The 72,089-nt window shown below is 33.1% G+C and overlaps 1 protein-coding gene and 1 non-coding gene across 3 annotated transcripts; both read right to left on the bottom strand.

Annotated features, from left to right (window-relative positions):
• Positions 1-33,675: 33,675 nt before the first annotated feature.
• On the bottom strand, positions 33,676-33,747 carry TRNAH-GUG (transfer RNA histidin (anticodon GUG)). The gene has a single exon. It is a non-coding gene; the product is annotated as a tRNA-His (tRNA).
• Positions 33,748-56,219: 22,472 nt separating this feature from the next.
• Positions 56,220-58,533, bottom strand: LOC137837441 (uncharacterized). Of its 2 annotated transcripts, XM_068646426.1 has the most exons (5): positions 58,201-58,436; positions 57,989-58,104; positions 57,189-57,539; positions 56,587-56,633; positions 56,220-56,451 (listed from the first exon to the last, which is right to left on the bottom strand). In XM_068646426.1, the coding sequence occupies exons 1-5, from the start codon at positions 58,331-58,333 to the stop codon at positions 56,448-56,450; spliced, it is 651 nt and encodes a 216-aa protein (XP_068502527.1). In that variant the 5' UTR covers positions 58,334-58,436; the 3' UTR covers positions 56,220-56,447. The 2 variants fall into 2 exon arrangements, with proteins under 2 accessions (XP_068502527.1, XP_068502526.1); XM_068646425.1 differs by lacking the exon at positions 56,587-56,633 and having other exon boundaries at positions 58,201-58,533.
• Positions 58,534-72,089: the final 13,556 nt, after the last annotated feature.

The raw sequence follows: 72,089 nt of genomic DNA, 5'->3' as shown, positions 1-72,089 counted from the left end.
ATGGACCCTTGTGACCTAGGCTTCTCCCTAACTGATAACTAGGGTGTGTTGTCTGGGGTTCACCTTTTATGGGTCAATTCTACTGTTTGAGTCACCAATGTCCGATCTCTCATCGACATCAGCACATCCTGATGATCGATGCCTGACCACTCATTGGAACCTTGGTTCACGTGCCTTACAAGGCACTGGCCCACGGCGCTTGTGGGCCCAACTTACGTGGCCCCCTCATTACTAGTGGTCAACGACGTTTGAGGACTGGTCGGTACACAAGCCCCCCAGTCTCGAGCTATAACTTGTACAACGAAGAGACTAAGTCCTGGCCCCTTGTGACCTACGTGGCTCTTTGTGACAGGACATGAACAATGTGCTGAAGTGACGCCTCTCTATGGGCGTTCTGATTTGTGCACACGTGTTTTGATCAACGACCAGGGCTTAACGTCGCTTGCGCTTCTTAGTTTACGTTAAGGATTCTTGGGCGTGAGATTGTCGTAGACGCACGAAGGCGTTTTCGGTCAATCGGCAGGAACAACAGTGGTGTGGCCAAATTTGTGACAAATTTGACACTAGACTTGAAGAGAGAAGAAGAAGAAGAAGAAGAAGATCTAACCCTCTCTTTTTCTATCACTTTGTTATCATCAACTCTTATCATAACAACCCTAGAGGAGTAACTAAACAACACCATTTCTCACATCATCTTTCTTCTTCCTTTTCTCTGCACCTTTCCCTCAACAGAAAGGATGAACTTTGCGTCTCTTTGTCGCACGACTCTCTCCACTCCCTTGGCATGACCGTTAGTCTCCTCATCTTCTATTCTCTCAACACCACCGCCCACTCCTTCAAAACCCTCCCCCACAAGCCAGAAACCGCTTCTCGACTAGTCCACTGTCCAAAACTTGCCGGAAACCCTCATCGTTAATGCCCCTCGACCCCTGCCATTGAAAAGCATCCAACTTTGGACTCCACAGAGGTGGAAACCATTGAAATGGTTGATGGATTTGATAAGGCGGTGGTGAGGAGTACCGGTTCATAACCATTCTCTATGAGAAGGGTTCTAAAAGAAGCTTTAGGAAACAACGTCAGTGATTTCAAGTTGTTAGTGTTTATAGTCCACAATGTGGTTCTTGAATTTGGGTTTTCTAGAATCAACAAGGATTCAGATATGGCTGTTAGTTTTTTTCACCTTCTTTATGATTCTGTTTCAGCGTTTATTTTAATGATATCATGGAGGTATACCCTACCTAAAATTCTGGTTAATGGTGCTTCTCATAGTGTGAATTTGAAATTTGAAACATTAGGGCCTTTTATGAGTGTTTGTGGATCGTTGTCTGATGATACTAGGTTGAGGTTTCAAATGTCATTATGTCATCCTTAGAAAGATTAATGTGGAGGAGTTTGAAGATAAATTGATGCAGTTTTAGTAAAATGGAAACTTTATCAAAGACTTATAAATACATTTAGGTGCACTGTGTTGTATAAGGGATGAGCAGAGGTTATAGCAGTTCATAATAGTCTATCTCTCAATTATGGTTTGTTTCTATTTATCTACGGATTTTATATGAATTAATGTGCTATTTTTTATTTTTAGGATTTAGCATTTGATTGTCCCTCCCTGCCCTTCTTGGGGACAACATTTAGAACTTTGGAAAACTACTTGTCCATCCTATAATGAGTAATTACACCAAAATATTTGGAGCACCTATTTTATGAATTTTCTTTGTTTCATCTATCTTTTTACTATGTTGGTTCACATAGCCTATAATATGTTAAACAGACCAAGAGCCTTCTAGGGACAAAAAGTGGAATGGCTTTACTATCTTCTAAAGGCATTCAATTATGGTGATTTAGTACGATATCAAGAACTGTGTCGGGTGCATAATGTTGCTTTAAGAGCCCAACCAACACTAGTTCAAAAGGAATAGAAGTTGTTGGAAAAAATCAACATTCTCTACCTGATGGAGATTATATTCAGGTGTATAGTTAATTAGATTGCATTGTTGTCACCTGTTGAGGTGTATGTAATAACTTGTTTTTTTTTTCATTCCCAATTCAAACTTATTGACATTTCTTGAAGTTGACCTTCAAAAGATCGAACTATTCCCTTGAGTGTAATTATTGAATGTACAAAAATTTCTATAGAAAACGTGGAACATCTCCTGATGAAGAGTTTATCTATAAGTTGTATTAGAAGTTATAAGGAAAACAGTGTAGAAATTTTGTTTGATTTTCTTTGCAACCATTTAAAGTAGTACACTTTCTTTCAACCCGTGCATTTTTGTAAATGTGAAATAGCTTATGATGTTTTCTGTTTTCTTCTTGTTTTTATTTGTGTATATTATTTTTTACCAAGGCTTTATGAAGACAATTAATTATAGTGTGATCATACAATTTTAAGCTTATATTCTGTTTGGGAATGGAGATACAAACTATAATCTAATTGGATTAAGTTCTTGAGTCTTGAGCAGTTGGCATGCCCCCTACTTAATTGAAGAATTATGTTGTGTTGATTATTGCTTATAAAGTATATAGTTGTTTATTGAGTTTTAGTTATTAACTGTGATACCTAAGTGTTCCAGTCGGTTGACCAGATTGTGGTTAGTACGTAGCTGCGACTCGCGTATCATAGACTCCCTCGTTCTTGATTCCAGATCTTCACCCTACTCCGCCGTGAGTACCTGAAACAGAGAAGAACAAAGGGTGCCTTAGCGGTCGTTTGCACTCTGACGCTTAAGTCAGTAGGCAGAAAACACTATGCACCTCCGTATCGGAACACCGTAACTGTGGTGCTCTGAAGGCGCGTAACTGTATTCTAACAAACTTCTCTCTGGTGCTCAAATCACTCGTGCGTACAGTGAGTAAGCTCACAAATGATTCAAGTGTGTGTAAGAATGTCAGAACGTAAAACGTACCTTTCTAAGCTTTCAGAAACGCTTATATACCTTGAGTTTCAGTGTTACTGCCACGTGTCACTTATGACTTAAGCGCAACTCCACGTGGAAGGCTTTACGACGTGTAACCCAACTTAGGGAAATCCCAACGCGTAAGTCTTCCCTCCTCGAAGTGCATCCAACATAGGGGATGACTTCCTGGGTGCCAACTCATGCGCCCCAGCCTCTAGTCACTCGCCCTGGGAGTATCTCAGCCTTCCTCTCGCACCATGCACGTAGATTACCCCTGGGACGTGGCCCTCTCCCGGGTCGTGTCTGTCCCAGCGATTCTCCTAAGGTGGCGTGGATTGTCGTGTCCCTACACCTCATGCATGGGTACTTCACGAGTCAGGTCACTCCCTGCTAGTACTGGGAATATGGCCTTGAAGCCACCTTTCTCTTCTCTTTATTACTGTTCTGAGGTACCGAGGCCCGAGGCCTCCGAGCCCGTACCGTGGCCTCTTACTGTGCCGCCCCCTCCACGGTCTTCCCTACCTGTGGGTATCGGGGGTGGCACCATCTGGCCCAATGCACGCTCTCAGGATAACAGGTCACGCCTTTAGGGTAGGCGACGCCTAAGCCTGCCGACGCCCATACCTGGCGATACCCACACCTGGCGACGCTCATACCTGGCGACGCCCACACCTGACGACGCTTAAGGCGGTCAACGCTTACTTTCCTCCTTAGAGCCTCTTGGTGGGTCCCATCGTATGTTTGACTTTGGTCAACGCCCGAGGACGGGTCGGTACACTAAGCAACACCTAATAATGTACTTTTACCATTTTGAAAATGACCTCCCATCTTGTGCCAGATTTGTCAAAGTGAATGGTATGATCTACTTGTTCAAACATGTCCAGAAGTGCTTTTAATGCTTGATTTCATTTAAGGAAAATTTCTTGCCTATTAATGGTAGTAGGTTGCAATGCAAATAATCTATTTTGACTTTGATTGTCCATTAGATAATCTTTTGTAGTTTTCATTAGCAATTAACTCTATTTTTAGACTTGGGATCTTTTTTCCCATCCAAACAAATATGTTGTTTTACTTGTATATCTACACCTTTTTAGTGATTAAGCATATGGTCTTATTGAATATTGTGGTTGTGGTTCATAAATACTTACTTTGCTCTTTAACTTAATGTTTATTACAACGAGTACAAAAGACAACTTCATTTTGAATGTATTTCTAACATTATGTACTTGTTTTGAAGAATTTTTAGTTGTCCATGACGAGGATTTTTCTGGTGATGAAGAGTGGGAGGAAGATAATTCTGATGATGATCCCAAGGCCAATTTTCGAGGGGAAAACATGACAAGGATGATGAAGATGACGACGATAATGATAATGATGAAGACGAGGATGAAGATGAGAAGGAAGAAGATGAGGAATCTCCTGAACCAACTACTAAGAATAGGAAATGAGAATTATACTTGTAGACAAATTGTTCTTTCTAGATTTTAGTGAAATTTAGGTATTAGGACAAAGGTTTATCATCCTAGACCTGTCACCCCATATTGTTGTGGTTTAATATTATAATTTATGGACGTTATCATTAATGTAAACTATTCAAACTAGGCTTGTTAAATACTTGTCAGTTTAGTTATATAAACATACCCAAGCTTTGAGTTATGTTTGATTATTTAAATGAGTTGAGTTCAAATTTGAAAATAATATTTTATAGTTCTTTTGAATATATGTACAAGTTCGAATGTTTCTGAATGCTTTTGAATTATGTGAAAAAAAAGGTTTCAATACCTTTAGGTATGAAAAAAAAAAAAATTATAGTTACATACGGATTTTTTGGTATGTAATACATTAGTAATTACATATGGAAAATATCCATATATAACTTTCTGGTGAAATTATATATAAAAATATCCGTATGTAAATCCAACCGATAATATTTATATGTAATTACATATTTTGTTTCTTACATACATATTAGTACGGAATATAATTTCAAATTTTCTTTTAGTATAATTTAGATACTATTTTATAAACTAAAAATTATTGGATACTAAAATGGTCTCTATTATTAATAAAAGTTGTAATATAATTAGATTCTATATTTTTAACTAATAATAAAAAAAATTAAAGACCATTTTTATTGTGTTGTTAAGATGTAATTGGAAACCAATTTTTTAAGTTACTTTTAATATATTTTAGAGACTAATTTTTATTTATAAAAATAATAAAATTATAAACTAACTTTTTAGTTTTTAATAATCATATAATTATATACCTAATTTTTTAGTCACTATTATTAAATTTACATACCAGTTTTGAATTTAAATATTAATTTTGAAGTAATTAAATTTTTAGTCACCCTCTTCCTCCTCTCTTCAACTTTTTCTACTCATCTCTGTCTCTGGGCAACGCTCTTCGACTCTCATTCACGGCAATGCTGATCATCTCTCACTCACGGCAACGCTGTTCATCTTCACTCACGTGCAAATTTTTTTTCACGTGCAGAAACGGTGCGGTGTTGACCGACGAACGGAAGCGATTCCTTGGTGTGGTTTGAAGCCTGTTGAATCGGTCTTATCGAAACGGTGCAATTTATGAATGGAGGTTTGCGGTGATCGGAATTCCTCAACATTGATGTTGCAAATGGTGAATCCTAAATCGGTTTGAAACGACGAACGAAACTCATTGAAGAACAATTACTTTCCAGCGTGACCGATGATTGAATTGGTTGTTCTTGTATTGACTTGCGTGAATCAATTTCTGGTGGTTCTAGAAATTTTTTGGCGAGTTGCATTTTCATTGAGCAATTCTTTATGAATTGCAAAATTTGAATTCAAGGTTAGAACTTTCGGTGATGAACATGACTCGTTTCTGGTGACATTCAAAGGCGATAGGTACTTTGTTCATGATTAGGCGAAGGCAATTTGAAACTGTTGAAGCGATTTGTTGGACATAGAAATTTGGTGTTCTTGGTGGAAGGAACTATGTGATGCATTAACAGTGAGTGCCAACTGTTTGATGAAATGATTCCTTAGAATTGGTGCGGAAACTACTGCAACAGGAATTACAACTGACAAGTGCAGGTCTTAATGCTAACTGTTTTGTGTAGCTGTCTTGGTGCAGTGGTGCAGTATTTTCTTGTTCTGTTTGAAAACCAAAAGCAGTAGCCAATCTGCCATGTAAGTTTTTTTGTGCATATTTTGTTTGAAGTTGCAGTTAAGCACTGGACATACAAACCTACTGAGATTTGGTACAAAATTTTTTGGTTTAACAGTTTTGGTGCTTCTGGAAAATTGTTGAAATTGTTAAACAATGCGTGAGAAAATTAACGTGGAGTGTCGTGAATTTGGTGAGAAATGTTTCTTTTCTTTTTCTTATTGTTTTTTCTAAAATTACATAAAGTAGAAAAATATAAAGTTTATATATTGTCTGTTTATTCTTTTTTACTGATAGTAATTCGTGATATTCTTTTGTCTATGATATCTCGTGATACATTTAGACTTTTAATTCCATTTAAAAAGTAATAGTCACACTGAAAATAATGCATAAATCATAAAGAGATATAGAGAAAATAATCTATTAATTGAAGAATATTAAATATTTTCAATAACTCACTTTTTACTATTATATTTTTTCATTTCTAATAAATAGAAGTAGTAGTTGGTGACACTAATCATAATAAATATAAAGACTTGAGTTGAAAATTTTTATAAATTTATTTTAAAATTAGTGAACTTAAATCTATAAATAAATATAAAATATTAAAGAGTAAATAAGTAAATAAAATAATATTTTATAATAAATTATATTATTTAGAGACCAATATAGTGAGCAGTTTTTGGTATTTATATATTTGGTCACTAAATGAGTTTCTATAACAAAACCTTATTAAAAGGGTCTAGGGATCAGTGGATATGGAAGGCGGCTGAAAAACTATATGTTGAAGCTGGAGGAAGCTTCTTCCCTACCAAGGCTTGATGTGTGTTTGATGAAGAAAATAGCTTGAGTGCTTTGAAGATTGTAATAGGTTTTAGATTCGTTTGTAATTAGGCTTGTAATTGTGTATGGTTGCCTTTTGCTATGTGACCTATCCTAGATGCCTAACAAAGTCTAGATCAAGCACATGATGTGGTTAAATGGTTTTTTGAAAAGCTTTTTAAAGTGTTTTTAAAAAGTTTTAAATCAGTACACAAATAAATCTGTTTTATGGAGAAAGAATCGGTTTATTTCTTCTCTGTTAAAAGGCTTTTCTAAAATTTTGTTAGGGCACCATAGGCAAAGCTTAGTTCGTTATTTCAGTTAAAGCTGAGCTGGCCCATTTGCTATCATTTAATCTGTTTCACTGTGAAAGAATCGATTTTCTCTTTGGTCAGTTGAAAGGTCTTTCACAAGTTAGTTAGGGCACCAAAGGTACAACTCAGACAGTTATTTCAGTTAGCTGAGTTGGCAGTTTTCACAAAATAAATCTGTTAAGTTCAAAAATGAATCTGTTGTTTTCATAACTGCTTTTCAACTGTTTTTTGAAAAGAAGTTAGAAATTGTTTTCTATATAAAGAAAAGTCTCTCTCACATGAAAAAGAGCTGAGCAATTACGTTTTTGACAGAAATCAAACAATTTCCATGTGAGAAGAAGGATTGAAAGATTTTTGAAAGGTTTTCCAAAGAGATTTTCAAGTGTGCTTGTTCTAGGAAACCTTTGATCTTGGTGAAGGTGCTGGTGCAGTTCTGCAGCAAATTGAACTACTGGTTTTGAGTTTTTGCATCTTCTTTTCAGGTGTAATCTTTCCATTATTCTGTGTTGTAAAGGTGTATGTGTGAGTCACTCCTTGATAGGGTTTCTTGGAGTGCAAGGTGTGCTGAAATAGGGTTTTTTCAGCATTGTTGGTGTTGTTCTTGTAGTGTTCAAGAACTGATGAGTTTGTAAGTAATTGGTACTGTTTTTAGTGGATTCCACCTTGGGGTAAGGTGAGACTGGACGTAGCTCTGTATGAGTGAACCAGTATAAAAACTTGTGTACTTTTTCTTCTCATCTCTGCACTCATTTCTGGTTTTGCTTAATTCTGTCAAGAACTAAATCTGTTCTTTTGAAATTGAATCTGTTAATTCTGGGTTTAATAAAAACTGTTCTTTCTGATCTGTTAAAGCTCTCTAATCACAATCAAGGCAGTTGTATATGCTGTTTTAATTGATCTGAAAACAAATTGTCTATTCATTAAAACCTGTGAAAGTTTTAGTCTCATTAAAACCTTGTGTTGGAAGAAGTTGATTGATTTCTTGGCATAGCTGTATTCTTCATACTCATAAAATCCAACTAATCTGATTATGTTATAATCCTATGTTGATTACAATTCTAATTTGAACAAAGTCAAATTGTGCTAGACTGCCCTGAAGAATCAATCTGTTTTGTGTAAAAACAATCTGTTCTTTTTGCCTCTGGTATACTGAAAATTGTATGTTCTTGCTAAAATTTTATAAGCTCAATTCACCCCTCCCCTCTTGAACTTAGACACTAATAGACCGAACAATTGGTATCAAGAGCTAGGGCTTGTATTTTGCTCAAGTGTGTGCATGATGTCTGAGTTTAAAATGCCTTTTGCTGAAGGTGCGTCTATTAATAGACCTCCTATGTTTGGTGGTGTAAACTATGCTTTCTGGAAAATCAGGATGAAGATCTTTATGGAGTCTATTGACATGGGAATCTGGGATGTAGTGGTCAGTGGACCTTTCATACCTATGCAGGTTGTCAAAGTTGAAACAATAAAGAAGCCTTGGTCTGAATGGAGTGAAACCGAGAAGAAGAAGGCCCAATATGACTCCTTAGCCAAGAATATCATCACCTCTGCACTGAATATGGATGAGTTCTTTAGGGTCTCTCAATGTAACTCAGCAAAGGAGATGTGGGATGTACTAGAGGTGACTCATGAAGGAACTGATGATGTGAAACGGGCAAGGAAGCACTCACTAATTTAGGAGTACGAGCTGTTCAGAATGCAATCTGAAGAAAGTATTGCAGATGTGCAGAAACGATTTACAGACATTGTAAATCACCTCACTGGCCTTGGTAAAGTCTTTGACAAGGAAGAGCTTAACATAAAGGTATTAAAATGTCTTGATAGGAGCTGGCAGCCTAAGGTAACAACAATCTCAGAATCCAGAGATTTATCCAAGGTGTCCACTGCTGCACTTTTTGGAAAGCTGATAGAGCATGAAATAGAGCTGAAAAGATTGAAAGAACAAGAAACAGTGGAGAAGAAGGCCAAAGGAATTGCTCTGAAAACTACCATGGAACATGATACAAGTGAGGAAGAAGGTGATCCTGAACATGATGAGACCGTGAGTCTGCTCACCAGAAAATTCAACAGGTTTCTTAGAAAGAAAAACCGTGACAGAACTCAGCAAAGAAAGAGGTATTCCAAACAACCTAATGATTCAAAATCTTCCAATTACACGTGCTTTGGATGTGGTAAACCAGGTCATATAAAAGCTGATTGTCCAAACAATCAAAATAAAGAAAAATCAGCAAGCAAGAGGAGTGACAAAGGCAAAGGTAGAAGAGCATACATCTCATGGGAAGAAAATGATGTATCCTCATCTAGTAATTCCTCAACTGAAAGTGAAGAAGCAAATCTTTGCTTCATGGTGAATGATGAAGGATCCAACTCTGACTCAGTAAGTAATTTCTCCACTGATTCTGAAAACTATGATCAGCTGCTAATAGCTTTTAAGGAAACACATGATGAAGCAAACAGGTTGGCTATAATGTGCAACATATTGAATAGAGTAAATAGGGTACTTGAACCTAAGGTCAAAGCTCTTGAAGAAGAACTGCACAAAGCTAAAACTGAATTGATTAGCCTTGAATTGACATGTTTGCATGCATCAATTAAAACTTGTGATAATTGTAAGAAGCTGGAAAAACAGGTTGAATATTTGTTAAAAACACTTTCAAATTTCACTAAAGGAAGATAAAATCTTGAAACCTTATTAGGTTCACAGAATGCTGTTTTCAATAAAAATGGTCTAGGATATAATCCTGGAATGAAAGGTAATGTGAAAAAGCTGTCCAGTTTCTTTGTTCCTTCCAAAACAAGTTTTTCCTCTTTTAGTTATTCAAAAACAATGCATATTGCAACATGTTTTTATTGTATGAAGTCTGGTCATGTATCTAAAACATGTAAAGCTAGGAGGTACCTTGTTCCTAAAGGATTGGCCAAATGGCTTCCTAAGGAAAGGTATTAATCATGCTGGACCCTAGACTAAAGGGGTACCATAAGTGCTAAATCTGTTTTGTTGCAGAAAAACATCAGGAGAAACCAGTGGTACCTTGACAGTGGCTACTCAAAGCACATGACTGGTGATGTGACTCAGTTCATAAATCTGAAACTCAAAGCTGAAGGGCATGTCACATATGGAGATAACAATAGAGGAAACATTCTTGGAAGAGGAGATGTTGGTACTAAAGACTCAACCACTATTGAGAATGTATTGTATGTTGAAGGGCTAAAACATAGTCTTCTAAGCATTAGCCAGTTGTGCGACAAGGGATACAAGGTCAATTTCGAAGCCAACACTTGTACAATTTCAAATGAAATTTCTGGTAAGGTGTTGTTCACTGGAAAAAGGGTAAATAACATCTATCTCTTAGATATCATAAAGAGTTGTTCTGAAAATGAGTGTTTGTTGTCTAAAAATGATGAGTCATGGTTATGGCATAGAAGGCTAGCTCACATTCACACAAATCACTTGAATAAGCTAAGGTCTAAGGAACTTGTTTCTGGTTTACCAAACATAAAGTTTCAAAATAACAGATTGTGTGATGCTTGTGTAAAGGGAAAACAGATTAGAACTTCCTTTAAATCAAAAGATATGGTTTCTTCAAATAAAGCTTTGGATGTTTTGCATATGGACTTGTTTGGACCATCTAGGACTGCTAGCTTAGCTGGAAATTACTATGCTTTGGTGATTGTTGATGACTTTTCAAGATATACATGGACTTTATTTCTTGCTTCTAAAAATGATGTATATAAAGCCTTTAAGAAACTAGCTAAGGTTCTGCATAATGAAAATGAAAATAGGATAAAACAGATTCGCAGTGATCATGGGGGAGAATTTCAAAATGCAAAGTTTGATAAATATTGTGAAAAACATGGGATCACACATAGTTATTCTGCTCCTAGGACACCCCAACAGAATGGTGTTGTTGAAAGAAAGAATAGATCACTAGAAGAATTAGCTAGGACTATGCTAAATGAATCTGGTTTACCTAATTACTTTTGGGATGATGCTGTTTACATTGCTTCTTATGTGCTTAACAGAACATTGATTAGACCAATTCTTAAGAAAACTCCCTATGAACTGTATAAAGGTAGGAAGCCTAGCATTAGTCATCTTAGGGTGTTTGGCTGCAAATGCTTTGTCTTAAATAATGGTAAGGATAATCTGGGGAAATTTGATCCTAAATCAGATGAAGGAATACATATTGGATATGCTATAAATGGTCATGCTTATAGAGTGTATAACAAAAGATTGCTTGCAGGTAAGAATCTATACATGTTGTATTTGATGAAACAGATTTTTCTGTGCCCAAATCTGTTCTGGACGAACCTGGTATGGATGATTTAAGAACCATTATGCAACAGAATCAATCTAGTGAGCTTGATACAACTAATTCAAATTCTATCAAAGAATCTACTGTGAATGCAGGACTGCCTAAAGAATGGAAGACTCCAAGGGATCTCACTCTTGACAATGTAATTGGTAAAATTGAGAAAGGAGTCTCAACAAGGAATTCACTCAACAATTTCTGCAGAACAGTGGCTTTTGTGTCACAGATTGAGCCTAAAAGCCTGGAAGAAGCACTGCAAGACATCAATTGGATAACAGCAATGCAAGAAGAGCTGAATCAGTTTGAATACAATGAAGTGTGGATTTTGGTTCCAAGAAAGCATGAGATGAACATCATAGGAACCAAGTGGGTGTACAGAAACAAGATGGATGAACATGGAGCTATCACTAGAAATAAAGCAAGACTGGTTGCTAAAGGGTATAACCAAGAATAAGGTATTGATTTTGGTGAAACCTATGCTCCAGTAGCACATCTTGAAGCTGTCAGACTACTTCTAGCATTTTCCAGCATACAAGGTTTCAAGCTGTTTCAAATGGATGTCAAGAGTGCATTTCTAAATGGCTACATCAATGAAGAGGTGTTTGTATCTCAGCCTCCAGGGTTTGAAGATCACAAAAATCCAGAACATGTGTATATGCTTAAGAAAGCCTTATATGGATTGAAGCAAGCACCTAGGCAATGGTATGAAAGACTAAGTGAATTTCTGCTCTCTCAAGGTTATAGTCGTGGCAATTCTGATAAAACTCTCTTTCTAAAGAAGAAAAGAGAAGATATCATTCTTGTGCAAGTCTATGTAGATGATTATCAATCTGATCCAAAGGAACCACACTACAATGCAGCAAAGAGAATTTTGAAATACTTGCAAGGATCTAAAGATGTTGGATTGTGGTATCCTAACAAGGTATCTATAAATTTGACTGGTTTTTCAGATTCTGATTTTGCAGGTTGCAAAGTTGATAGGAAGAGCACAAGTGGGACTTGTCACATGCTTGGATCAAGTCTAATCTCTTGGCATTGCAAGAAGCAAGCTTGTGTTGCTCTCTCCACAGCAGAGGCAGAATACATAGCTGCTGGATGTTGTTGTGCTCAAACCTTATGGCTAAGGCAACAACTAAGTGATTTTGGAATTCTGTTAAACAAGATCCCTATAAACTGTGATAATACTAGTGCCATAAATCTGTCTAAGAATCCTGTCATGCATTCTAGAACTAAACACATTGAAATTAGACATCACTTTTTAAGAGAACATATAGCTAATGGAACATGTGATATACAATTCATTGGTACTGAATTTCAACTAGCTGATCTATTCACTAAACCACTTGCTAAAGACAGGTTTTACTTTCTTCTAAATGAATTGGGTATTATTAGCTTAAATTGTCCTCTGCAGTGAAAATTTCAATCTGTTGTTTTATGTTTTAACATGTTTTGTTCCCTGTTTCAGAAATCACAGCTGTGACTAGGAAAGAGAAAGATTTACTTTTCTCTCTCTCACTTTATTGTTGACTGCTTTTACGGTTATTGACCAGCAGGTCTATGCCAATTAATGTGTGGGTATCCTAACTAATTGGATTTTGTGTAGATGCAACAGATTTGATGTGCCAAAATCAGGTTCCAAGATATTCTTACGTGAATCCACACCTGAACCTGCTGCACCATTGGAATAAAATCTGTAGCATATATGAGAGATTTGATTTTTCTTCAAAATTCATAATTTCCAAAATCTGATCAAATTGCCCTGAGTTAAAATCTGTATTTTTCAAATTTGGTTTAATGATCCTATATAAACCTAGCACAATTTAGCTTTTCTCTCACACCTTCTCACTTGTGCTATAAGCTGTCCAGGTTCACATTGCTTCACCACAGGTTTCGTTTCTGTTTTGAGTGATAAGCTGTACTATTTTTTTTCTTCTAGAATTGTATGTTAATAAACTGGTGCAGGGAAAAACAGATTAAGCATGACATCCTCATCACACAGAAGGAAGAAATCCAAGGAGCAATCCAGCAGCAACCAAGGCATTCTGGAGAAATGGTTTGCTGGAGATTCTGAAGCAATGACAAGGTACATCCATGAGACAAGCAGGAAGCAAGTCAATGCACCCAAAGTGCTGGAATTTTCTTGGCTAAGAGAAGAAAATCTGACTGAAGCAAAAACCTTGCTCAAGCATCAAAAGCTGAAGAACTTTCTAGAGATGACTGGAAATGTATATCCAGATTTGGTGAAAGTTTTCTACAGCAACTTGGTTCAAGATGGCAAAAATCTGGTCTCCCATGTGAAAGGAGTGAAGCTGAAGATTACAAGGGAAATATGGAGCAATGTGGGAGGAATCAAATATTCTGGAATGAAGGTAAGCAAAGGGAACACTGCTGGAATCCAGGGATTCAACAAGATGCAATTTTACAGAAGTTGTGTGAGAAACCCTGCTGAACCAGTGGCTAGATTCCATGCTGGAAATCTCACAATCATTCCAAGACTCCTTGCCTACATCATTGCTTGGCAGCTTACTCCAAGAGGAAGCAATCATGCAACTCTCCATGAAGAGGACTTGATTTTGTTGTACTGCATCATGAATCAACTCAAGGTAAATTGGGTGAGTACTATGGTAGAGCACATGCTCAAATCCACAAGGTTACCAGACTATCGCTTTCCATATGCAATTTTTGTGTCAAAGCTAATTGATTACTTTGAAGTTGACACTACAAATGAAAGAAATGACACAATTAAGGCAACAAGTGAGATAGACAACTCCACTCTTCTCAAGATGGGCTTTCAAAAGGAGGATGACAGCTGGGTATTTAGAAGGAATGCTGTAAACAGGGCTGAAAATGAAGCAACTGATCCAGAAAATGAAGAAGAAAATGCTGATGGAGTGCAGAACATGGATGCATCACCAGGGCACTCTGCTGGACATGAAGATGTTGCTGCTACGAGTCAAAATGCAATGGTTGCATATGAGGAACCTGAGTACAGAGGTGAACCTCTGTCCATGATTGAAAGACAGGTGCTAAGCAGGCTGGACACACTCACATATGAGCAGAAGGCACACTATGAAATGACTTACGCCAGGTTTCAACACTTGGATGACCAACTTGAAGGAGTTCAAGTGCAGCTAGCTGAGCTTTATTACAACAACAAGTGATCCTATTTCTAAGTCCTTATCTTTTATGTGTTGTTGAACAATTTGGGATTAATCTGTTTTGTCTTTATTCTGCACTGGTTTTTAGTTGATTTGTGGTTCGTAATGGACCTCTATGTTGGTTTTTATTTGAACTGTTATGTATGGCTATGATCTCTTTGGTATCTTGTGCTCCCATTCTTTTGATGAATCCAAAGGGGGAGAAGAATAGCCTGATACAAGTTCTGCAGCTGATATTCACAGAGGTTGCTGATATGATTCACATGTTAAATCTGCAGGTACATCAATTCTAAATCTGGTTGTTCTGCCTTGATACCTATGTATTTTTTTTCTGGCATATAGTACTGTACAGATTTGGTCATGATCTTCAAAGTTGTGCAAAGCAAAGGGAATTTATCTCCATCAAACAGGGGGAGATTGTTGAAGCTGGAGGAAGCTTCTTCCCTACCAAGGCTTGATGTGTGTTTGATGAAGAAAATAGCTGGAGTGCTTTGAAGATTGTAATAGGTTTAAGATTCGTTTGTAATTAGGCTTGTAATTGTGTATGGTTGCCTTTTGCTATGTGACCTATCCTAGATGCCTAACCAAGTCTAGATCAAGCACATGACGTGGTTAAATGGTTTTTGAAAAGCTTTTTAAAGTGTTTTTAAAAGTTTTAAATCAGTACACAAATAAATCTGTTTTATGGAGAAAGAATCGGTTTATTTCTTCTCTGTTAAAAGGCTTTTCTAAAATTCTATTAGGGCACCACAGACAAAGCTTAGTTCGTTATTTCAGTTAAAGCTGAGCTGACCCATTTGCTATCATTTAATCTGTTTCACTGTGAAAGAATCGGTTTGCCCTTTGGTCAGTTGAAAGGTTTTTCACAAGTTAGTTAGGGCACCAAAGGTACAACTCAGACAGTTATTTCAGTTAGCTGAGTTGGCGGTTTTCACAAAATAAATTTGTTAAGTTCAAAAATGAATCTGTTGTTTTCATAACTACATTTCAACTGGTTTTTGAAAAAAAATTAGAAACTGTTTTCTATATAAAGAAAAATCTCTCTCACATGAAAAAGTGTTGAGCAATTACGTTTTTGACAGAGATCAAACAATTTCCATGTGAGAAGAAGGATTGAAAGATTTTTGAAAGGTTTTCCTAAGAGATTTTCAAGTGTGCTTGTTCTAGGAAACCTTTGATCTTGATGAAGGTGTTGGTGCAGTTCTGCAGCAAATTGAACTACTGGTTTTGAGTTCTTGCATCTTCTTTTCAGGTGTAATCTTTTCTTTATTCTGGTTTGTAAAGGTGTGAGTGTTAGTCACTCCTTGATAGGGTTTCTTGGAGTGCAAGGTGTGCTGAAATAGGGTTTTTCAACATTGATTGTGTTGTTCTTGTAGTGTTGAAGAACTGCTGTGTTTGTAAGTAATTGGTACTGTTTTTAGTGGATTCCACCTTGGGGTAAGGTGAGACTGGACGTAGCTCTGTATGAGTGAATCAGTATTAAAACTTGTGTACTTTTTCTTCTCATCCCTGCACTCATTTCTGGTTTTGCTTAATTCTGTCAAGAACTAAATCTGTTCTTTTGAAATTGAATCTGTTAATTCTGGGTTAAAATAAGAACTGTTCTTCTTGATTTGTTAAAGCTTTCTAATCTCAAACAAGGTAGTTGTATATGCTGTTTAATTGATTTGAAAACAAATTGTCTATTCACTAAAACCTGAGAAAGATTCATTCTCATTAAAACCTTGTGTTGAATAAAGTTGATTGATTTCTTGGCATAGCTGTATTCTTCATACTCATAAAATCTGATGCTGTTATAACTCTTTGTTGATTACAATTTTAATTTGAACAAAGTCAAATTGAGCTAAACTGCTCTGAAGAATCAATCTGTTTCATGTAAAATCAATCTGTTCTTTTTGTCTCTGTTATACTGAAAATTGTGTGTTCTTGCGAAAATTTTATAAGCTCAATTCACCCCTCCCCTCTTGAACTTAGACACTAATAGACCCAACACTAAGTATAAAACAATCGGTTGTTTCGACAAAACAACAGGTTGTTTTTCACTTAGTTTGAAAAACACTTTTCATTTAAAAGGTTTGAGAATGCTTAAGCTTTGGATTCAATCAAACACTTTGTCTTGAAGGGGCAACATCCATCTTCAATAGAGGGTACATACCAATACTGAAAATGGGTTGGAGGAATTTGGTGTCTATGGCAAGATATATAAACATGCTTTAGGGAAAAGAATTTTTTTTATCTTGTTTCAAATATTTCTTCACATTTGGAAACTTCATGAAAGAATGTATGATAAAGTATTGCATAAATAAATGGAAGAACTTCTTAGTATGAATAAAGACGATGATATTTAAATTACTAAAAAGTTTGGGGGCATCCAAAGAAAAGTTGCTATGACGTCAACTAATGTAGGTCCCAAAATAAAAAATTATCTATATTTTCGTGGTCCTTGTTTTGTGATAGTCTTTTATGGGGTCTACATTTGTATCATGTTATGTGTTTAGTTCTTATGTATTTTAGTCTTAGTTTCAAGTTCCTTCTTTTGTATGGGTTATAGTCCAGTCCTTCCATCCTTGTTTGTATTTTTTTTCTTGTTTAATAATATTTTTTCATATAATGACAAATGATAGTTTGATCATGTGATATCAATTTAACTGAAATGTCATATTTGATAATAATGTCTACAAAATTTTATAAAAATAGTGATAAATTACATTATGAAAAGCTAATCATAGATAAGGGATTCTCATGTCATCTTATGTAAGTGGAGAGAAAATAATATACCAATGATGATTGTGAGTGTATACTCACCACGCTTGTAGCAAATTGTTAAACATATGGGAATCAATGTAGATATACTTAGAAAGGTTTTTATAATTTTTATTTTAAGGAAAATACAATAAATATAAAAAGAAGTGAGAATAAATATTTTATAAATAATTTTACATGACAAAAATAGTATTAGTATATGTATGATTAAATGCACTTTCTTATTTACGTGTTATAAATTTAAATGATTCTTGCCATGGTTAAACAGGATACATGAGTTCTATCAATTAATATACAAGAGTATGCTATTATGTTCCAATATTACCCATTTAAATTTCTAAGGTTAAATACGCATAATTTAAATTTATAATATTTATAACAATGTCATGTAAAATAAATTTCTAAGGTTAAATACGCATAATTTAAATTTATACTATTCATAACAATGTCATGGCAAATGTAAGGTAAGATTCAAAACTTTTCCATTAAGAGTATATGGTGATTTATCTAAATGTAATACTCCTATTTATATATAGCAAAAAAAAAAAACTACAAAAAATATGCTTATTAGGATGGGTCAAAAAGGGACACTAGTTATAATAAATAGACGCAATTAAACTTTGGAAGCTAATATGCTCGACATAAAAATAGTGGCGGTGCGTGGGACACGGGTGCTGTGTTTTTTGCATGGGCCTAACTGACATGCTCTTCACACAAAATTATATTTTATATTATTTATTTAAAGAAGCATGGGCTTAGCCTACATATTGGCCACATATTTTTTAAACAAACGTGGGTTTAGCCTACATGTTGCCCACACAAAATTATATTTTATATTTTTATTCAAAGAAGCGTGGACTTAGTCAACGGTTTGACCACACAATTTTTAAACAAGCGTGGACTTAACCTTCATAATTTTATTACATATAAAAATTTAATTTAAATATATATATATATATATTTTTTTTTTTACGTGGGCAGAACCAACAAATTTTAAATTTTTATTATTATTTATTATTTATAGTTTCAGTTGTGACCATTCGATCCATGCAATTTTTTTTCTTTTTTTTTTAGTTTATGTTTATATAACTCACACTTACCCACGCTTTATTTAATTATTTTTAAATATTGAAGGCTTATAGGACACTATTTAGAGTTCACAACATCACCTTAACTTTCTTTTGCAGCTAATTTTTCTTTTAAATGTAGTGAATGTTATGATTGCACGCCTTTCTCTTTGAAATCTAATTCTGAAATTTGATTTTAATTGAATTCAAATTTTGATGATTAGTTTTTACATGATAACAAAAGGATAAACACTTCATATAATTTTATAAACATAATTAGATAGATTACACATAGAAAAGATTATTAATGGAGTTGAGAAAAAAAAGTATCATAAAGCTTATCTCTTGCATTATATCGTCATGTCATGAACAATACTAAGTGTAAAATAATCTTTTAATTTCATTTTTGTTTGGGCAAACGAAAGAATTATGGTCTTTATTATATGTAGTATTGTCAAATAATTTGTTAAGACACTAGACCGTGTTAAATTCATTTAATGGACGTGAGTTTTGTGTAATCTTCTTCGAATACTTACATGAATTAAACCTATGTTATTCAGATAATTATCCTACCATATTTTTCCATGTAGTCTCCATTTTATCAACAAAATCTATTTGACCACGTTAAGAAATATCTAAGCAAGCATCATTTACTCAAATCTAGTTCATCTGACTATGAAGTTCTCCAAAGGTGATAGAAGAAGCTTTCAGTTTGCTTTATCTTGTAAAAAGTTAGATTAAGCATATCAAACGAAGACTTATGTTGTGTTTGTTTCTAGTTATTTACTATTGTCGAAGATGGATGTGCGTTGATGGTTTATCTTTGTATCTACTGGTTTGTGTGGATTTGAGTGAGAAAATGTAACGAAAGTGTTTTATCCCATCCTCGCTACTGCTGAAAATTTGGGAAGAAAGCCACATAAGTTTGTGTCATTTTACTTTATTAGCGTCAACTATTTTGTTGAAACCGCGTGAGCTTCTGCCATGAAGTCTGTGTACAACAGTGAAACATTTTAAATTTAGACAAAAAAACACGAGAATAGATTTTGCATGTCATTTTAGAGGAAAACAACATTGATTATGTTTTTTTTTCAAGGGATCAATATTTTCCCCCCATAATCGATTATCTATGTTTTTTCTTTGGATAATTGATTGTTCGTTGTAGATAAACAATGTTGACCTTATTTATTTATGAAAATCAATGTTGTGGTACATGTTATGCATGCCATAATTGATTTTGTGCTATATTTTCTTGTTCTCAGTTGGATGTGTTGATTACTTGTAATTTGTGGTTTTTAATTTGTTATCATTTTTATTTTTTGCATCAGCATATTTTGGTTCTGATTTTATATTTTTTTTCTAATTAGATTATTTATATATTTGAACTAAAATATTTTATTAATAATATTTTAATTTAAACACATATTATTTATATTTTTTAACTGAAATATTTGGTTAATAATATTTTTAATTAATTGCAATATTATATTTTTATTAATTAAATAAATAATCAATTATATCAAATTATTTTTTAAACATTTTTTACAATTTCTAATATTAGAATTAATTTTATAACAAAAAATATTATTTTTATGAGAACTTTTTATCTTTAAACAATGATAAGTAACTGATTTTTTTCGAAAATCATTATTCAACGATACAAGAAATTATTGACTAAAATTTTAATTAACTAAAATCTACACAAAAAATACGTCATATTTCATTATTCAAGTATTTTTTTTAAATCTATAAATTTGTAAAGTTACATTTTAAACTTTTAAAAAAAAAAAAAAATTCTCACAACCATCACATTACTCAAAAACTTGAATAAACTTTCCCCACAAATTCACTCTACATGCATTACCTCATATTTCATTATTCCAGTATTTTTTTTAAAAGGGTAAATTTGTAAACTTACATTGGAAACCTATTAAGAAAATAAAAAGTCCTCTCACCACGATCACATTAAACTCTCCCCACAAATTCATTCTACATACATTACCTCATATTTCATTATTCAAATATTTTTTTTAAAAAAGGGTAAATTTGTAAACTTACATTGAAAACCTATTAAGAAAATAAAAAGTCCTCTCACAACGATCACATTAAACTTTCCCCACAAATTCATTCTACATACTTTACCTCATATTTCATTATTCATGTATTTTTTTTTTTAAATGGTAAATTTGTAAACTTACATTGGAAACCTATTAAAAAATAAAATGTCCTCTGACAACCATCACATTAAACTTTCCCCACAAAGTCACTCTACATACCTTAAACAAAAAATTGAAAACAATTAAAATATTCACAATATTCAAGAATTTGTACTCAAAAGTTAAAATTTTCCCCAACAACGTCAGAAGTAATAATTTGTCCCTAAGGATGGATATCAAACCCACAAGGAACATTTGAATTATTAAGTATACGATTTACTAAATAGAAAAGAAAAGTAAAGAAAGCAAGTCAAAAAGTTTGTTGGTTCAATTAGGGAAAATTGAGATTGGGGTTCATCATTCTTAATCTTTTGTATTTTGAAAAGTATAGTAATATTCTATCCTTTTATTGATGTTGATCTCATTTTAAAATTCATTTATATCGATTCCTCACATATTTATAAAAAATCTTTAGTATTACGATTAGATGTTGATAGCAATTAACATTTCAAATATATTCTTACCGTATGTTAAACATTATCATTTGGGTAAGAAACTTAGAGATACTTTTCAGACAAATCTAAGGATTTAAATAATGATAAACAAGCATTAGAGACAAAATGACAATACAAATCATCAATCAAGAACATAATATTATATTTAGATATCACCTCAATACACTGGGTTTGAACTACTCCTAATCCCAAGGATAGAATTCGCCACTCATGTTGGCCATTACAAGCATGGAAAGCAAGAGAAAAAGATCCAAGATGTTTCTCTTTGATGGTTGCCTCCTCTAGGGTTTTCTATCACCTATTCTCCACATTGATGTCTACGGTTGTGCCTCACGCCTCATGTTTAACCTAGTTGGGCTTGGGCTAAGTGACTTTTTGCCTGGGCGAGTTTGACAAAAGCAGGCCCAACGTCTCTAGAGTGATCTCGCCTAGGCAAGATTGGGTTCGCTTGTGTGAGATCTTCTGGAAGCTTCTAGCTTAGGCGAGTTTGGATGAGTATTTGGAGCATTCCAACTTTCCATTTTTATCTTGTATATTCTCTTTTTGCCCTTTCATCTCCATTTTTTCCTAGAATCATGAAACTAACACAAATTTGGGAATAAATCATTCTTATTCATATTATAATCACAATATATGTTAAAATGTTCAAATTCATAAATTATGGGTTATATTAGTTATTTTAACAATTAATATCCACAAGTGTTATTTATTTTAATATGAAATATTACATAAATATGACACTTATCACTCTTTTAACATATCTGAGAATTATAATCATTGCAGTATAGTGACTTGGCCCACCTAACCTTAGGAAAAGGGGATAAGATAGTCAAACCCACACTCGTCTCCCTCTTTGTTGTTCCTATGCTTATGTGTGGAGAGAGTGAAAGAGAGAAATATTTTAGAGATGTGACTAATAACGTTTTACAATATTAATTATATAATACATTAAATTAATGCATATATTAATATTTTACACAAATAATTAAATGAATAAATAAATAAATTAGGGTTATTTATGTTACATTAATATGTATTAATATATTAAATGATATCACATAAATACTATAATGTTTACATTAATTTATTACATTAATGACATTATTTAATAATTAAATGTATACATTAACTAATTTTCTTATTTTAAATATCACTACAATAAACCCATTAAATAAAAAAACAATTTTAGATTAAAAAATAATTAGATGTTATAGTGACTAAATTAAAGACCATTTCAGAGACTAAAATAATTTTTGGTTTCTAAATTAGTTTCTATTGTTGTTAAATAGTTTCTAAATTGGTATCTAATTAGCTACCATGGTTTTAACTACCAATTATTTAGATTCTAAATTTGGTACAAAAAAATAGAAACTAATTTAGAAACCAAAATTTGTTTAGTCTCTAAAATGATTTCTAATTTAGTCAATATAGTAACGAATTATTTTTATCTGTAAAATTAGTTTCTATTTCAATAATTTTCTTCTTGTGTATATTTAAATAATCATTTTAAAAAGAAAATTACTAAAAACTTTAAGATTAATCCTCTTTCATTGAAGTACTCATCTTTTTCTCTATAAAAGACGAAGATTCATAGAGTTTTCTCATCAAAGTTATCAAAGAATGATGAGATTTATCTTAAAATCAAATCAAGGAAGTATACCAAAGGAAATGTATATAGAAGGATTTGATTAATTAGATCCAAACATTTTCTCAATGTTGAATTTTCTCTTAGTTATTCAACTTAAATAACATTTCCTGGACACAACATTTCATTTTTTTAGTAATACATATATTAATTACTATTGAAAAAAGACATTTTTTTTATAAAAAAAAAACATGTAAGGTGTTGATGTATTAATACTATGCCTCAACATTAACAACCCAAGAGACAACATTCTCAACACTGTTCATTGGTTTGGGGCTGCTATATGGAATGGCCTCACGACCAACACAGCACACTGTTGTGTTTTAAAAATATATGGTGAAAGGAATCCAGACTTAGGTATTTGGAGCGTTTCGACTTTCCACTTTTATCTTGTATATTCTCATCTTGCCCTTTCATCTCCATTTTTCCTTAGAATAATGAAATTAACACAAATTTGGGAATAAACCATTCTTATTCGTATTATAATCACAAAATATGTAAACATGTTTAAATTCATAAATTAGGAGTTATATTATAATTATTTTTTCAATTAATATCCACAAGCGCTTTCTATTTTAATATGAAATCTTACATAAATATGACATTTATCACTATAATCACTACAGGATAGTGACTTGGCTCACCTAACCTTAGGGAAAGGGGATAAGATAGTCAAACCCACACTCATCTCTCTCATTGTTGTTCCTATGCTTGTGTGTGGAGAGAGAGAAAGAGAGAGAGAGATTTTAGAGATGTGACTAGTAACATTTTAAAATATTAATTATATAACACATTCAACTAATGCATATATTAATATTTTACACAAATAATTAAATGAATAAATACTACAATGTTTACATTAACTTATTACATTAATGACATTATTTAATAATTAAATGTATACATTAACTAATTTTCTTATTTTAAATATCACTTCAAGAAAATCATTAAATAAAAATCAACTTTAGAGAGACAATAATTAATTAGTTGTTATAATGATTAAACTAGAGACCATTTTAGAGACTAAAATAAATTTTGGTTTCTTAATTAGTTTGTATTATTGTTAAATCGATTCTAAATTGATATCTAATTAGCTACCAAGGTTTTAACTACCAATTATTTAGATTCTAAATTTAGTCAATATAGTAACTAAATATTTTTACCTCTAAAATTAATTTCTATTTTAATGATTTTCTTGTAGTGTATATTTAAATAATCATTTTAAAAAGAAAATTACTAATAAAATTAATATTAATCTTCTTTCATTGAACTACTCATCTCTTTTCCGTATAAAAGGCGAAGATTCAGAGTTTTCTCATCAAAGTTATCAAATTTTAACCAGTGACAAAAATAATATTTATACCTATCTTTGAATTTTTAGAGTTTAGAGAAATACCCAGCAACATGGACAAAGATGAAGACGCAGATAAAATTTTTCAAAGAATGATGAGATTTATCTCAAAATCAAATCAAGGAAGTATACCAAAAGGTAATTTATATAGAAGCATATGATTAGTTAGATTCAAAACTTTTCTCAATGTTGTGTTTTCTCTTAGTTATTCAACTTAAAAAACATTTTGTTGACAAAAGATTGCATTTTTTAGTAATACATATATTGAATATTATTCACACAAAAAAAGGCAATTTTTTTCCAAAAAAAAAAACACGTAAATGAGGATTATACATACAACATGCAAACTTAACATTTTGTTGGAAATTGGGTTTGAGTCTAGGAAGAGCCAAGAACGAGACGAGGATGTTGAATGACAGATCCTCAACATTAACAACCCAAGAGACAACATTCTCAGCACTGTTCATAGGTTTGGGGCTGCTCTGTGGAATTGCCTCACGACCGACACAGCACACGGATGTGTTTTAATAGTATATGGTGAAAGGAATCCAGACTTAGGTATTTTATCTTCAAGATGAAATGCCAATTCAAGAGAGGAATGGACAGTGAGCTATGATCGAATGAATTAAAGGAGAATAAGAGAAACATTTATTGATGATTAGTAATTATACTTGTGATATGTTAATTTCTCAATGTAATGCTACATTTCATAGTAATTATGATGCAAGAAGAAGAAAATGTCTCAAAGTGTGATTTGAGTTTTGAATGTAATATTAATTGTTATGGTTTTTGTTAGTATAAATCCCTTTACTTTTCGCACAGATTTGAATTTATCACAGAACAAAGACTAATAAATCGATTTATTTAGCAATGAACAAATTTATTTTTCGTATTCTCTTTAATGAAAGAGTAACACAGTGTTGTGATTTCAAACGATGAGCAAGATAATCGGTAGGCAAGGTTCAAATTGATTTCCACATAATTAAATCAGAGGACTAAACAATTAATCACAACCTTTGAAGACAAAAACAATTCTCGTTTTTTAAAACAATTAACAGATTGAGTTTACTTTTAACAGAACACGAATTCCAATTATGTTTCACAGCACATACAGATTTACACAGAAGTTCTTAAGAGGATTTTCCAGAAAATCAAGAACAATATACACGTACCAAGAAAGAACAGATTCAAACACAATTGAATAGATTTATTTCTTGACAGATTAGTTTGATCAGTGATTATTGAGTGCAGGGATTAGGAGAGAATCAACACTAAACAATTATACTGGTTCACCAAGTGAGCTACATCCAGTCTTCACATAATCCAAGGTGAAATCCACTAAACCACAATTCAAAACAATTACAAAAACCACTTTTCTTGAACCCTACAAGAACATGGCACACCTTGCTGAAAAACACTATTCCAGCACACACAACTCTTCAAGAAACCCTATCAAGAAGAGTCTTACAATCACACTTTACAAGGAATTGAGATATGAAACAAATACACCTGATAGAGAATGCAGAAATCTGCCTTAGACCAGTAGAACACATTACTCACACAGTGACAACTCCTCTAGCCAAGCCTTAGAACCCACCAAGAACAAGCACACTTTGTGATTTGAAAAATCTTTCAAGAACTCATGCTAATCCTTTGAAATCTCTTATATCTCAGTTGTAAAACTAGTTTTCTCAATGATATGAACAACGTTTTAAAGCCAGAAGAAACTCTCCTTTTATAGGAAACATTTTATAACAAACTTTCAAAAAAACAGTTAAAGCTGTTATAAAAAGAACAGATTGAAAATAAAATGAACAAATTTATTTTCAAAGGCAGTGAAAGAATTTTTTATATGTAGGAGACTTAGTCAAACTCCCTGGTGCAAGGATAAAACTGTGAAAAACCGTTTAAGAGAATCATGGCACCAGATTAAAAAGAATTTATTTATTTACAGAAGAACAAATTCATTTTCAAAACGATAACAAGAACCTTTTAACAAGTGAAACACAGTTGTTTTGATGGAATGAAAACTTAGTTAAGATACTTGATGCATAAAACATGATTTTCAAAAAAACACTTATTCAAGGCATCAACTTAAGAAAAGAATATATTCATTTAGAGAAGAACAAATTCATTTTCTATGCGGTAAAGGATATTTTTTGCAAAACATGTGAAAAACATTTTCATAAAACTTGTTCTTGCTCTTATCACATGGTCAAGGGTTAAGAAGTGAGTTACCCAGCAAAAAGTCTACTTTAAAGAACCTCTAATCTATACCTAAGACATCCTTAAAGCAAATACAAACACAAAGGAAAATTACACATTTGGCTTCATCAAACACTTTGTCTTGAAGGGGCAACATCCATCTTCAATAGAGGGTACATACCAATACTGAAAATGGGTTGGAGGAATTTGGTGTCTATGGCAAGATAGATAAACATGCTTTAGAGAAAGGATTTTTTTTATCTTGTTTCAAATATTTCTTCACATTTGGAAACTTCATGAAAGAATGTACGATAAAGTATTGGATAAATAAATGGAAGAATTTCTTAGTATGAATAAAGACGATGATATTTAAATTACTAAAAAGTTTGGGGGCATCCAAAGAAAAGGTGTTATGAAGTCAACTAATGTAGGTCCCAAAATAAAAAATTATCTATATTTTCGTGGTCCTTGTTTTGTGATAGTCTTTTATGGGGTCTACATTTGTATCATGTTATGTGTTTAGTTCCTATGTTTTTTAGTCTTAGTTTGATGTTCCTTCTTTTGTATGGGTTATAGTCCAGTCCTTCCATACTTGTTTGTATTTTTTTTCTTGTTTAATAATATTTTTTCATATAATGACAAATGATAGTTTGATCATGTGATGTCAATTTAACTGAAATGTCATATTTGATAATAATGTCTACAAAATTTTATAAAAATAGTGATAAATTACATTATGAAAAGTCAATCAAAGATAAGGGATTCTTATGTCATCTTATGAAAGTGGAGAGAAAATAATATACCAATGATGATTGTGAGTGTATACTCACCACACTTGAGCAAATTGTTAAACATATGGAAATCAATGTAGGTATACTTAGAAAGGTTTTTATAATTTTTATTTTAAGGAAAATACAATAAATATAAAAAGAAGTGAGAATAAATATTTTATAAATGATTTTACATGACAAAAATAGTATTAGTATATGTATGATTAAATGCACTTTCTTATTTACGTGTTATAAATTTAAATGATTTTTGCCATGGTTAAATAGGATACATGAGTTCTATCAATTAATATACAAGAGTATGCTATTATGTTCAAATATTACTTAAATTTATAAGGTTAAATACGCATAATTTAAATTTATAATATTTATAACAATGTCATGTAAAATAAATTTCTAAGGTTAAATACGCATAATTTAAATTTATACTATTCATAACAATGTCATGGCAAATGTAAGGTAAGATTCAAAACTTTTCCATTAAGAGTATATGGTGATTTATCTAGATGTAATATTCCTATTTATATATAGCAAAAAAATCACTACAAAAAATATGCTTATTAGGATGGGTCAAAAAGGGACACTACTTATAATAAATAGACGCAATTAAACTTTGGAAGCTAATATGCTCGACATAAAAATAGTGACGGTGCGTGGGACACGGGTGGTGTGTTTTTTGCATGGGCCTAACCTACATGCTCCCCACACAAAATTATATTTTATATTATTTATTTAAAGAAGCATGGGCTTAGCCTACATATTGGCCACATATTTTTTAAACAAGCGTGGATTGCCTACATGTTACCCACACAAAATTATATTTTATATTGTTTATTCAAAGAAGCGTGGACTTAGTCAACGATTTGGCCACACAATTTTTAAACAAGCGTGGGCTTAACCTTCATAATTTTATTACATATAAAAATTTAATTTAAATATATATATATATATATATTATTTTTACGTAGGCATAACCTACAAATTTTAAATTTTTATTATTATTTATTATTTATAGTTTCAGTTGTGACCATTCTATCCATGCAATTTTTTTTCTTTTTTTTTAGTTTATGTTCATATAAGTCACAGTTACCCACGCTTTATTTAATTATTTTTTAATATTGAAGGCTTATAGGACACTATTTAGCGTTCACAGCATCACCTTCACTTTCTTTTGCAGCTAATTTTGCTTTTAAATGTAGTGAATGTTATGATTGCACGCCTTTCACTTTGAAATCTAATTCTGAAATTTGATTTTAATTGAATTAAAATTTTGATGATTAGTTTTTACATGATAACAAAAGGATAAACACTTCATATAATTTTATAAACATAATTAGATAGATTACACATAGAAAAGATTATTAATGGAGTTGAGAAAAAAAATGTATAATCAAGCTTATCTCTTGCATTATATCGTCATGTCATGAACAATACTGAGTCTAAAATAATCTTTTAATTTCATTTGTGTTTGGGCAAACGAAAGACTTATGGTCTTTATTATATGTAGTATTGTCAAATAATTTGTTAAGACACTAGACCGCGTTAAATTCATTTAATGGACGTGAGCTTTGTGTAATCTTCTTCGAATACTTACATGAATTAAACCTGTGTTATTCAGATAATTATCCTACCATATCTTTTCATGTAGTCTCCATTTTATCAACACAATCTGTTTGACCACGTTAGGAAATATCTAGGCAAGCATCATTTACTCAAATCTAGTTCATGTGACTATGAAGTTCTCCAAAGGTGATAGAAGAAGCTTTCAGTTTGCTACTAATATCTAAAGAGATGATTTTACCTTATTTTTTTAAATCACTTCTGAATTCAGACACTTTAAATTATAAGTGTATTTTGAATAATATTTTCTAAAATTCCCAGAAAGTATTTTTTTTAAAAGAGTTTTTGAAATAAAATTTTCAGAACATGTATACATTTAGAATGTATTTTCTGGAAATAACTTTTTTAAAATATATTTTGAAATTTTTTTCTGAAATAAAATTAAATTTTATGAGGTATTTTGATATTGAAGATGATGATACACGGACAACTCTAATTTTTTATAAACCTCGGTATAACTCTCAAAATTATTATTTTAATATTTTTAATATTATTTAATTATAAATTTATTTTTTATTATATATTTATTTTTAAATTCATTTTAATATTATTTAATTACAAATTTATCTTTTATTATATATTTATTTTTAAATTCATTTTCTTTTATGTATACAACTCCTTATATATTTATTTTTAAATTCATTTTTTTTTTATGTATACACAGTGGTGAAACTATCATTTTTCTTATTTATTTAAGAGGATATAAAAATAACTTTTACAGGATGAAACACCCAACTATCTGTACGACACCATGACTTTGAGGATTTAGATAATTCTCCTGTATGCAAACTTAGCACAGCTTTGTATGTACTTACAAAAAGCCCCATGATAATATTGCATTCTGAGTTTAATACACTTCAAGAAAATTATTAATAAAAAATAATTTTAAAAATAAAAAATAAAAAATAAATAATTATTATATTAATTAAATTATATATTATTTTAAAAACTAAAAAAATTATTAATATATAAAAATTTCTATTATTAATAATATTTTTTAAATTAATATTAAAAACTCAATAACTAATTAAATATTAGTTTATAAATTATTTATTAATAATAGAAACTATTTTATATATTAATATTTTTTTAATTATTAAAATAAAATAAAATTTAGTTAATATAATAATTAATTATTTTTATTTAATAATTTTATTGTAATAAATACTTCTATTTATTTATCACACCAAATATATCATTTTCAAAGACAATGTGTTATATTATATTATTTTTTAATAAAATAAATATTTTAATTATTTTATGAAAATATTATACGATCAATTATTTAAAATTAATAAAAAAGCATAAAAATTTTTATTTAAAAAAATTATTTAAAAGATAATAATAAATTATTATTATTAAGAAACAGGATGAGATAAGCATGCTGGGGCAGATCTTTAAAAAGCTCATATATCCATCATAAATTAGAATTAGCAAATCTAAATTGTAATGTAAGTTTTCGAACTGTACAATCATTGCAAAGCTCTCGGTAGTGAAAATTTATTAGAAAATTAAGAGAATGAATGAAATGAAAAATCATTTCTTTTATTTATTTTATAATTATTTTTGCACAATGAGATATCCTTAACCCCATTTTATTTATTTATTCATTAATTTTATAATTATATTTACTCATTAAGCTAATTCTGATATTATTTTATTTATTTATTTATGTGACTTAATAATTATATTTTTTAAATGAGGTGTCCCCAATTTCATTAAATCTAATAACTATCAGTATCTCTAACCCATTCCATTTAATCTTTTATCTAATTGTACAAAAGTATATTTTTATCTATTGATCTAAATATTTATTATTTCTTTTTGGTTAAAAATAACTATTTATTTTGTAACTTTTCTTAATTTTATGCTTCCATATGCCAAACAATAATAATAATAATAATAATAATAATAATAATAATAATAATAATAATATAGATGATCAGAATAATATTATAAACTTTAAATTAACACTTCCTGACCATTCATTACAATATTTTTAACATGTTTCATTACTATCACGATGACTATCTCTACAACATCTACTCATGTTAATCCATTGTATAGTATATGTCGCTTGATTAACCTTTTCTCGAAATATGTAATAGAGTTATAGTCTTACGGTAGATGATTTTATAATTGTTTTCATACTTTATGTTTTTTAATCTTAATTTTAGTTTATATGGTTTTAGTTTCAGAAATATTTTATAGTTTAAATATTTATTTTACAATTTTATTTGATGTTGTTAATTTCTTTATTATTTTATGAGCTTTGAATGTTTTTATACATTATTCTTGAATATGACTAGTTGTTTAATGAACACAAGGTGATAAAGAGAGGAAAATAGAATAAACCTAATTAAACTTCAAAAAAATACATATTACGAACTATAATCATTAATGATTTGGACTATAACTGTGGTCTTTGTGGTGGATGTTTTGTTCTTGTGTTTAGGGTTCATTGTTTAACTTCAATAATCAATGATGATAACTTTGTGTATAGCTGTCATCTTTGTGGTCATATAATGATGACGATTAAAATCTGTTAAAATCGTAATTTTTTAACGATGACGACATTGATGTTGATTTTAAGACCGTCATTGTAAGACTTTAAAAATCGTCGTTAATTTTGTTTTTTCATAATTATGCATTTATCATTAAAATTATCTTTCATGTTGATAGTTTCTATAATTCAAATGATATGAGGTCCATCTTAAGTGTAATAAATTATATCAGTTTAAACTTTGTTTCTTTGTCTAAGAAACAAGAAGACTATTCGTAAAAGTAAAAACTTATCATCAAATTTTCAGTAACTTAATTAAGTCTGTTTTCTCCTTTATCCCGCTTTTCTTTATGTCATTGTTTAAAATGCCCTCTGTGGTGGCGGACAAGTTAGTTCGAATACAAAGGAATTTTCTTTGGGGATGGGGCTTCGAAGGAAGGAAAATTGTTTGGGCTTCTTGGGACAAGGTGTGCAAGCCTCAGGACGTTGGTGTTCTTGGAATCGTTGATATTAGGAATTTTAACTTGGCTTTGTTAGGAAAGTGGATTTGGAGACTGGGAACGAATAAAGGAGGGTTGTGGAAAGAGATTCTTGTTTCTAAATACGGTGGGTGGAGAATTTTAAGAGAGGGTGGTAAGGTTAGTAGGGGATCCCTCTGGTGGAAAGATTTGAAGCAGGTTTGGGATTCAGAGGGTTGGGGAAGAAGTTTTGAAGATGGGTTTAAGTGGAAAGTGGGTGACGGTAAAGATATCTCTTTCTGGGAGGATAGTTGATTGAGTTGTGGTGCTTTGAAGGGAGTTTTTCCGAGATTATACTCTCTAAGTTCGGCCAAAGAGGCAAAGGTGGCTGAGCTTGGACATTGGCTTAATGATGTTTGGGTCTGGCAGTTGGACTGGCGAAGATCTTTTTTTCGATAGGGAGAAGGCTTTGTTGGAACAGCTGGTTTAGAATTTACAAGAGGTGAAGCCGTTTGTGGGAGAGGAGGACGTTTGGGTTTGGAAGGTTAGGGGGTGTCTAACTTATGCTGTAAACTCAGCCTATGTTCACATAAGGAGGGTTCAAGGAGGGGAGTCTTCTTCGGTGTACAGTAAGTTGTGGAGGTGTAAAGCCTTTCCTTCGGCTTTGATCACTGCTTGGAGGGTGTTGGAGAATAGGGTTGCCTCTAGGGTTAATTTGGCAAGGCGTGGAGTGGTGGTAGAAAATTCTTTGTGTTGTCTGTGTGGGGATGAGGAAGAGTCCTCTTGTCACTTGTTTTTTGTTTGCAGGTTTGCTTGGCATGTTTGGTGTTTGTGCTTTGAGTGACTTGGTGTGTCGTTCGTGATCCACAAGGACCCTTTGACAAACTTTTCACAGTTCAGGATGAGTCAGGCTTCTGAGTCAGTTAATGATTTCTGGAGTGCAATTTGGGTTGGTATAGTGAGCGAAATTTGGAAACATAGGAACTCGATCATCTTCAATAGAGGTGTGAAAGATGTGTCTGAAGTGTTTGCTTCGATGCAAGTAAATGTGTGGTCTTGGATTGTTGCAAAGTCTAATTCTGATTATTTCCCTTATTCTAGTTGGGTTCTAAATCCTTTGGCTTGTATGAGGCTGTTTCATTGATTCTGGTTATAGGTGGTTTGGGTGCCGGTGTGTTAGGTTGGTAGACGCGTTTTTAGGTGTTTGATGTCTTGTTTTTCTGTATAAGGGTTGGACCACCCCTGAAGTGATCCCTATTTATTTATTTTTTATTGTTGATAAAAAAAAAACCTGTCCTACTTATAATATGTTTCTCCCAATTGACATACAGTTTTTTTTTTTCAGTTCCTTCTTTATATTTCGTCTGCTTAATTATCTCAAATTCTATTGTGTTGTAAATTCTTTTCTTCAAAGTTGAATATTCATTACACTTCACTAATACAAACTAGTGATTGAGTCTTTCTTAGACACATGCTTAACTATTAATTGAAATTATTAGCCTTCACATGTAAGAAAAGTGAGAGAACATTTTAAGTCCAAAAGTGAAATACTCATAAATTTACTGGACTTAATATATGACATAACACAACAATTTTTTTTTTAATATTATAAAGGCTTTGCGATAAGATATTTATAAAATTATTTCAGAATTTTAAATCTAAAGATTGTCCAAATCATTTTAAAAATGTACACAAATTTCCTTATATTTGGTAAATTTGTATTACAATTAAATCTCTTTCATACAAATTAAAATTTAAAATTATTAATTTAAAAATAATTTTTTTTAAAATTATATAAGGGCCAGTAAGAGAATAAACATGAGAAATGGTCATTTTATAATTTAAACAGCGATCATGATTTTAATACAACATTCAAACATATTGATTAATAATAAGACTAAAGAAATTGATTTATTAAAATCAAATCTAAATAAAAAATAATAAAAGGAATGTGGCTGCTGGGATTCGAGCCCAGGTCTCCACGGCCACAACGTGGAATTCTCACCACTAAACTACAGCCACTTTGATGTTAATTTATCTGATAATTACCAATTTGTTATTTATAAACATTCCAATTCTCTAACGTGTGAGCATTAATTATTTAAAATTAAAATAAAGAATATACTGTAGGGTTTTGTTGGGTCCATAATCTATTGTGAACTTGGTTGGACACAAATTGCAGCCAAGATTTACGAAACTCTTTCTTCCAACACTTCCATACCTTATTCTGTCATCCCATACTAAATATAAAAATAACGTTTTCTCCTTTTTTATCTCACCTCCATACATAATTTGGAAGATGTTTTTGAATCCGAAAGTATTATTGAGATTTATAAAATCTGAAATTCTTTTTTTTGCATTTGAAATAAGTCTATGGATTATGCAATCCATAATATCCGAATATATTATATGGATTACATAATCCAGAAGTCAATCTCATATTTAAAAAAGACTTTCGGATTATGTAATTCAGAAACTAATCACACATCTGAAAAAAGGCTTCCAGATTACATCATCTGGAAGCTAATCTTATGTATAGAAAAGACTTCCAGATTATGTAATCCGGAAACTAATCACAAAGGCTTCTGGATTACATAATCCGGAAGCTAATTCTAGATCTAGAAAAATACTTCTGGATTATGTAATCTGAAATATTAAAAAAAAGGTATTTTTGGAATATAAAAATATATGGGGGTGACACAAGAAGGTATGGAGGTGTAGGAAGAAGCAACCGATTTAGGGTGTTGTTAAGTAGAACGACATTAGGCCAAAGATGTTTGCTAGCCCAAAACATGGTGATACATATGGCATTTTTGGTTTGTGTAAATGTTCAACTTCTGTTTCTATAGGCTATATGTAGCTTGTGTTAAAGTCAATTTTTGAATTTTGCTTCTTGCACTCTTGTAATTATTAAATGTACCTTCATAATTTTTAAAATGACTATTTTATTTCCATGCTATATTTCAATGGTGAGTATAACATTATCTATTTTAGAGATCTCCTAAAATAATATTTCAAAAACAATTTTTAGAACAAATTTTTTAGAATATAAAATGATTTTTAGAACAAACTCTCCTAAACAAGTTTTTCAAAATAATTTTTCTTGAACAAATCTTTTTAGAACATATGATACTTTATAAAAAATAAATTCAGAACAAGCTTTTTGGAACAAGAAATACTACATGTTTACTTTGAATGTTTTGGGATTAAGTAATCTAGAAGGAAAAAAAATTATGTTTTTTCAATATAATCTCTACCAAACCCAACATTTCTCCTTCCCTCTCTCTTTATTCTTCTCCTATGTGTGTGTTTTCACCTTTTCCTTGGTGGAGGCTTTAGGCATCCTGGTAATGTTGTAATATTCGTCAAGAAACTCAGGAACATTGATGATAAGCATTGCTTCCTGCACTCAATCAATTTTGTCTGGCACCCAACAAAAATTTTAAAATCCCATTATGCCTTTTTTACACATTTTTTACGGATGCCAATATCTGGAAGTGATTTTTATACATTCTGGATTTAAAAATCTGGAAGGTCATTTTCATATTTCATTTAAGCTTTCGGATGGTCATATCCAGAAGTGAGTTATGAGTTCCAGATTTTCATATCCGAAATAGTGTGTTGTAAATGGTACTGAGGATTGAGATCCGAAACTCATTTATGTTTGCTTCTGGATCTTGACATCCGAAAGGTTATTTATGCTGTCCAGATAAGCTTCTGGATGGTGAAATTTGGAAGTCACATATTAAATCTGAATTTATATATCCGGAACTTTGTAATTTAATTTATTGATATGAATATCCAGAAGACAAAAAATTTAAATCATTAAGGACAAAATGAGTGTGTTGGGTGCAAATATGAATTAATATGATGCGGAAAGAATCGACCTGATTATAATAGATGTAACCGTGGTGAAGTGGTAAGACAACAAAAGATAGTTTTTAACTTTTTTTTTGTTGCTAACATAAATGTAATTATGGGTGTAAGAAGCAAAAATCTCATTTTTCTTAATTAAATTTTTCTTTGAAATGTTTAAAAACTTTATGTTAGTAAGAAAAATAAGTTTATCGTAAATAATTTATATTACCGATAAGGTTTAATTATCCGTTTTTATCTTTATAGCTATAATCTTTTGCTTTTAGTCCTTGTACTTAAGCTCATCCATTTAGTCTCTTTATATATAAAAGCTAAAAATGTTTTCAAATAAATTGATACATTTAGAAATGTAAGATAAAAATTACTAAAATGAAAAGTTTTTATAGTTATAAGAATTATATCAGCAATTAAATTTAATGATAATTTATTTACGACACACATATTTTCTTCATTATTGATGAGATTATGCCAACTATTATTATTACGAATAAATTTAATGTTAAGCTTTCTAAATTATAAATGCATGTTCATAGATTAATCAAACAGTATATGTTCAAAATTTGATAATTATGGATAAAATATGAAAAAGCTAATTTAGCAAACTAATTTATACCAATCAATTTAAATTCGTACTGTAGTAAGGTAATCGAGACAACTTGAAAGATGAGGGTAAAGTTAGATTATATTTAATTAAACCGTCATCTAATCTAACAAAATTGTAAAGTGTACCGATCATGTCAACGGGTGTGATGACGTGGACAAGAGAAAGGTGGGTGGTCAAGAAGTCAACATAGTCGCCGTTTATGGAAGTGGCGTTCTGTGGTGTACATAGTCGCCATTTATGGAAGTGGCGTTCTGCGGTGTACATAGTCGCCGTTTATGGAAGTGGCGTTCTGCGGCATACATAATCGGTTGTCGCCGCTTTGTGTGTCACCGACGTGTTAGATAATGGAAGATCAGGTGGTCAGACATCGCCCAAGAGAGGCATCGCCCAAGAGAGGCATCGCCAAGCAAAGAGGCATCGCCAAGCAAAGGCATCACCAAGCAAAGACATCGCCCAAGAGGAACAGTCGCCAAAAGAAGGCGTCGCCAAGATAAGGCATCGCCAAGAGAAGACATAGCCAAGCGGAGATATCGATGGTGTTACCCCCCGATGCCCATGGGTAGGAAAGACCGTGGAGGGAGCGACACCGTGAGAAAACCTTGGACCTTGATAGCTCAGAACAGTAACAAAGAAAGGTGGCTTCAAGGCCATAAGTTCTAGTACCAGTAGGGGGTAAACCTGACTCGTGAAGTATCTACGCCACTGCTGGGAGACCCTGAGATAGATACGACCCATGAGAGGGCCATGACCAGGGGAGAACCACGTGCATGATACGAGAGAAAGGTAGATACACCCCCAGGGCGAGTGACTAGCGATTGGGGCGCATGAGTTGGCACCCAGAAAGTCACCCCACGCGCTAGAAGCACTTCGAGGAAAAAGGGCTCACATAGTGGAATAACCCTAAGTTGGGTTGCGGCGCTGTGGGACCCTTTGCGCAGAATAACGATCAAGTCAGAAAGGCACGTGACGATGCGCACGTGCTCATTAAAGGTTTCAGTGAAAGTTTGCCAAGGTACGCGTTAATTCAGTTAAGATTTGAACGTTCTAAGGAATATTTTTATACGCTTTCAATGCGCTTTAACGCGCTTTAAACATGAGAGATGTATAAAAAGGGACCTGGGGGCATTTGAAGGGGACCGGAGTTTTGACCAAATTCTCATAGTTACACAGAGCACAATCCCTAGTTGTTTTCGCTGCGCACCCACTGTGTGCACAAGGCAATTAGGGCAACACAGTTTTAGTCACTCAGTTATTTCTGACCACCTTCAGAGCATTCGTTTACAGTGTTCCGATACGGAGGTGCGTCACCTTTGATGTTTCTCGCTAGCTGACTTGATCGTCGGAGTGCAAACGGCCGCGAGGACGCCCCTTTGTTCACTTCTTTTCAGGTACTCACAGACGGAGCAAAACGAAGGTGTCCTAGCTCGCGAGGACAAGCCACGCTCAAAGACGATCCCGGTCAACCGACGGGAACATAAAGATTGAGTGGATTTAGGTTTTTATAATTTTTGCCTAAATCGTTTCAATTACTAACAGTTAGGTTGAGTTTATTTAAAATATTTAAATTTAGTAAGACTAGACTCTTTTATAATAAAACTAGGAATTTAAGATGTTAAGATAGATTGGTTATATATCCTCCCTCTACTAGTATAGTTTCCAGTATATGAAATTTGAAGTTTTTTTTCTTATCGATTAAAATATTTTTAAATGATTTTAGTGAATATGAATTACAAATTATTCTATTAAAAATGGTCTTATAGACAATGAAATATGTTTATTTATACCGATTTTAAATGGATTAAATTTACCAAACCTAGCATTTTAAGGAATCTTCATTTATTCAACTTTGAATTTTTTTTTGAGAATTATTCTAAACACCAGAGAAAAAATATATACTTGAGAGAAACATTCATTGGGTTTATGTTACAAAATTAATTGTTGAAAGATCATTCATGGAGTTATTCTCATTGGAGATAACTTTTGCATGTTTTTTTTCTCTCTCGTCTTATTCTGTAATTTCTTTACGTGAAGGATTGTAAAGGATTTCAAGATTCAAAATCGAAGTTTTTATTTTTTTTAAAAACTATTCATATCAGGCACATCACTTTGATACTTGACATTACCTATGCTCATACCCTAAACCTCAACGATCATATGTCACCACATAATACAATACATAAAAAAAAAGGAAAAAACAACCAACATGAAAGATTAAACCAAACCATGCAAAGAAATAAAAAAAAAAACTCCTAAAACAACCTAAGAAAAATGAAGCCCAGAGAAAAACCAAGGAGCATCCTAGTATACCATTTGTACTCAAGTTTATTAGCCAATTTTAAATAGGCTAATTTTTCATCACAATGGTTTCACTCCCTAAAAATATGAGAAATCCCGACCTCCGTATCTTTACAAATCATCAATCATTTTTTCCATCTTCCTCTATAATAGACAAAGGAACCAGCTACACATAGGAAAAAGCTTGGCATACCAAAGTAGAATAACTTTTCAACCATAAATGTTTATAACCAACTGTTTTAGCATGCTCAACGGCTAAGATGGATCCCATAATTTCAGCATAAAGGGAAGACTAAACACCAAAATAAGAAGAGAAGTCATCAACATACTCACCTAGACTCCCTCTAAAAATCCCAGTACATGCAACAATATCAAAAGAACCCCTAGTAGCACTATCAATATTAACTTTGATGAAACCATTCAAAGGAAAACTCTAAACAACCTGGATAGGATGGGAAACTTTCCCAGACCTAGTGTTGATACCAAAAATTTCAAGAGAAAAATTACCTACATTTTGAATGTCAGTGTTGATGTTGATACCCAGTTGGAATCTGATATAATTTCTCATCCTCCAAATCACCCAAATAAAGAAAGTAATAACAACAAACCTAATATGTTTAATTAAAGGGCTCCTAGGAGACTTAATCAAGTTTGTTTCAACAGAAAGTCAGCTTGCTGACATCTTCACCAAACCTTTATCAAAGGACAGGTTCTATTCTCTAAGAAATGAGTTAGGAATAATTGATATGCATGCCTTATCTTAAACTGTTTTTCATCCTACAATTTGTCTATTTGATAAGACAAATAGGGGGAGAAGTTTGGTTTGTAATGTTTTGTATGTTTTTGCACTCATTATGATTTGAGCATTGCTATTATAAACTGTTTTAACTGGTTTAGATTTAAGTTTTGTTAAAACTGTTTTACAAAATTTTAACCCGTTATTCATGTGAAATAATTTATCTATTTTTGCACCTGTGTATGCGTGCTGGTTTCTCATCTGAGTTGGCTGATATTCCTTTTTGGAAATCACCAAGTGAGAGCTAGTCTCTGATGTATATCTGTTTTGGATTGGATTGCCCTGTGTTTGTTCAAAGAATGTAGGATTCAACAGATTCTAAACAAAGAATATTTCTGAAGCATCCTAAGGATTTGTCTCCATCAAATAGGGGGAGATTGTTGAAGATGAGAGCTTTGATGTATCAAATCCACATGAAGCCTGAAGTTGTGCTGCTTTCTAGGTTTGGGTTTAGATTAGGGTGTTTAGAATCTTTGTAAGATCAGTCCTTGAAAGCCTACACAAAGCTTGATTAAATATGTTTTAAGCAACTAAGTGTTTTTTCTAAGCAAAGGAAAAACAACTGATTGATTTATCGAAATAACCGGTTGTTTGTTACTTAGCTGGCTGGATGTTGTGAAACTATTTTTAAATCAGTTGTGTAACTGTTTGACACATTTCAACCGGTTAAATGTATGTTTTCATAACAGAAATTTGAAAACCTGTTTTAACTGATTTAGTGAATCAAATATGCCTACAACGGTAGTTTTTCAAAGGTTATAAATATAGCTTCATTTTCAAATCAAAGGTGACAAGAAATACAACAAGTATTCATTCAGATTTGAGAAAAAGTTTTGGTTTGTGAAAGAGTTTTAAAAAAGCAAGAGTGTTTTCAAGCTTTGTTGTGTGGTGACAAGTGCTGATCATAGGATCTCTGGTTCTATAAATCCAGGTGGTTTCTATCCTGTTTAGTATCTTGTAATTGTTCTTCTACATATTGGTTGTTGTTGAAATCCTGTAAAGGTAGCGGGTGTTCTGTCTTGAGGTGTTTTGTGTGCAAAGGGACTGAGTAGGCTTTGTGGGATTCAAAGTCACCTCTTTGTGGTGTGTGCTTGTATTATGTGATTGATTGCTAGTGGAACTTAGTGGTTTGACTGAGAACTGGATGTAGCTCAGGGATTGAGTGAATCAGTATAATCTCTGTGTGTAAATCTCTCTTTCTCTCAAACTATCTAACTGTTTGATATTTTCGCTGCTATTAAGAACCGATTAAATTGTGACTTTAACCGGTTGAAATTCTGATAACTGTTTTGTTGGATTGTTTCATTGCCTTCCCTAAGCGCTTATCTGAGTTGTTTGTTAAGGATTCATTATGAAGCAAGTATTTGCGAAAATTTATCATAAAATAATTCGACCCCCCTCTTGTTTAAGCCATCAATTCTTACATAAACCTGCTCGCAGAGATGGAAGGGAGGTTATCAACACGATTGCGGGGGCTTCACTGGAGGGGGTAACTCTAGCTCGGCTTGGGAGAAGCAAATTAGAGCATTACAATCAATAAATTTGACTGATTTTTCTTTCTGGTTGAGGATGACTCCCATTACTTTCACTAATGAGGACTTAGAGACGATTGAACCTGCCTATAACGCTCCTATGATTATAACTGTGGATATTGATAATTTCTCGATAATGAAGACCCTAGTTGATCAGGGGAGCTTGATTGACATTCTATACTCGAAGACCTTTAAAAAGATGAGGATTCCAGAATAAAAAATTCAACCGTATGATGACCATATCGTCGGCTTCCCACGAGAGTGAGTAGATACTCGAGGATATATCGATTTCTACACCAACATTAGTGAAGGAAAAGTAAGTCGAATGATCAAGATAAGATACTTAGTGATGGAGGCCAACATATCTTACAACATCCTATTGGGTCGATAGTCCCTCAATCACTTGGGAGAAATCGTATCAACCCCTCATTTGGAAAATAAATTTCCATGGGTATCTGGGGACATTTTAACTGTGCACGTGGATTAGAAGGTTGCACAAGAATGCTGTGTGGCAAGTTTAAGGGTGGAACCAACTAACAAGGACACGGCTTGGACGATTCGGGAAACCTCACAAGAACAAAGGTACCCACAAGAAGAGTGAAGGACCTCGTGAGAGGAGCCCTGACAGGAGCACACAATTTCCTTAGTTGACCTCGACCCTCAGATCAATGAGGCGCGACTCGAGCCTGGAAAGGACCTCTGACCGGTCCCCCTACAAGATGAGAAGCACGACGAGCTTGGGGACATCATTATCCATGACCGATGTCAAGGCAATTTAGCAAAGAGTTAAAGAGAATGCCAATCTCTTTGCATGGATCGCATCCGATATGTCGATAGTCCTTCCTGAGGTGATCACACATAGACTCTTTGTGTATAAGGAGGCACGGTCGGTTGCCAAGAAAAAAATATACTATGATGATGATTTCGAAACAATTAACAAGATAAAAGAGAAAGGATTAATCATGAAGATAGAAGAGAATGGAAACAAAGGAATGAATAATAATGGTGGTAAAGAATAACACATAAAGTAAAAGAGAAAAGAGATGAAAAAGCTTATCGAGTGGAGAGAATGGGAGTGAATCATGCCACTTAGAGGAGGATGTTCCAAGATGAGTGAGGATGTGAGTCGCCACTTATAGCCATTTTTTCCAAGTTAAGACTCAAAAGAATTTAGGAACACTTAAGACTTACTTAAGTAGAGTTTCTTTATCAACATGTTTTTACAAAAGGGGAGACACCCTATTTATAGATACAAGTGCCTTGGAGAGTAAGAGTGGTAGAGAAGGGGTGAAATATGGGGGAAACATCTAAAGCCTAAGGTTTGCCAAGGGTGCCACACATGGAGGGGAAAACCTTCTAAAAACTCGGTTAAAATGGCCTTTCAAGAAGCTAGGTTAAGAGAGTGTAGCACATGGATGATACATGGGGTGATTTTTTAGAAACTAGGTTTTCTATAAGCGCAAGCTAGCTTATTTATTCTAATTGGGCCAATGTGATCCCAATTGATTACAATTTAATCTTGTCCTAAAAAGACTAAAAGGAAGAATAATTGATACTCTGGCCCATGCCCGAGTTTTCTTCTCTTGAGAATCTTCTGATGGATGGTGGGATCTTGTGTCTTAGCATGAGATGATTGACCTAGCCTCAAATGGTCTTTTTTGCTCGTGGTCATCTTCTTGTAAAGTTGGATCATATTAGCCAAGGAAGCTTTGCCTTCATGGCAATCCCTCCCGAGACTGATTAAAACAACTATCAATAACTCACGCGGTCGACTACATAAAGCAAATCGGTCGACTAAAGGCCATCCTAATATTATTGGTAAAATTTACTTATTACTTGTTCATTTTATATAATTAAAGTCTAACCGATAACAACTTTGTTAATTGTAAATGATCGTTCGACATTGAAAGAATAAATATTAAAGAGAAAATACATTTCATTAATCAAAAGAGAAGGGGGAGCCATATACCGACCCTGAAGAGAAGCAAATAGAAAGATATTGAAGCCTAAGACTTAATCATCTTCATCTTCGACATCATGGACATCAACTCTTGACCCAGCTTCGGCGACGGGGATGTCTTCAAAAGCGATCAGCCGATCTTCATGGACATCTTTGTTGACGTCAAACTCGCCATCAAATGGTGGACCATGATATAACACGTGGTCTTGTCAGACGACCTGGTTGAAGCTTGACTCGCACAAACCCAAGATGTTATCCGTGAATTTCACAAGTTCAGCTTCAACCGACGCCTTATCAGCTTCAATGGTCACCTTCTTAGTCACTACCTTCTCCAGGTCAAGCTCTATTTGTTAGAAAAGATGGCTTTAAACTAGAGGGGGGGTGAATTGTTTAAAAGAGTTTCCTAACAATTTTTTAAAGCTAGAATGAATTTATCTTAGAAACCAATTGATTCAGCAATTCAGTTAGCCAAACAGCAAGCAAAAGCTGTAATACCAGAAAAACAATCGGTTGTTTCGTAGAAACAATCGGTTGTTTATACCAGCAAACAACAAATAAACTGAATTTAAAGAGTTAGAGATAGAGAGATTGTACACAATTGTTTATACTGGTTCACTCCAAACCAGAGCTACATCCAGTCTTCTCAGAAACCCTGAGGATATCCACTAAGCAACCATACCTTGATCACTTACACAACAACCAAGAGAATAACCTTGAACACCTCAAGAAACACACTCTCCTTGGCCAACACTAAGATTGCTGATTTTGAACACCTCAAGAACACACAACCAATCTCAACAAACACATAAACGAATTGTTCAACAGATTACAAAGATTACACTTGTTACAGATGAATATCTGAAATCAATACACGTAAAATCCTATTCCATCACCTTGATCAATCACAAACTCTTAAGCAATCTCAGCACTTTGAAAAACTCTTTAGACAAACTTTGTCAAAAGATTCTTAATTCTCAAATATGTTTTTCTTAATATATTCAAAGATGTAGTTTGTTATCAAATCTTAACAAACTCTTAAATTGCATTAAAAGATTGGTCAAAGCATTTAATGACTGAAGCGTATTCAGTTAAAGCATTTAAAGCTCAGTCAAACACAAAACAATTTTTCTGTTATGATTCCAAAACAAACAATCGGTTGTTTCCTCGAATCAATCGGTTGTTTTGGTAATTAACAGTTTCAACCATTCAAAAACAGTTTTCAATCTTTCTCAAAACACCTAAGTATAAATAATCGGTTGTTTCGACAAAACAATCGGTTGTTTCAACTTAGTTTGAAAAACATTTTACTTTCATAAAGATTGAGATGCTAATTGCTTGAGATTTAATACAAGGGTGGATTACAACATATAAACTACCCCAGAACAAAGCTTAAACCAGCACAGCAACATCAAGCAAAGCAGAGACTTCAACATCCTTCAAAGGATTTGGATTCTTCAAAACATTGAACATCACAAGGTTCAACACTATTGCTCCCAATCAGGCATTTAATTCAGCTGTTTGGAACTTCTCCCTCTTTTCAGTTGAGCGCACCTCATATTGCTCAGCTTAAGCTTGGGGCACAACATCTAGTGTCAACTTCAACGAGCTAGAAGCTTCAACCAGCTCATGCTCCAGGCGAGATCTCCTCAGTCGCCTGTTGGTCAGACTCCTCACCAGCCAATCTGGTTAAGACCAGGGCTCGAGTCTAAGGAGTTCGCAATGAGGATTCGACTTCAACACCTCCTCCTCGTTCAGTGTGAGGCCGACTTGAACTCCCTTCATAAATTAAGACCCCTACGAAGTAATGGGGAGCAGTCTTCAGTTGCGGCAGCCGGTTAAAGGGAGCTGAGCTAGATGGAAGATAAAGAAGGTGGCAGACACTTTATAGTCTTATGAGGCGACCGAGTGGTGGTGGCCATTGTCTTTTTTTTTTCTTCTGTTGCTCTCCCTTTAGTGCCGAATAGGCTCGGTCAATCCAACAGAAAGGTTGCCAACGAAAACTGTTGTGGAACAAGATGACTTTGATGATTTCCAAATCTGGCATGATGAATTTGTTGTTGTGTGTATGTATAGTTAGGTAGATTTTGAGTAGTTAATTTACACACAATTATGATCCAAGTTCTTATTATTTGAAATCTCTTTGAAAGTTTTGTTTTTCAAATCTGTGTTAGTTTTAATTAGTTGATTCGTATTTTAAATAAGTTGAAATAACTTTTGTTTAAGTCTGATGACTACAACAAGTTTTTCAACAAATTGATTTATTGCATCAATCGATTGAAAAACACTTAAGGTTTTTAAAATAATTTAAAAAGGATTTGTTTTCTTTTGTTTTTCTGTAAAAGAATCAATCAATTATTTTGATAAATGAATTGAATTTTTATGTTGTGATTTTAATAGAAAATGAAAAAAACCAGTTTATTTTAAAAATCAATTAAGTAATTTAAACAAAATGTTGTTATGATTTTCAAATTGTTTTTAATATGGTTTAAATAGTTTCATTAAATGATCAAACCATTTTAACCATATTTTAAAGTCTATATAAAGATTGCTTTTTTATCATTTTAATAAGAAGAGAGTTTACTAAAACATTTTTCAAGAGAGAAGATTAAAGAGCTTTTAGAATCAATTTTGATATCTTGGATCATTATTACTGTGTGAAATAGAATTTTGGGTTATTTCTTCTACTGTTCTTCAATTTTGTAAAGCCCAAGTGTATTCTAATTCATTATTTTATTCTGTATTGAGTTGTTAACTAATTTAGATAGTGTTTCTGAAATCAGTGTTGTTGTTGAGAGTATTGCGTGTTCTAGAAGGGTTTAAGATCAATACTTTTGACTGTTTTGTAATCTGGTTTGATTACTTAGTGAATTCTTAGCAGTGTGTTGAGGACTGGATGTAGCTCTTGGTTAAGAGGGAACTAATAGAAATTTCTCTATGTGAATTGTCTCTTTTTTACTTTGATAAACTGTTTTATATTTTGTATTGTGTGTTCTGCATAAAACAATCAGTTTATTTGTAAAAGCAACATGTTTATATTTTTCACAAAACTGTAGATTTGCTAAATAACTAGTTTAACATATAAATCAATTGATTAACTTAATTAATCTTTTCAATGTAACACCTTTCTTTGTGTAAACTTTGCGAAAACAATTCACCCCCTCTTGTTTCAACCATATATTCTAAGAATTGTTTCAAGGTTGCCCTTGTCCCGAAGGTCGGTCAACATTGCATTGGTTGTAGGGTTATTCCGTGTCATGATACCTAAAAAATATAAAGTTAGTAAGTTGTAAACCCGATCGAGAAGAGGAAATATGCAAATTTGTTCACTGCTGGGATGACTTATACACGGGCAAAAGCTTTTAGGTAGGGAGTCTCCTTGGCAACCTATCAAGTCTTCTGCACTCAAAGAAAAACGAGATCAGTGCTTGTACAGAGTGGGTGTCTTCATCCAGTAAAAGGGAAATTTGGACCGACCCTGATTCTATGAAAATTTTAAAGAATTTACCAATTGAAGTTTTTGTAAGAAGAGGTGTAGGGGGAAAAATAACGTTATTCGACTAACTGATAAGCGATAATCAATTTATAGGGTTGGTCGGGTGAGAGGTGTTGATGGAAGAGGGCCAAGCATCAACCCAAAGGAGGCCAAACATCAAGACATATTGGGCCAACTACAAGGGCCATGGCTAAGAGGCTTCATGAGGATTGGAACACTACCACTGATGGCAAAGAAACTTACCTCTACATGTTCCAAGAGGTCCAAAATCAAGCGTAGCATAGTCTTTAAATTCTTGTCAAAGTAGTATAGGAATTTTCTTTTGTAAAATTGTTTAATTTGTAATTAGGGTTAATTTTGGTTCCTAAAAACCAACCTAAGTTAGATTAAGGTTTCTAGAAACTCCTAATCTAACTAAGGCCAGTTACTTTAGGCCTAATGGCATCACATCAAACCACATTTTCACGCTTGCCATGTGTGCTTCCATTAGGCGCCAATTTTCATTTCATTAGGATTTGAATTTCCTACTAATTTGGCTCTTCATTTCCGGTCCTCCTTGGCTATAAAAGGAGGAGCCTACCTCATGTTTTTACAAGATTAATTCATTAGTGAAATGCTTCCAATTTTGTGCCATTCTCACTCTTTGCTTAAACTCTCTTAGGATTAGGTTATTAATCTTCCGAAATTTCACCTTCAAGAAGAGTAGGCCTCACCTCTCTCAAACCACACTTCTCATGCACCTCCAAGGCTATCATCACTCTTAGGAGAGCCTTGTTTCGCCAACAATCCATGGAGCTTCCGCATTCATCAACAAAAACCGCAAGAAAGGAGACACAAATCCATCATTTGGTATCATGAGCTATGGTTCTACAAGAGCTATGTGTCTTCTTACAATTTTATGTTTGTGTTCTTCTTATTTCCGTGTTGTTCTTCACTTCTTCATGTTGTCTTGCTGTTTTTTGCTTTTTAATTTGATTTAGGTGCTGTTTGAAGCAATTCAATCGGTGCAAAATGTTCAAATTGTTCTTGAGCTTCTTGTTTTCATATTTTGTGTAGGAATCTATATAGAATTGTGTTGCTGTTTTGTTTTTAGGTTGTTTGAGTCTTGTTTGAAATTTTATTCGGTTCATATGATGTGTCTTGAGTCATTTTAATTTCTGAATCCTATTATGTTTTGTCTAAGTCATGTTTCTCCTAATTTGTCATCAAATCTTTGTAGTGCTGAATTTGTTGATAATTTTGGTTTCTTGATTTGATTTGAGTCCAGATTTATATTTCTGTGTTTGTTGATTCTTTGGTGCATTTTTCTTTTAGTTTGAGTTCATATTTGTATGCTAGTTCCATACAAATTCATATACATCTACTCCATTGTGTTTTTGAAGTTTTTTTATTCTGTTTTTAAATTCCAGAATTAGGACTCCTCTGTTTTTCAAATTTTGTACTAACTGTTTTTTGTTATGAATTTTAAATACGTTGGAGAAAAATTCTGAAAATCTGGATTAATACAGTTTGATATGTTAGAAAATCAAGAAAAAAAAAAGAATAAGATGAAAAGACAAAATAGAGAAAAAATGATAAATAAAACAAAAAAAGAGTGCATCCTGGCTCCAAAAAATATGGTAGTTGGACAGTGATTTTGAAAAATTTATCACAATTATTTGGTGCATGTTTTTGGTGTGATTCCAGCGCCAAATGTTTTCTAAGACATTGAATCGTTTGTGGTTAAATTTTCAGAAGCAAATTCAAAATAGCCAGCTCATCATAAATATTTTAAGTCACGCTTTCTGAACCTGAATTTTCCAGTAGTGCTGTTTTGGTTTTTTCAAATCAATTTTAGTGCCTCTCTTTAGGTTCCTTTTGTGTGCCATCCTTTATTGAGTGCCTATTTTTATTTGCTTGTCCAATTTCATTCAAAAACTCTTTATAAGTTGTGTCATATAATTCAAATCCATTTGTTGTGGTCCTGTTTTAAAATTTAATTTGTTTCTTACTTTCATTTCTTGACCTCTAAATTGTTGGTGGATAAAAATTCAATTGGTGCTTAATAAGTGGAATTGACTTTGTGGTGAGTCTATCTCTACTTAGTAGGTACTGTTTTGGATATTTTAATTGTCTAATCATAAGAGGTTAAGGCAAGGAGCAGCAACAAACACAAATACAAATACAAACACATACACTTTGGAGAACACAACAAAGAAGAGCATTTACAAGATAAGGAGTGCATAGTATAGAAATCTGAATTTTAATTTGTGTAATTCAATTTCTTTGTATTTTGTTTGAGTTGTAATAACATTCAACCTTTGTTTAATTAGTGGATTACTTACGTGTAGACAGTGAGTGTGTCTTCAAAGGCTCCAAGTGTCTAGAAGCCTCACCTTAGGATTCACCTAGTTTAAAGCTTTGTAGACTAGCCATCTTTAATTGTGCTTAGCTAGCTTGCTTTACGTTAATTACTTGTTTAACATTTCTTATTTGCTTTGTTTGTTAATTGCTTTGCATTGTTTTTCCTTTGCATAAAATTTGACTTTTCATTCCTCATTGTGATCTAAGTAATTTACTTAAAAAAGAATTGTGTGAAGTTTTTGAGGGATAGGTTTTGGCAAGGAAAGACTTGGTACTTAAGAAGTCCTAGTGACTCACCTCTCTGGAAAGCTACCTTCACTACTTTCCTCTTCTTTCTTGAAGTAAAATACTTTTAAACACAAATCTTTAGTCATGTCAACTCACTCTTCTAAATCTAATGAAAGTGATATAAAGTCCATCAAATCTCTTATAAAACAATTAGCCAAGGACTTTCAATCACTTTCATATAGACAATTGGAGCATGAGGCCCAAATCAAGGAGTTGAGAATGACTAATGAAAAGGATGAAAATTCTAAAAAAAAAAAAAAAAAAAACGTTCTCATGCATCTAGTTCTCAAAATCATGATTCTTTTGGGGAGGAAAGCCTTAGGATAAATGAGTATTATCAACCACCCCCTAGGAGAACTAGAAGAGATAGAAGAGAACAAGAGAACCCAAGAGAGGTTAGGGAAGACCTACCCCATTTCCATGGAAAGGAAAATGTAGAAGTCTATTTTGATTGGGAAATGAAGGTAGAACAATTATTTGCTTGCCATAGAGTAAGTGAGGAGAGAAAAGTACCCTTAACCACTCTTAGTTTCCAAGGGAACGCTATGTATTGGTGGATGGCTTTAGAAAGAGATAGGCGTCTTCATAGGGAGCCTCCCATAGAGTATTGGAATGACCTTAGGGGGGCCCTAAGGCGCCGCCATATGCCCTCCTATTACAATAGGGAGTTGATGGACAAGCTCCAAAGACTTCAACAAAGAACAATGAGTGTAGAGGAGTATAGGCAAAAGATGGAGCTATACATGATGAGAGCCTCCATTAGGGAGAATGAGTCCACAACCATAGCTAGATTCGTAAGTGGGTTAAATCTTGAGATAAGAGATAGGGTTGAACTTTTACCTTATCAAGACTTGAATGACTTGGTTCAACTTTGTATCAAAGTTGAACAACAAAATTTAAGGAAAACTTCAAGTCAAAAGGAAGGTTCATACCCTAACTCCTATCCAGAAAGAGATTTTAAAAGGGAGGGTAGTACATCCAAGGAAAAACCAAAAGAGACTCCCAAACCCATAGGCAAAGATATGCTCACTCCACCCATTCGCACTAGGGATGTCAAATGTTTTAAATGCTTTGGAAGAGGACATGTGCAAGCACAATGTCCAAACCAAAGAACCTTGTTTTTGAAAGGAATAGATGAATATAAGTTGTGAAGAAGAACCTAGCGAGAAAGAAGAAGGGGGAGAAGATGAGAGAGTATATCCTTTAGAGGGAGAATTATTGATGATTAGAAGAACCCTCAACAACCAAACTAGTGTAACCATGGAAACACAAAGAGAGAACATCTTTCACACAAGATGGCAAGTTTTAGAAAACATATGTTCTCTCATTGTGGATAATGGTTCATGTTGCAATTGCTGTAGCACTAGGTTGGTTGAAAAGTTAAATCTACAAGTAGTCCCTCATCCTAAACCTTACAAGCTTCAATGGATAAATGAAGATGGGGAACTAACTGTAGATAAACAAGTGATGGTTGAGTTTTCAATAGGTAACTACCAAGACAATGTTTTATTTGATGTAGTACCTATGGAAGCTTGCCACATTTTATTGGGTAGACCATGACAATTTGATAAGAAAACCTTGCACAATGGTCTAACCAACGAAATTTCCTTCACCCACAAGAAAAAAAAGTTTGTACTTAATCCTTTACCACATTCCCAAGTGGTAAGAGATCAAATACAAATGAAACAAAAGAGGGATGAGGAAAAAAAATAGAAAAAGAGAAAATCCTTAGGGATCAAAAGGCGTGGGAGAAAAGTGTTCCTTCCCATAAGGTCATTCAACAAGACAAAACAATTGAAAATACCTTTGAAAATATGCTTCTTGTTGAACAACCTAGCCTTATCTTTTGTAAAGGAACACTTACATGCACTGCCACAAATCTAGAGACTATGATTCTACCTCCTCAAGTTAAAAATCTTTTAAATAAATTTGATGATATATTCTCTAAAGAGGGATCCATAGGACTTCCTCCTTTTAGAGGTATAGAACATCAAATTGATTTGATTCCGGGGGCAAGTCTACCAAATAGACTAGGATATAGAACTAACCCCGAGGAAACAAAGGAGATAAAGTCTCAAGTGCAAGATTTGTTGGAGAAGGGTTGGGTGCAAAAGAGCCTAAGCCCTTGTGTTGTACCTGTCTTGTTGGTGCCCAAAAAGGATGGCAAATGGAGAATGTGTTGTGATTGTAGAGCCATCAATAACATCACCATCAAGTATAGGCATCCAATCCCAAGACTTGATGATATGCTTGATGAACTACATGGGTCAATCATATTTTCCAAAATTGATCTTAAAAGTGGATATCACCAAATTAGAATCAAGGAGAGTTATGAGTGGAAAACCGCTTTTAAAACCAAATTTGGACTATAAGAATGGTTGGCGATGCCTTTTGGTCTCACTAACGCACCTAGTACATTCATGAGGCTCATGAATCATGTCTTAAGAGATTGTATAGGTAAATATGTAGTAGTTTATTTTGATGATATCTTAGTTTATAGTCAAAGCCTAGATGACCACCTAAAACACCTTAGGGAAGTTTTCCTAGTGCTTAGAAATAATAGTTTGTTTGCAAATAGTGATAAGTGTACTTTTTGTGTTGATAGTATAGTTTTTCTTGGTTTTGTAGTAAACAAAAAGGGGGTACATGTTGACCCTGAAAAAATCAAAGCCATCCAAGAATGGCCAACTCCACAAAATGTAGGAGATGTCAGGAGCTTTCATGGTTTGGCTAGCTTCTATAGGCGCTTTGTGCCTAACTTCTCAAGTCTAGCTTCACCACTCAATGAGTTAGTGAAGAAAGACACTACATTTTGTTGGGGTGAAAAGCATGAACAAGCCTTTCAAAGGCTAAAGGCTCAACTTACTAATGCATCCATTCTAGCTCTACCAAATTTTGCTAAAACTTTTGAGCTAGAGTGTGATGCATCGGGGGTTGGCATAGGTGCGGTCTTGTTACAAGGGGGGGCATCCAATTGCTTATTTTAGTGAAAAACTTCATGGAGCCACCTTTAACTACCCCACCTATGACAAAGAGCTCTATGCACTTGTGAGGGCCTTAAAGACTTGGGAGCACTATCTTGTTTCAAAAGAATTTGTTATACATAGTGACCATGAGTCTTTAAAATATTTGAAAGGCCAACACAAGCTCAATAAAAGACATGCAAAATGGATGGAATTTCTTGAACAATTTCCTTATGTCATCAAATACAAGAAGGGAAGCACAAATATAGTGGCAGATGCTCTCTCAAGGAGACATGTGCTCTTTTCAAAACTTGGTGCTCAAATTCTTGGATTTGACAACATAAAAGAACTTTATCAAGAAGACCAAGACTTTGCATCCATCTTTGCTAAATGTGAACATAGAGCACAAGAAGGTTACTATGTGTCCGAGGGGTATCTTTTTAAAGAAGGCAAACTTTGTATTCCCCAAGGTACACATAGAAAACTTCTTGTAAAGGAATCACATGAAGGGGGTCTCATGGGCCGTTTTGGAGTTGACAAAACTCTTGATCTTTTAAAAGGAAAATTTTATTGGCCACACATGAGAAGAGATGTCCAAATACATTGATTTAGATGTATTTCATGTTTAAAAGCCAAATCTAAAACAATGGCTCATGGACTTTATACCCCTCTACCGATTGCAAATGCTCCTTGGGAAGATATTAACATGTATTTCATTTTAGGATTTCCTAGGACTGCAAGAGGTCATGACTCCATCTTTGTGGTAGTGGATCGTTTTAGTATTCCTTGCCACAAAGTGGATGATGCTCAAAATATTTCTAAACTCTTCTTTAGAGATGTGGTAAGACTTCATGGTTTACCAAGGAGTATAGTATCCGATAGAGATCCAAAGTTTATAAGCCATTTTTGGGAAAAACTTGGCACTAGACTACAATTCTCAACATCATGTCATCCTCAAACGGATGAATAAACCGAGGTAGTAAATAGATCTCTCTGTACTATGCTTAGGGCAATCATGAAGGGCAACCACAAATCTTGGGATGAGTACCTTCCCCATATTGAATTTGCTTACAATAGAGTAGTTAATAAAACTACTAATGCTTCTCCTTTTGAAGTTATATATGGTTTTAACCCTCTTACTCCTTTGGATTTGTTACCCCTTCCTAATCCACAAGAATTTGTGCATAAGGAAGAAGCTATCAAAGCTGAATTTGTTAAGAAAATGCATGAGAAGGTTAAAATGCAAATACAACAACAAACTGAGAAGTATACCAAATACAACAATAACGGGAAGAGAGAAATCATTTTTGAGGAAGGAGACTTAGTTTGGCTTCATCTTAGGAAGGATAGGTTTCCAACTAAGAGGAAGTCCAAACTTCGTCCCCGTGGTGATGGACCCTTTCAAATCCTCAAGAAAGTCAATAATAATGCATATAAATTAGATTTACCTACCGAATATGGAGTACATGATACCTTTAATGTTAATGACTTGTCTCCTTTTGTAGGTACTAATGAAGAAGATGACATCTTGGATTTGAGGACAAATCCTTTCCAAGGGGGAGGGGATGATGGAAGAGGGCCAATCATCAACCCAAAGGAGAGCCAAACATCAATACATATTGGGCCAACTACAAGGGCCATGGCTAAGAGGCTTCATGAGGATTGGAACACTGCCACTGATGGCAGAGAAACTTACCTCTACATGTTCCAAGAGGTCCAAAATCAAGTGTAGCATAGTCTTTAAATTCTTGTCAAAGTAGCATAGGAATTTTCTTTTGTAAAATTGTTTAATTTGTAATTAGGGTGAACTTTGGTTCCTAAAAACCAACCTAAGTTAGATTAAGGTTTCTAGAAACTCCTAATCTAACTAAGGCCGGTTACTTTAGGCCTAATGGCATCACATGAGACACACATTGTCACGCTTGCCATGTGTGCTTCCATTAGGCGCCAACTTTCATTTCATTAGGATTTGAATTTCCTACTAATTTGGCTCTTCATTTTCGGTCCTCCTTGGCTATAAAAGGAGGAGCCTACCTCATGTTTTTACAAGATTAATTCATTAGTGAAATGCTGCCAATTTTGTGCCAGTCTCACTCTTTGCCTAAACTCTCTTAGGATTAGGATATTAATCTTCCGAAATTTCACCTTCAAGAAGAGTAGGCCTCACCTCTCTCAAACCACATTTCTCATGCACCTCCAAGGCTATCATCACTTTTAGGAGAGCCTTGTTCCGCCAACAATCCATGGAGCTTCCGCATTCATCAACAAAAACCTCAAGAAAGGAGACACAAATCCATCAGGTGTAGTAATGTAAAAAAGTCTCAGGGGAAGGACAAAGGTTAAACATATGACATACAAGCCGAAAAGCTTCTAGGGAAGCCCACAAGTTGTGGTGAAGCTGAGTGGGGCAAAATTGAGTGTCTGAAGGACACCCATTGTAAACTCATCAAAAGGAAAAGCTATGTGGAGGCCAGTGAAGAAACAAGAATATGCATGAAAAAGGGGTTTCGGTAGGGGCCCAACAGATACATATGTTGTTGGTCAGGTGACAATAATCTACTATTATGATGCCATCCACGACATCTGGTTTCGAAAGGCAAATCCTCTCCACGAAAGAAACAATGGAGGAGTCGTCGCAAAATTGAGTAAAGTACTCAGTGACCTTGTGATCAACCCAATCAAACCCATTACGATGGAATGAATCGCTTATTATAGCAGGGGTCGATCGGTTGGCAAGAAGAAGAAGTAAAAGAAGATGAACAGTGAAACGAAACTTTGCTCAAAATCATTAGATTGTTTTAGATCCAGCAGTCCTTATCTCGTTGTACAGTTTCACGCCTAAAAACCTCGGAAGAGTCGGAGCAAAAGATGTAAAGGGTGAATGGTGGGGAACCACTATTTATAGGCGTTGTAACACCATAAACAGTGAAACGACACTTTGCTCAAATCCATTAGATTGTTTCAGATCCAACGGTCCTTATCTCGTCGTACAATTTCGCACCTAAAAACCCTAAGTCATCATGAGGCTCGTCCCGTTAAAGCCTTGGCTCCGCCAACGCGCCACATCCTGCCTCAAAAAGAGCAACGATCACATCTAGACTCTTCAAGTGAACCTCTTGAGCCTGGGGGCCAATGTACCAGTCAGAACCGGATGAGACCTAGAAGCCTCGGTACCCGGTTCTGGTCAACCAACATGTTCAAATTGTATTAAGATCAGGAGGAGATTAACAAGCCTAAACCGTACGGAAACATTAGGTAATACGCTCTTAATCACGATCCAAACACTAATCCGACCCAATAATAATGGGCCTATAATAAACATATAAATAATCACAACTTTTGAGAAAAATGCACGTCATTATCGTGCATTAATTGCACCGAACATTGAATACCGAATATTACTTGAGCATCAGAGCACCTTTTACAAATGTCCTCCCGACCAAGAGCCTACGAAGAAAAGGAAAGCTTGATTGAAGTAAAGGAGCTAGAGTAGAGAAAGAAAAAATACGATATAATTCGAGAAGTGTGAGAAAAAACGTGAACTGACTGACTAAAGCAAAGTTCAGTAGGTAGAAGTTCTCTTAGTCCTTTTTGTACGAGAACATATGATATTCAAAAAATTTATAAGATACCTTTATCTTGTTCCTATATCCCTACATACGTATGATACATACTCAAAGAGAGAATTATCAATTCTCTTGCAACATTTTGATCAAAATCATGATCATCAAACTATGAATTACATATGTCTGATACTCATATGGATAGAATTATCAATTCTCTTACAACAATTTCGATCAATATCACCATATTCAATAGACCACATGCATGGCCCAGGCCATTTAATACCCTTACCAACTCTTCACCTCTACACCAAATTTCATAATACAATCACACACATATATGAGATGCTATCTTATTTTTCTCTATCTACCTCCCAAGGTTGCAAAAATTTCAAGCATTATTTATGTAAAACAAATATAATACTTATATATTCCTATTTTGTTTCATTTTGTATTCAATTATGAGAAAAGAAGAAACTCTTAGTTTGTAAGAAAACATAGATCATAAAGAATCTACTTTGAATTGAATCTGAAGGAAACTTCTAAGACTAATTTTGGGGAGAACTTTGGATTGGTAGCTTTATTAGACCAGCAATTTATTTCTGTCAGTGATCAAGTGGTGAAAGAGAAACACAGCACACTTCATAGCTCGCCCCACCAGCATGCAATGGTCAACTAGGCTAAGCTGGATGGACACACTATGAATTAATTGGTGTTGTTGGGGACCCAAAATGTACCATGAACATGGAAAGTGAGTGGTGAGGGGATTTTGAGGCATATGTCAAAGCAATGTAATCAATTGTGCTCCAAATCCAAGAACAAAAAAAGTGGCAAAAGCGAATTGAAAGATAATGTAAGGGCATCTTAATACATGGTATAATAAGTTTTTAGAGCTACTTTAGACTCAATCAGAGTCCCTGGTGCCACCCTATTCACACTCTCTCTATCTCACTAAGCAGCAGTGAAGTAATGGTGTGCACAGCTATTACAAGTCCAAATGATCCAATCATCACCTGCAACCACCAATAATAGAATAGACCCAAATCAGTGTAACCTACCAAAATATGATGAATAATTAACACATTTATCATGTGTTTCCTTGATCATAAAGTAATGAGCAAGTACACTAACATAAACAGAAAACCAACATTTGTATTCTATAATATAGTCCAGCTTCTACGGTCATGTTAGAGATCTGTACATTGACAAATGCAGAAGTATTATCAGATAATCAATCTATTACACATAGAGTGAGACAATAAATCCTTATATATATATATATATATATATATATATAAATATATATATATATATTTATTACACTTTTTTTTTTTGTTTTACCACAAATTTTCCCAAACCCACAAGACACTTTTGTTCTTATTTGAAAACGAAGTCTCAAATTGTAATAGTAGTTGCAGTTTTATCATGTTTTTCAATGTCTGACTGCAAGTGAGATCTTAAATACTCGAAAAATCTTTCTACTCTAAAAGTAACCGTTCTTCTTCTTTGTTGTATTTGGTGTATAAAAATTGGTTATAGTAAATTAAAATTTTAAAAACTTTAATACTTAATGTTGTGACCATGGTATAGTTGCAGATTATCATTTCTGAAAACCATGTTGGATAGAATCTATAGGTAACTTCTACTAACAGATATAATTCTATATTTTGTTCATGTATTGTTTAGATGGACACATGAATTTGATAGGTGATATGAAAAGAGTGTGTAGGAAAATGTGAGAGAGAAGCACCTGTCCTTCATGGCCACAAGAGGTGGGAAGAGGGTGGAAAGTAGCAGAGTCGACTTCATCAGTGGGAAGAGGCACTGCAGGGTTACTGCTGATGAAGGGCACGCTGCCACTTGATGAAGGTGAAGGACCGGGTGAACCTTGTAGAGTATTAAAATGCCATGGAAAGAAAGGAGATGGTGACACTTCAGCAGAAATTGGAGGTGAAAGTTGTGGAGGCATTGCTGAAGCTTGAGGTGTGGCTGCTATTATTGCTGAGGTCACCTCAATGGCTAGCTTCTGAGAAGCTTGGCATGCTCTGAGAGACCCATCATTGAAGCTAAAGTAGAAGAAACCAGGGCGTGATGGATGCCACTGACAACATTAACATATAATGGTCAAAATAATAACAAACCAACACAAAACTGTTCAGCTTCTAATTAATTCTCTTGCTAAGTTGAATGTGACAATATTAAGCATTTTATATTTAAAAAAATTAGGTTTATTGATTTTTTTATTTCTTTATAAAGCATATCAGAACATAGTAGGTCATATATAGTTTACTTAGCTTTTCTTGGTGGAAATCTCTAATTTTTTATGTTGACAGTCATGATATACATTAATATAGAGATTAAGGTATGTTGTTAAAATGAAACTTCAATTTTGATTAGAGATTAGTATAAAAAATATTTAAGTAACTAGATACATCTGAGTTTAATTAACAAAAGCATGATGTAGATATGATATTATTCATAGTTTTTAACCTTTTTTTTTTCTGCAAAATCAATGGTTTTGGAAGCACTCAAAGTTTTGAAGGGTCTTACCGTGTAGGAGGCAGTGTTGGGATTGGTGAGAAGAATAGCTTGTGAGAAATTGCAGAGATGAAAGGCATTCTGGTTCTTGAAAATATAGATGTCGTAGTGTTGCTTGTGATTGAAAACTGAGACATAGAGTAATGTTAGTTGGTAGTGTTAAAAAATGCTCAGCACAAAGATTCCAATGTTTTCTGGGGTATTTTGTTAGTAGGAATACTCACTGATGGAATCTCCAATGTGAACAGTGGGGTTATTCCACTCTGAAGATCCATCAACTGTAATGGTGGTGCAGCGAGAAGAGTGGAATAGTAAAGGTAGAAGAGTGAAGAAGAAAATGGAAAAAGACATTTTCATTAATTTGCTTTGCTTTTGAAGGAAAATTTTGGAGATGTTATAGAGGCTTTGTGGTTTTTATGTTCTATATCTCTCTCATGGTATATATAAAAATTAAGGAACAGGAAAAGGAATTATATATGAAAGTTGTTTGGGTGGTGAAACAGCGAAAGCAAGTCAGTGGGGGAACCAAACTTTTAAATTTTCAGAAGAAAAAACTTGGCCTACACCAAACTCTATTCAAGACTTTAAGGAAGAGAACATATGTATATTGTATAGATATCTTTTTCTACTAATATATTTATTTTTGCACAACTTAAAGTGTCAATTTTTCTATAAGATTGTTGGATCTGAAATGTTAGTTAGCTGAAATATTAGATCCATACTAATATTAAATTATTAACATGAAGTTTTATTAAAAAAAATATATATTGTTTTTGGCAAACAAGATATGTAGTCTACAAGGTTGTTTTGTTTAATTTTAGGAATAACAAAATGTGGGACAGTTTATCCTGTCATCAGCTGGATAATTTGGTCGGATGGGGTCATATATTGAGCTCACCAATATGCTTTGGTTCATCTTATTTAGCTAACAAACCTAAAAAATCGAGCAATTACGTATTAAAATCATCTTATTGGTTAAAAGTAATTTGGAATATTAAGGTAAGATGTGAGATTTCAAAACCAGTAAAATTTAGGGATGAGATTACTAAAAGGAGAGAGTTGCAGCATTTTATATATATTTGAATTAGATGTATTTACGTCAATTACTAAGTTTAATATGGTTAATTTTAGGTGATAAACTATAGAATTAGTTTATCTTCTGCATGAAATCAAATATTTTTTTTTTAATAAAATTTTATATTTAACTATGTTGGTTGATGGCTTTTACTATGTGACTTAAAATAAATAAAAAATAGTCTCAAACTATTATTCCTAATCAATATTAATTAGACCCAATTAGTAGAAACAAATGAAAAATTGTCATCACAACATGTGGGCCAACATGGATTGTTGTTGTACAATAGAAACAAAAAAGTCAAGCCCATTTGTTCCCCAATTTCTTTCAGCCAGCTATTGTACAAAGGCAAATTCTTCCTGCACCATATCAATTTTAACCTCCACCATATCAATTTTTTAAATTTTCAAAACTACCCTCCTGCAACATATCAATTTTATAAATTTCCAAAACTACCCTCCTGCACCATATCAATTTTAACCTCCACCACCATATCAATTTTTTAAATTTCCAAAACTACCCTTGTTCCAAATTAAAAAATCCAAAAATAATAATTATAATTGAGAAATAAAAGAATACATGCTGGAAAAAAAAATTCTGAACACAACTAAACTGGATAAAAAAATTCAGAATTCAAAAATATGTTCCAAAAATTGAAATTCAAAATATTTCAGATAAAAGTTTCAAAAATAATTTTTCCCATTTTTGTGTAAGGTTATTTTCATCATTTAGGGGTATTTTTGTCATCTTCTAAAGCTTATTGGGTGCATGCTGAAATTCATATGGTGGAGGGAGAAATTGCCACAACTCTTTCGTATTTATTTTTGCAGAATGTATTATTATTTATTCTGGATTTTGATTTCTGGAATAAAGGGTATTTTCGAAATTTTAAAATTGTATTGGGTGCAGGTTAAAAAATGTTGGGTGTAGGAAGAATTTGCCTTGTACAAAGGGGAGGAGATATTTTTTCACCCAATTTATTTTTCCTGACATGTTAATTTGACCATGGGTGATTCTAGAGTTCTTGAGACAAATTTCTCTCAATCTCACGACTACACAATGTAGTGAAGGTTAAAAATTTGATTTTCTTTTATCTTTGCTCAAGGCTTCTCTTACAAGCCAAGTATTCGTAAACCACTTTTCTTCTAAATTGATGGTCACCTTTGATGAGCAAGAAGAAAAACCAACGTTTCTCATCATCTTCTTCTATCCTTTTCTAACATTCCCATTCATAATTCAAGGTAAGTCTGTGCTTTTAGGAGGAGTTTAGAAACATCTAATATATATTTTTAGGCTTTTAACTTAGAATTTCTTTCCTTTGGTGTGTTTATGCAGTGATGTCAAAGAGTGATGTATGCCAAACTTCACAAGGATATAAAATTTTCTCTTTTCAACTGTAGGTTTCTGATGTGGGTTGTTAAAGGTGCTTTTTTTTTTTTAGGACTTTGAGTTCATAGGGCATTTAAAGGTTTCTTTATCAATTATTCAAGGTTTTTGCTGTGATGGTCTATCTTGTTGTGATTCAGCTTGTGTAGGTTTAAGGCATGGTAGTAAGTATTGTACGATTCACGATACGATTCTGAGTGCCTACGATATGAATCACAAGAATAATCATTTTTCTCCTGTATCGTAGTTGTATCGTGTGAATTGTGATACGAATCGTACGAATTGTGGTACGAAACGACTCCGTATCGCAACTTGCTTTTAAAAAATCCTAATTTTAATTTGAATTATTTTATAAAAATCCTAATTTTAATTTGAATTATTTTATAAAAATCCTAATTTTAATTTTAATTGCTTTTATAAATAACCCGCGAACGAAGTGCAACATTTCAAACGTTCCTGCTCATTTCGAAAGTTTTTACCCTTCTTCTCTACGTTCTTCTTCGACCAACAACAACCAAGTCGCGACGGTGACTGCAACGGAGACTGTGACGGTGACTGCGATGACGACTGCGACAATGAACGACAACTACGGTGTCCTTCTTCTCTCAAATAGCAACGATAGAGCTTGAAGGTGTGAAGGACATCAACGACGACGACGAAGCTCGCGGCGAAGGCAACGAACGAAACCAGCTGTCGGAGGCAGAAATAACCTTTTTTTAATTGTGGAGGAAGAGCAAACAGGAGAGGTTTAGGGGAGGCTTTTTGTTGTTGTCTTCATTCATTCATTTATTAAGATGAGTCAAACAAAAAGAGAGTCAAACATCACATGGAAGTAGTCAGACATCTCATGGAAGTACTGTGAAAGTCTTCCAACAAATAGATTACAAATAAAATGTAAGTTTTGCTCTCATACTTGTTGGGGTGGAATAGTAAGGATGAAGCATCATCGTGTTGGAACAAAGAAAGACGTTATCTCTATTGTAGTGTTCCAGATGAGATGAAGACAATCTTTTTTATGCGGCTGGATATTATATTTTTTAAATGTTTATGAATCTTACGATTCAAGACATGAAACAATTCACGATTCGAAATATAGACTCTTCGATTCACGATACGATTCACGATTCAACTACCATGGTTTAAGGTGCATTAGTTGTATTTTGTTGGAATTTGTTAGTTCTACGTCCCTTTAGGCAAGACACGTTTAAGGTTGTTTTTACCTGGGATGTCATTGCTAAGTAATGCAAAAGGCAAATAAATTTTTGATGTGCCAGCTTAGTCTTTGGCTATGTTTTTTGGATTTCTCATTAGTGTTAGGAAACATTTCCAGTTTTTTTGGGAGTGGAGTGTCAAACATAAATTGTGTTTTGTTGTGAAGGGTTCTTATTGTCCAAGGATATTTCTTTATAATTTTGTATAAGGGTTGGAACATTCTTAAATGCTCGTTTTATTTTATTTATTCTTTGTTAATAAAAATAAATTATTCAAGGTAAGTTCTTCTATTGCTTTTATTCTTTTTTTAGTTTATCCTTTCCTTCATTTTGGGATCTATTTAGATGTGTTTTTATGAAGAGAGAAACTTTTATAGAGCTCTTCTTCTTTAAATATATTGTGATCAAAGCTTCATTCAAGTGACATAGTTGACTCCAATCTATAAACCTTATCTTTGTAATCTTGTTAAAAGTTTTTGAATATTTTTTTTTTAGTTTATGATGTTGTGATGGTTATTTGAAAAATTTGGGTAAAAAAAAAAGAATTCTTTAGATATGAAAAATTGCTTAGTTTCTAAATTATAAGAATTTATTGTCGAAATGATGTATTATTCATGTTATTTAAAATGTATGATATCCAATAAATTTCACCTGAATATGTAACATATTATTATTGATAATTGGTTATTATTTTGTGTTATTTGAAAATTTTGGGAAAGTTCAAAATACATTCATTATGTTATTGATCAAATTTTCGTTAAAATGTACATTAAATATTGGTTTAGCAAGTGATAAAAATTGATTATTTGCGGAGATATGTATGTGTTGACATTGAGATGGCATGAAATGATAAATTTCAACTCTATGAAACCGATCTATAAAAGGGTGGTGAATATAGGAAATTGTGAATTTAGTGTGATTTACAGTTAAGATCACATGTGGATAATTATTGAGATATGGACTACAAAAGAGTGGTGAATACGTGAAATTATGAATTTAGTGTGATTTACAACTGTTAAGTTAACATGTTAATTATTATTGAGATACACTAGGTTATAAACTCCAGATAAGGTCTTGGATACCAATGGGTATGTGGAGTGGTGAAAGATTGTCTTGGGACTGATGAACACAATTAACGGAAGTTAGAACCATTTTGCCTCACAATCCATTTCCAAACTAACTTTTGACTATACTTTTTAGTCAAAAAGGTTAAGTTTCACACATATTGTATTTTTCGAATGAGATGACCTACTAATGGCACAACCCCTAGCAAAGGACCAACCACTAGGGCAATGACTATAAGAATACAAGAAGAGTGAGACCCGACTACTCCAAGGGGAGACATACTCTTATACATCTTTGAAGATTCATGACGTAGTTGTAAAAATTAGAATAGAATTTTAATTCCTTTCAAAAATAACTTAGTTCAAGTAGTATAGATTTTGGCTTGTAATTTTCCTTAAGTAAACTAAGGTTAGTGTTATTGTTCCTAAAACCTAACTAGGGTATAACTTAGCTCAATTAAGCCCACATTAAATCCTAGACTGGTTACCTAAACCTAATTAGTCACACAGATCACACACCTTCACACTTGCCATGTGACTTTCTTTTGGTGCCTAGTTTAAATTTCAAAACTCCTACCAATTTGCTTGTAAGCTTGACCAGACCTTTAACTACAAATGGAGGTGCTTGACTCTTTTGAAATTCAGATCAATAATATTAGAGTTATGCTGCCAACATTGTTAGGAAAGGCTCTCTTTGTATTGCCTCTCTTTAAGTTAGATACCTTTGTTCATCTCCTCTCCCTCTCCAAGTGATTAGGCCTCACCTATCACTCTCCAAAACACCTCACAACACTCCAAGCTCCATGAGAATGATTTGAGTTCTTCCTTGGCTTCACTCCTTCATTGCTTCCGCCTCCATCTACACTTAAATTGGTGATAGTTTTCGGTTCATGAAGAAGGAACTCCATCATTTGGTATCAAAAGCTATGGTTCAAACCAGGTGTAGTTATTTCTTCTTCTTTTTCTAAGTCTTTCTTTGAATTTTCGTGTTGTCTACATTACTTTTTAATTGTCTTGAGTTGTTTTTAATCTTGTTTTACCATTTATTTTGTGCCTATTTGAGGTTTAATTGGTTCAATTTTTAAATTATATGTTGAACCTTCTATATCATGAGTTAAGGAATCCAATTATGCAATCCGTATATGAGCTTTTATTTTAATGGAGTCTTGTTTCTTTTTTTGATGTTTTTAATTCATATAATCGTGTGTATTTTAAGTCATTTTATTTCTAAATCTAATTCTACTCATGTCAAGTCATGTTAGTTCATAATTGTCAACAATTTTTCGTAGTACTTTTCTTGAATTGTTGTTTCTTGTTTTGGTCGAATTCTTCTATTTGTGTTAAACATATATGCGCCTTTGAATGCTTTTCAATTTTGAATGAGTTCATTACTTGTTAATTAGTTCAATAAAATGTCCTTAGAGTTAGAATTTCCATTGTGTCTTGAGTATATTCCATCGAAATTCTTTAAAAATCATTTTTACCAAAAATTTTCCAAAATTGAGTGTTGACTGAAATTAATTAGTGTAGTTTGTAGTTTGATATGTTAGAGAAAAATTCTAAAATTAAGTACATTGATTTATTAAGTAAGTGCATCCAAATTCAAATAGAAAAAAAAAATCAAATACAAAAGCATATTAGATTAAGTGCACCCAACGCGATGAATATGCGTCCAACAAGACGAACTTGGCAAAAAAATCTCCAGATTTATGAAAATTAATTGGACATATGTTTTGACAAAATTCCAGTGCCCTTATTCAATTTATTGATTGTACAATGAAAAAAATTCCAGAGACTGAATCTAGAAACAAAAATTAAAATAATGATTTTCTACAATTTTTAATATTTTGGTTTTATTCATCTCTTCCAGATCCTCTCTTTAGGATTTCAATTTGTGTGCTTGCTTTCTTTGTTTTCCTTAAGTTTTTGTTTGTCAATTTTGTTCTAATCATTTGAGTTTGTCAATCACAATTCCTTTTGAGTGGTACTTGTTTCAAATTAAATTTTTTGTTCTTTTTAACTTGCTTGACCTCTAATTTGGAGTGGCATTTTACCTTGGTGAACATTTGGAGTTGTGATTTGGTGAGAAAATAATCCTTTGGAGAAGGAAAACGGTGGATCAATCAAGGTTTAATATCCTAAGGAGATAAAGCAAGGAGAAGAAACACCAAAATCAAGAAAAAGAAAAAACACTTGGAATGAATAGTTTAGGCAATATTATTTTGTGATTATATTCATTTTGAGTTGTAAATATTTTAAAATTTCAAATTAGTGGATTAATCTTTCGCTTTAGTTAGTGAGTGTGCCTTCAAGGTCCAAAGGAGGGCCAAGAAGCCTCACCTAGGAAATGTCTAGTTTAAATTTTCTAGTCTTAGAAATTTAATTGTTTTCCTTTTTGCTTTCAATTCTTTCTTTTATTTGTTGTTCTATATCTTGTTGTGTTTCTAATAATTTCTTAGAGAAAAAATTATGAAGTATATTGGGATAGTATCTGGCTAGAAAAGGCTTGGTACTTAAATGATCCTCAATGGTCCACCTCCCTTTCCTAGGAATCTACCTAGTGTACTAAGCTTAACTTTTCTCTTTGGAAAATGTTTTTAATACAATAATTTATCATGTCTAAACCTACTACTCACCTTAGTGAAAATGACTTAAGTCCCACAAAAACTCTTCTAAGACAAATGGGACATGATCTACAATCACTTCAACTAAGGCAACTACAACATGAGGAATAAAATAATTGATAAAAAAACGTGAAAGAGATTCTCATCTTGTAGTTCTTTAGGAGGAGTTAAGAATGATAAAAGAAAAATATTATATAATAAAAGGAAAATATAAAAAGATTCAAACCCTTAGAAGTTCTACGTTTGGTGACTCCCATACTGGAGAATGGAGTCTTTGAATACATGATTATTATCAACCTACCCATAGAAGGGATACAAGAGAAAGCGCTAGAATTGAAACCAAAGTTCAGTTATCTCATTTTCATGGGAAAGAAAATGTTGAAATCTACCTAGATTGGGAAATAAAGGTAGAATAATTATTTGTCTATCACCATGTAAGTGAGGAAAGAAAAGTACCCCTAACTACCTTAAGCTTTCAGAATAATGTTATGTATTGGTGGACCTCCCTACAAAGAAAAAGATGCCTTCATAAGGAACCTCCAATTACATAATGGAATGATCTCTTGAGGTGTTACTATATTCCTTCTTACTATAATAAGGAACTAATTAACAAGCTCCAAAGGCTCCAACAAAAGAATATGAGTGTAGAAGAATATGGGTAGAAAATGGAGTTGTATATGATGAGAGCATCCATTAGGGAAGAAGAAAATATCACCATATATAGGTTCTTAAGTGGTCTTAGTCTTGAGATAAGAGATAAAGTAGAACTCATGCCCTATAGAGATCTAATGACTCGGTTCAACTTTGTATCAAAGTTGAACAACAAAATTTGAGAAAAGGATAAAGCCGTAAAGAAAGTTCTTACTCTAACTCTTATCTCAAGAAAAAAGCATAAAAAAAAGTACAAAAGGGAGGAAAGTTATTCAAGAGATATAAATAAAGTAGAAACTCCCAAGAGCCTAGATAAAGGAAAAGATGTGCAAACCCCACAAACACACACTAGAGAAATACAATGTTTTAAATGTCTTGGTAGATCCTAGAGAAATACAATGTTTTAAATGGCAATGGCTAGAATAATACAAGAAAAATGGAACATACTCTTATACATCTTTGAAGAGTCATGACCTAGTTGTAAAAATTAGAATAGGATTTTAATTCCTTGCAAAATAACGTAGTTCAAGTAGAATAGATTTTGGCTTGTAATTTGCTTCAAGAGACTAGGATTAAGGTTAGGGTTCCTAAAACCTAACTAGAGTATAATTGGGCTCAATTAAGTCCACATTAAACCCTAGGTTTGTTACCTAAACCTTATTAGTCACGCGGAATACACACTTTCACACTTGCCATGTGACTTGCTTTTGGCACCTAGTTTAAATTTCAAAACTCCCACCAATTTGCTTGTAAGCTTGGTCAGGCCTTCAACTATAAATGGGGTGCTTGGCTCTTTAAAATTCAAATCAATATTATAATTATGCTGCTAACACTTCTCACTGTCTTTTCTCTCTTTAGGTTAGACACATTTGTTGATCTCCTCTCCCTTTTCAAGTGATTAGGCCTACCTATCGCTCTTCAAAACACCTTATACACTCCAAGCTCCATGAAAATTCTTTGAATTCTTCCTTAACTTCACTTCTTCATTGTCCTCATCTACACTTTAGTTGGTGATAGTTTTCGTTTCACAGAAAAGGAACTCTATCACCAACCGAGAACTATTCATATTTATGTAAAACTACGATGGCTAGAAAGACATGTTAGCAACATATTTGAAAAAGTTTACCTAAATTGGATAATATTAATTGATACGTTTGTGACTATTCTATTTTAATACATGTAATCTCTTTATTAATATTTGTGATGTTTTACTATTTTTTTTTGAAATTGTTTGATTAAAATTCATAAGGAAATTTATTTATTTTAAACACTACAAAAAAAAGTGTATATTGTGGCGGTTTTTTTCGTATAAAGTGGCGTTTATAACCGCCACAATATACACTTGTGGCGGTTCCCCAAACCGCCATAGATCTGGCCGCCACAAAGTTTAATGTGGCGGTTTTATGTTACTCGCCGCAACACCCGCCACTTTAAATATAGTGTAAATAGTGGTGGTTTTTATATGTAAATAGTGTCAGTTATAACTGTCACAATTTACAATCATTGAAGAAAATTTTGGCACCATAATATACGTAAGTAGTGGCGTTTTTAACTGACGTAATTTTAATACTGAATAAATAAAATTTAACCACTTTTTTATAATTTGTTTTATACAATTATAAAATTTAACCACCACTTTTTCATAATAAAATAAAATAATGTATAAAGTTATAATCATCCATTCATTTCATTGAAAATTAAAGCACACATAGTAATGTTCAAAAGTTTATATGTAATTGAAAATTAAAACACATAAAAAGTTCATACATCCCTAATCAAGTTCAAAATTACAACACATAATTGTTCAAAAGTTCATATATCCCTAATCAAGTTTAAAATTAAAAACACATCCCTAATTAGTTTTGCTTCCGGCGCTTGATCCTATTACTTGATTAGGTGATGGAGCACCACTTCCATAATCTGATGCCTGAAATAAATAATTTTAAGTTAATGAATATTATATATTAAACTGAAGTAAAAAAGGTTAACTAAAACAAACTTAGTTGGAGTGATGGTTGTGAAGCTGAGAAGCAACTAGATTATTGTGAAGCTGAAAATGTCCATTAGACACATCAAAGATAGATGTTATCATTAGATTACTTCAGCAATCAAAGCAGAAAAAGAAACATATAGATTATTCATAATAAGAAAAAAAGGATTCATAGTCCAGCTTCTTTTTAATTCAAATTGAACACACAAGAAAACGAAATCACCAACCCAAAATTCAGCAAGGTGCCTAGAAGTGTTGGAATTTTCTACTCAGAATGTTGGTTTTCCAAAGAAGTCCTGATTCACAAAATGATTCAGATTAATGCATAAAATACAATAACCGCCTTACACACTATATTGATAACTTGTATTAAAAGAGTAGGGATATGAATTTTTTGGAATTTTCAAATGATGATACTATTAATTGAAACCTCCTGCAAGAAAAATTCATCGATAAGATTCAATTGATTTACTGATTTTTTCTGTAAAGAGCATGATAATAGTCAAGTATTAATTTGCCCTACTGGCACATGATACCTTTTTTTTCAAGTGAAGACGCAAGAGTACAACTATGACATCACACTACACCACATCTTCATGATCTCACCTTCAGTTTAGCAAAACTATAGCTACAGTTTTGAAATTTTATTTTAACTTGAAATTTGACTTTACCACCAATAAATCATGCAAGAACTTCACATTTGCAGTAAATAAAGACAATCCAAACAAAACAATCTGTAAGTTGTCCTGTAGGCCCATCATCGCTACGTATTCGACCAATCAATCAATTTGGTGAGACGTTAATTTAATATTTCAAAATCTATGTTTCAATATTTGAAATTAACTCATGCGTAAAAAATAATTCTCTAATATAACTTCTTTAAATTATTGTTTTTTAATTTTTGTATAAGTTAATTTTTAACTTATAACGAAATTCATTTAACTTATTTTTTTTATTTTTTTTATGGAAAATTTTGTTCAAATATACACCTTTATGATAGCTTACATCTCTCCATAGCCGAACATGATACAGACAAATGTGTGAGCCTACTTGGATAGGCTTATCTTGTGTTACTTAAGAAAACTGAGTCTAGTTTTTGAGAAAAAAAAATATTTCTACTTAACTCATCAAGTTTGTGGGTCCAGTTAATTGACTCCTATGAGTTGGTTAGCTTTAATTCTTGAAAAGTGTAGAAGAATAGGAAAACAAAAAGACAACAAGATGACCAGAGCATTAAACTTCTAAATATTATCTTTTTAACAAAGCAATAAGATATCTAATGTCACAATCTCATGGCTAGCCTTTGCAGAAGCAGGATAGAGAACCGTGCATTCATTTTCCAGTATTAAAAGCTCAGTGACCATAACCTTTCATGTTCCGAAAAATAATCAAAACCACACTATGTTTCATTATAAGAATAGAAGTTTTGATTAGTTGTTTAGAATAAGCAGGCTTCAATTCAATCTCTTTACTATTTAGATAAAAACCTACTGATTAATTTTCTCTAGAGTAAAGGAGCAATCGAAGCAAAGCACAGTCCTGCTCTCCCATCTAGATGTATAATCTTGGAACTTTTAAGGTTAAAATACTCATCTAGTCAGTATAGTTCACACTAAGTTTTATTCTGTAGATGTGGCATAGGGAAAGCTCTAGGGACAGAGACAAAGAATCATTTCTTATTATACATATAAAATGTTCACCAAAATCGTACAAAATTGCACTGCACACAAGCAAAAAAGTATTGTGCAGAACAGAACACAAATGTTTAGTTATTTATTTATGTTATGCTATGCTTTGTATCATTGCATCTATCAGAAAAATTATATCAGAAAGAATCCTATTCATGGTTAAGAGAATGAGCCACAGATGTAACAGAGCAAAAAGCACCAAAGGAGAATAGGTCCAAATGCAAGGAAAATCGGAAATTCTAGAAAAGGGAAAAACCTGTTCAAGTTGAAGAGATCTCAAGTAATCCAATAATCCTCTCCGACAAACTGTTGCATTTGAAGAGCAACTCTTTTCCTCTTTACTTCATGTAACTCCTTTAAAAGTGTCCCGCAAAACAAAAAAGAAATCCAAATGAGAAAAACAAGCTAAATGTATTGCAGACCTATATGCAATTAAGGATCTTGAATGCAAATCAATCATTATCAAGCACAAAAACAAAAGAGAACATGAATCAAAGGATAAAGCATACCATAAAATATGTGACAATCAAGAATTAACAATGTATTAGAGACCTATATGCAATTAAGGATCTTGAATGCAAATCAATCATTATCAAGCACAAAAACAAAACAAAACATGAATCAAAGGATGAAGCATACCATAAAATATGCGAAAATCAAGAATTAACAGTGTCCATGAAGCATAAGATTTCACAGGCCATTCAAGACTTCATGAATCCCATGGTTATTCCTTTCAATTCAAATATCAACAAGACGATCCCTAATTTTTACAAAGTACCTTTTTCATGGAAGACAAACGAGATTGCAAATTGAAAATATATTGTTGAGCTTCTGCAGATATTTCACCAAGGTCTTGAATGTCAACATCCTTTTTAACATGTTCTTTTTCAAATCATTTTTCTTATTTAAATTTGGTTAAATGGTATAAACCTCTGTGAAACTAATACATTATTTAATCATTTCAACTAATATAAGTCTAGTCTTAGACGATGACTGTGCATCAGTTGATTCCCAGAAAGAATGAAAAATCACACCAAATGCATGGTCACTTGCAATCAGAATACAACTTACATATAGTTTCCAGAAAGAACTAGCGGATGAATCTTCTCCCGCAATAAATACACAAACCATGATAGTTAAGTTAATTTGCACATGAGATGAGGTACCTCAAGCAGTATAACAGTTTTATTCTAATCTGTTGAAGCCTAATTTAACTGATAACAAGACATTAAACCGAAAACCCAAAAATATATTTAATAAGACATTGAGCCTAATTTAGCTGATAATAGCAACCACTATATGTTAGAGGAAAGTAGGATTTGGAAAACATGTTAATCTATCAACTGCTTCAAGCTAACAATTCAACCTAAATTGTTTATATATCATATACAATATACATACAAATTCTCAAAAATGATAAAATAAATTACCTAATAATGATGATATTCACAATTAAAAATAAAAATTCTTAGTGACAGGCAGAGATTGCCAAACCAACACGAGAGAAGCAGAGGCCACCTAAGATAGGGTGAGGCAGTGATCTCCAAGAGACTTAGTTCCTGGAGATAACAGAGACCAGAGGCAGAGATACCCGAAATGCAGTTGAAACGAGTAAAAATGGTAGACGAAATTGAACACGAGTTAGGGTTTTAGTTGCATATAGAAGAAACGAAACGAACCTGAACAAACGTTGAATCCTTGCGCGGAGGTGGCGATGGCGGACCCGAGAGTGAGCGTTACTTTTGTGAGAGGACAGAGGTGTTAGGGTTTCGTGAGAGGACACATGCATTAGGGTTTCGTGAGGAGCAACCAGATGGAAGAGGCGTTAGGGTTTCGTTTGTGTGGAGCAGAGAGAGGGAAGAGACGTTAGGGGTGTGGAGCAGAGAGAGGGAAGAGGTGTTAGGGTTTGGTTTCCAAACTCAAAGCAAATTTTCAAAAACAAATTATTTTTCAAGGAAAAGTAAGTTTTTTAAAAAAAATCCAATTTCCAAGTGAAAGCAAGTTTTAAAAAAATGAATAATGAGAAATGGTGTATGGAGGGAAAAAAATGGGAATTTATTTTTTTAAGGATAATTGCGACAGTTAAAAATGACATATTATACTGAAATAACGTATTATACAAAGATAATTGTGGCGGTTAGTCAAATGACATATTATACTGAAAATTGTGACGGTTATTAATAACCGTCATAATAAAACCGCCATTTTTTACACTGTTTTTTGTTTTTTTTAGTGAAATAAGTTTAGATATTTTATTATACGATACTAACTATAATTAAATGCATAACATTATTTTATTTAATTACATGTTTTATTTGTGTTAAATATATTATGCGAGGAAATAATGGTTATGATGTGACTTATCATTACAAATTTTTTAGGAAAAGATGGTGATTACGTTTCATAAAAAGGTGAGATTAACAA

This window comes from Phaseolus vulgaris, chromosome 4, assembly GCF_000499845.2.
Source record: "Phaseolus vulgaris cultivar G19833 chromosome 4, P. vulgaris v2.0, whole genome shotgun sequence".
Lineage (NCBI taxonomy): Eukaryota > Viridiplantae > Streptophyta > Magnoliopsida > Fabales > Fabaceae > Phaseolus > Phaseolus vulgaris.
Note: the sequence above shows the minus strand (reverse complement) of the source record. Positions and strands in the feature narration are given on the sequence as shown.

Coding starts and splice junctions, on each gene's coding strand:
- LOC137837441 (XM_068646425.1), bottom strand. CDS start 58,333: ATGAAAATGTCTTTTTCCATTTTCTTCTTCACTCTTCTACCTTTACTA. Junction 58,105..58,200: donor TCACATTGGAGATTCCATCA/GTGAGTATTCCT, acceptor TCTATGTCTCAG/TTTTCAATCACAAGCAACAC. Junction 57,540..57,988: donor CCAACACTGCCTCCTACACG/GTAAGACCCTTC, acceptor TAATGTTGTCAG/TGGCATCCATCACGCCCTGG.